At 40.6% G+C, this 69,252-nt stretch overlaps 6 protein-coding genes across 7 annotated transcripts in view; 1 reads left to right on the forward strand and 5 right to left on the reverse strand.

The window, feature by feature from the left end:
• Positions 1-1,727: 1,727 nt before the first annotated feature.
• Positions 1,728-7,745, reverse strand: ndufaf5 (NADH:ubiquinone oxidoreductase complex assembly factor 5). The gene is made up of 11 exons (XM_015389994.1): positions 7,461-7,745; positions 7,080-7,120; positions 6,154-6,217; positions 5,963-6,010; positions 5,774-5,877; positions 5,318-5,357; positions 5,048-5,245; positions 4,495-4,555; positions 4,250-4,333; positions 2,357-2,439; positions 1,728-2,020 (listed from the first exon to the last, which is right to left on the reverse strand). The coding sequence occupies exons 1-11, from the start codon at positions 7,701-7,703 to the stop codon at positions 1,934-1,936; spliced, it is 1,053 nt and encodes a 350-aa protein (XP_015245480.1). The 5' UTR covers positions 7,704-7,745; the 3' UTR covers positions 1,728-1,933.
• A 655-nt stretch (positions 7,746-8,400) lies between these two features.
• esf1 (ESF1 nucleolar pre-rRNA processing protein homolog) lies at positions 8,401-18,139 on the forward strand. Of its 2 annotated transcripts, none has more exons than XM_015390018.1 (14): positions 8,401-8,445; positions 10,779-11,133; positions 11,505-11,812; positions 11,993-12,106; positions 12,423-12,532; positions 12,861-13,013; positions 13,119-13,233; positions 13,543-13,699; positions 13,778-13,945; positions 14,040-14,167; positions 14,256-14,343; positions 15,672-15,766; positions 15,854-16,009; positions 17,252-18,139. In XM_015390018.1, the coding sequence occupies exons 2-14, from the start codon at positions 10,806-10,808 to the stop codon at positions 17,579-17,581; spliced, it is 2,250 nt and encodes a 749-aa protein (XP_015245504.1). In that variant the 5' UTR covers positions 8,401-8,445; positions 10,779-10,805; the 3' UTR covers positions 17,582-18,139. The 2 variants fall into 2 exon arrangements, with proteins under 2 accessions (XP_015245504.1, XP_015245505.1); XM_015390019.1 differs by having other exon boundaries at positions 13,781-13,945.
• Positions 18,140-18,387: 248 nt separating this feature from the next.
• Positions 18,388-21,227, reverse strand: LOC107094432 (E3 ubiquitin-protein ligase TRIM39-like). The gene is made up of 2 exons (XM_015390021.1): positions 21,066-21,227; positions 18,388-20,511 (listed from the first exon to the last, which is right to left on the reverse strand). The coding sequence occupies exon 2, from the start codon at positions 20,507-20,509 to the stop codon at positions 18,872-18,874; it is 1,638 nt and encodes a 545-aa protein (XP_015245507.1). The 5' UTR covers positions 20,510-20,511; positions 21,066-21,227; the 3' UTR covers positions 18,388-18,871.
• A 4,531-nt stretch (positions 21,228-25,758) lies between these two features.
• Positions 25,759-31,118, reverse strand: acaa1 (acetyl-CoA acyltransferase 1). Its single transcript, XM_015390022.1, has 12 exons — positions 30,857-31,118; positions 30,293-30,386; positions 30,110-30,167; positions 29,860-29,939; positions 29,386-29,428; positions 29,152-29,250; positions 28,879-28,959; positions 28,467-28,657; positions 28,218-28,397; positions 27,689-27,744; positions 27,463-27,608; positions 25,759-27,371 (listed from the first exon to the last, which is right to left on the reverse strand). Exons 1-12 carry the CDS (start codon positions 31,028-31,030, stop codon positions 27,296-27,298), a joined length of 1,278 nt encoding a protein of 425 aa, XP_015245508.1. The 5' UTR covers positions 31,031-31,118; the 3' UTR covers positions 25,759-27,295.
• A 2,112-nt stretch (positions 31,119-33,230) lies between these two features.
• Positions 33,231-41,098, reverse strand: LOC107094436 (BTB/POZ domain-containing protein 3-like). Its single transcript, XM_015390025.1, has 4 exons — positions 40,935-41,098; positions 38,534-38,624; positions 37,192-37,310; positions 33,231-35,935 (listed from the first exon to the last, which is right to left on the reverse strand). Exons 1-4 carry the CDS (start codon positions 41,096-41,098, stop codon positions 34,903-34,905), a joined length of 1,407 nt encoding a protein of 468 aa, XP_015245511.1. The 3' UTR covers positions 33,231-34,902.
• Positions 41,099-49,074: 7,976 nt separating this feature from the next.
• The window catches only part of LOC107094437 (striatin-like), a 30,870-nt gene continuing 10,692 nt past the window's right edge, over positions 49,075-69,252 (reverse strand). The window contains exons 2-18 of the mRNA XM_015390026.1: positions 65,391-65,494; positions 61,798-61,871; positions 61,437-61,515; positions 58,655-58,825; positions 58,432-58,567; positions 58,195-58,354; positions 57,249-57,362; positions 56,489-56,632; positions 56,260-56,396; positions 55,666-55,841; positions 54,148-54,195; positions 53,935-54,056; positions 53,685-53,852; positions 53,258-53,398; positions 52,200-52,301; positions 52,021-52,107; positions 49,075-49,748 (exon numbers count right to left, since the gene is read on the reverse strand). Of these exons, the coding sequence (XP_015245512.1) occupies positions 49,579-49,748; positions 52,021-52,107; positions 52,200-52,301; positions 53,258-53,398; positions 53,685-53,852; positions 53,935-54,056; positions 54,148-54,195; positions 55,666-55,841; positions 56,260-56,396; positions 56,489-56,632; positions 57,249-57,362; positions 58,195-58,354; positions 58,432-58,567; positions 58,655-58,825; positions 61,437-61,515; positions 61,798-61,871; positions 65,391-65,494 (2,133 nt within the window). The 3' untranslated portion in view covers positions 49,075-49,578. The remainder of the gene's footprint in view (positions 49,749-52,020; positions 52,108-52,199; positions 52,302-53,257; positions 53,399-53,684; positions 53,853-53,934; positions 54,057-54,147; positions 54,196-55,665; positions 55,842-56,259; positions 56,397-56,488; positions 56,633-57,248; positions 57,363-58,194; positions 58,355-58,431; positions 58,568-58,654; positions 58,826-61,436; positions 61,516-61,797; positions 61,872-65,390; positions 65,495-69,252) is intronic.

Genomic DNA, 69,252 nt, shown 5'->3' on the forward strand with positions numbered 1-69,252 from the left:
GAGAAGAATATAAAACAACAAACCTAAACTAATGTGGATCCATATAGGTGCTGTTTATTTTTCCACCTGGAACAGTCCATGTGGAATTTGGGTTGGTAATTGAGAGCAGAATAAATAAACAACCTAAATAAAATACTAAATGATGACAGTAAAGTGAATAAATATGGGAATAAAATGCCTTTCTAAAGAGGACAGCAGAGGACAGAAACACCTGCTGGATAAAATTTGAACACCTAGGCCTGATTTGTCTGATGTGCGTTCGGAAAATCCAGGGTTGTTGATGTTTGTTGATGGTTCAGCCTCTTGCACCCCTGGTTCGGTATTTGTTCCCTTCATGAAACTCTAGTTTCTGGTTCTTTGCCAAAGATATAAAAAATAAACTGCCAACTGAGTTAAATCCATCGATCTCCGTTTATTTAACTAGGGTGAATACTTGAATACTTTTTTCACGCCAAAAATGCCTGTTAACAAAGATCCAATTTCAGATTCGTACCATATGGATTCAATCATTGCTTTATTTGGGGAGAGCTGATTGGAAGAACATGTATTCTCAATATGTGGTAGGTGGACTGTTTATTATCCTGGTTTAACTGGTTGCCTTCTTTTGGGTTTGAGATTTATTTTTTGTAAGGTTCGTTAGCTTTCAGTTGATATTGGCTTGAAATATTTTTTTAATTGCTTTATCATTTAATTTTATCATTTGTCTAAAATTATTTTTCATTCATTTTAGTTGATTTACCATTTTTACAGATTAACCTTCCTCATTTACAGCAGCCAAAAAAACCATATTTTATTTTAGAGAAGCTTTCATCCCTAAATAGACCATATTTAAACTTAATTGAGAGGATCTGCAGAATTTGCCATTTTCAGCTCTAAAAACAGGAAGTTTTTATTTTTGTTTAAAATATTTAGCAACTCCATTATTTAATAAATTGAAACTGATAAGATGAAACACATACTTTCTTAATATCAGTCTGAATTAGAAAGGAATGCAGTTTTTTATTCATCTTTTATTTATTTAGTGATTTATGTGTTTTTTTGTTTCTCTCAGAGGTAATTTCCTCCATAAAACAATTTATAGACTTGACTAGTTTGTTTTTGACATCAATCTGAAATTCAAAAAAAAAGGACTCAAACTCAAAAGCAGGGGTGTCAAAGTCGTTCCAGAAAGGGCCGTGTGGCTGCTGGTTTTCTTTCCACCCAAGCAGTATAGCACACCTGCTTGGGTGGAAAGAAAACCAGCAGCCACACGGCCCTTTCTGGAACGACTTTGACACCTGTGCTCAAAAGTATCAATAATATTTTTTTCTGTTAAATTACCAGTTAAGCTGTGAGTTACTGAAGGAAAATGAGTTTGTGGAAAATCCAGATAGGATTTAAATGTCAAGAGTTTGGTAAATCCTTACTGACTCCACAGACAGTGTTTCTTGTTTGGTACATTATAAAATAGTCAGAAAATTTTCCAACTGTTCTTCTCTAAAGCCTAAAATAAAATTTAAACCCTTCCTGCTGACTTAATCCAAACAGGAAACCTGCAAGTGATGGGTTCATTTATTTACCTGAGCTGTGACTGAAGCCTCCAGCCAGCAGAAAGCAGCACTTCTGGGATCTGGACCCGTTTCAAGGAAAACTGAGACTGACTGAGAAAGAGGAAGTAATACCTGACAAAGTGGGTGTGGGAATGAGTTTTACTGATGAAGAATAACTATAAGAATATCCACCAATCTGATTTCAGCAGTTTTCTTCATTACACAGTTTATTTCCCCCAAAACACATTTCTATACAACATTTACAGCTTTAAAAACCACCAAGTATATAATACAGTCTCTGCTGCTGACTGAAACCAGTTGGAAGCTCTGGATCTGGAACTTCCTCCACCTGAAAGCTGAACCTGATATGTCAGCCTCCATAACCCAGAGAGGTCACATAAACTCTAGGACTCCTTGGTGCTGCTCTGTCGGCTGATCTTCCCCAGATCTCCGAACGACACCGTGGCTGATCCTCGCTTCGCTGGTTTGGCCTGGACCAAAAAAAAAAAAAATATCAGAAACTCCCTATTATTTCTTTACTTTACTTATTTATGGGATTTCGAATTGTTCAGAGAATCTGTCCAAGCCTAAATGTGCTGTTTGGTTTGTCTAGCTGGGTTCATTAAATCAGGCATCCATTTTCATTTCTAATGTTTCCAAAACATTAAAAAAAGACGATTGAACCTCAGCAAACAGAGAGCCATAAAGCGTCACAACTTATTAGCTCCCACTGTGGAAGGGGCGGGGTTTATTTTAACTGCTGCTAATTGGCTAAAGCTTCAGAGAAAGCAAACTGGAGTGTTACACTTTAAGGGAAATGTTCTCACCTGAGACTCGTGAGGCTTCCAGCCAATCATGTAGAGAATCTCGAAGGTGGCAGGAACAGAACCGTCCTCGTTTCCGTACATCTCTGAAACAATCCAAACAGGCCCGGGATCAAACCTCTGCTCCTCCATCTGACTATCAGTTTTACAAGTGTGATTCAGAAAAGTGACTTGTATCCAGTAATGCTGCATTTGATTGAGCTGCTCATAGAAATCCCTTTGACAGGCTTGAACTTATAATAATAATAAAAAAATAAAAAAATCATATTTCCCTTATTTTAGCTTTCTCCCATTGGCTTCCCTCTAGATCCGGAAGTTAATTAAAAGTTGTCTTTCTCAGATTGGTTATGCAATAAGCCATTACTTTGATTTTTGACATTTGGGATCACTTTTTTCCATACTGGACTTCATTGCAAATCTAAGCTTTGCATAAGACTGCCATATCACAGGGAGATTGGTCTAAATAAATAAAAAGCTTAAAAGCTAGTTTAAAATTTTCAAGTAAAGTTTTCAAACAAATAAATATTTTATATTATTGCATTTTATTGATTATGGTTTTTCACCATTTTTATCTATTGTATTATTTGTACATAGAAGCTAATAAGTTCAGTTGAGTTTTACTAGTTAGTCAAGACTTTTTGACATAAATGTTTGACTTGGAATTTAATTATTTTTGTTGATGAATTTGTGAATTTATTCCATGTGTGTGCAGAATTAACTGAACACAATTTGATTAAATAACATAAGCTCCATCAAACTTTACTCCCAGACTGCAGGTTCACTGCTTGTTCTAAAGGCAGAAAGAGAGGCTAAGTGGAATCAGCTCCCAGTTTTAGTTGAATCAAACGCTCTGTGTCCTGTTATGACAAGAATTAAACGTTTTTGACTTTGTCTATAAAGTTTTTTTTTATCCCCTTTCAGCATATTTCCTCTATCCTGACTGCTCATCTAAAGGTGGTGCATTGCATGACAGCAGACAAAGAAACAGGCGATGACACACTATCGGGTGATGTGAGGTGTCGGTGATTAATGCTGAACAGCAAACAGATGCTGCTGTTAGTGGAAAACAGAGCAATAAATACAATCAGACCTCTGGGTTGATCTAAATTCCGTTTAACTGATAATAAAGGCTACCTGCAGGTCAGAATACGGTTACATAAATCATGTGATCAAACGACAACGCCTCTGTTGCTGGCTTTCTCTCTTTAGTCTCTAAGTTTTTCTCTCCTCATATTCATCCTTGTTATGGTGCGGGAGGGAGGACGATCAACAGATTTATTTTTTAAAGCCACCTAAAGACCTCTTGAGAGAATTCCTTCTTCCTAACCTGTTTAACATTATTTTATCTGTATTCCATTTTGAGTGAAAAAAGCGTCGCTTACAACCAATCCCTGATTGGCTGCCATATCGCCATTGCAAAAAACATCGCCGAACACCGCTCCCCTCTCTCCATGCGGTGCTGCTACTTACCAACACTGCAGCTCTATCTAGTAGCACGAGGTGAGAGCAGCGCAGTGAAAGCTCTCACCTCTGGTCGCTTCACTGCCCTTCAATGCTCGGTTTGTATAGGAATTCTATGCCGTTGCCATCTAAGACCATTGCCATCGCCTCTGGTCTGAATGCACCATTAGAATGTTTCTGATGGGATTTTTTTCTTTCTGTTTTTGTCCCAGACTGTTTGTCACTTCTGAGTTGTTTAAAGTGAACTTAGAGGGAGAAGAGATGCCACACAGTTGCAGGACATGGAAATGATCTCTACTGTTTTTAGTTCTCCTGTCACTGAAACGATGCCTCTGCGTCTACAGAACATGCAGTGAAGTGCAGTAGAATTGCAACATGCAATGTCCCTCAATCTGACGCATGTTTGTGTTTCCAGCTCCCTTTTCAACCACTCACCTTTATAAATGGCTGCAGCTGCTAACATAGTATCTCTGTGCAGCATCGACCTCCTGTTCCATGCACAGTTACTTTCTCCCATACCTGCAAGGAGCAGCGTTTTAAGAGTTCTGTTAACATCTCAAGCTCTTTCAGTTAATGTTCTATTTTTCTGCAGACATGAAGTTCTTAGTAGCCTTAATCAGTGTTTTGGATGTTTTCTGAGATCTTTTGGATTTTACTTTTCGTTTCCGAGCAATTTGTACCTTGAAGATCAGTCATGACCTCCATGATGCCTGGGTAATGCACCTGAACATCATCAATGTCCTGAAAAATAAGAAGAAAATGTTGCACATGTCAGACACAATATCCATTCCTAGGTAGCCCGGTTCTGCTTCTGCCAGAGATTTTTACATGTTAAAATTTAGTTGTTCCTTTCCACAATTGCCATATGCTTGCTCAGGAGGCAGGCCTGCTACACAGCTAAGGACCTGATGCAATCAGCTTGGTTCCCTTGAATACATTCTGACCAGTTGGTTTCATATAATCAGCTCATTTGGACAGAATATTTAACAAGAACAAACTAAAGGCCCACATCTCCAAAGATTTGGGATATAGTAGGATTTGTTTTCCTTTCTGCTGATTGTATTGAGTAACATAACATCTAAAGTTTTTAGAGCTTTAGAGTTCTGTGGTTCCTCTAATGCACAGTGGGTGAACTTCTGGGTTAAACAGTCTACTAATGGTGTAAGAAAGGCTGTGTTTGCTTAGTCCTGGTTTGGGTCTGACAGAAAACTAAACATCTTAAGATGTTCTCACCACAGTCAGCATATTGAAGCCAGCCTGGCCCAGCAGGTTCCCCAGGTCTGTGACGGCGGTGTAGGGCGACACATGGGGGGAGAAACCTCCCTCCCTCTCCGTCTCAGCCAGCTGGAGAGAACAGCGCAGCTCGTACAGCGTCTCCCCGCCCACCATCGCCCCGATGAAAACCCCGTCTGGCTTCAGAACCTGGTGGATCTAAGAGGAAGAGGCAGGATGAGGCAAGAGCTTGTTCCTGATCCCAGCAGAACACAGAATCACTCATTGCACCTGTCTGAGGGCTCCAGGAAGGTCGTTGATCCAGTGAAGGCTGAGAGGACAGAACAAAACATGATTTCTGGAAAGTTCCTTTAGAAAAAATAAGATTCCAGCTTAAAACAAGTTTGATTCAGTTTATCTTGATCTGAAAAATAGTCTGACAAAAACTATGTGGCCTGAAGTAGATGACCATTTGAAATTGGATACATTTCTCGGGACCCTGATACTGATTATCCAGCTGGATTCAGTGAAGGAAACCAAGAGAACTGTAAATCAGCCAACCATTGGTCTAATTTCTGAATTGGTTCCCTGAGAATTCATGCTTTCCTAGTGAGCAGGCCGATTAAAAATATGCTATACCTGAACATTCTAAAGCCTGATTTAATGTAATAAAATAAATGGAAGAGAGTGAGCTCCCTCCGGTGGCAGGCACCAGTAGAGGCCTCAGATAGAACCAGAGTGACTCACGTCAAGCTACTCAGCACCAAGTCGAAAGTGTTCTCCTTAAACGGCAGAAACTCCTCATCAGCAAGGATGCACTGAGTGGGAATCTCACTCGGCCTGCGATGTTTCTGAAACACATCAGTTGTGATCACGGCAGGTGGAAGCGGCGCCTCATATATGTATTGGTTTCACTGGACTGGGGTCAGAACTCACCAGGGTGTGCTGGGAGATGTCTGTCAGGAACAAACGCTCCACCACATCCTGTAACATCAGACTGGACATATTAAGCAGGACTCTCATCAAAGGTATCTCCTCATCCTCCATGTTGGGAGCTTTTCCTTATACGCTAGTTTACATTTCAGGGCAGGAATTTCAAGCTTGAAGAAAAGTGAATGCATCATCACCTTGTTCAGATGGTCTGCAATGTGACTTTTTCCTCCTCCAATGTCCAGAGCCAGAGGGAATGTCCTGAGGAGATAAACACAGATTAGATCCATGGATTCTCTATCTGCTGCAGGAATAAAGGGACAGAGATGGGGACATGGCAGCAAATGCTTTGAATTAGATTCGGTTTCCCATTTCAGTTTGGGCATCTGGCAGAGTCTGAAGCACAAGAAAAACTGCATAACCACGTGCTGTTCTACTTTCTACCTGAGCATCCTTATTTCAGAACAACAGTTTCAGATAAAAATGGTTGTTTGCAGGTATCTGCTTAAAAAACAACAAAAACCTGCTGTAGCAGGTCCAGAAAAGATCTACAAAGAATGTCAGGTCCCACTCCAATCTCTGATTTTAGTTCTGTTATTCATAATTTTATCCCAGTGGGAAAAACTGGCCTGAGACCAAGTAGTCCAGATTTAACTGGACTCTTGAACTTTTAACTAATAAATCCAAACTCGGGGTTGATGGCATCTCTCAGCGTGATTCAGTTATGATTCCAACCTGAACAAATGATACTCCTAAAGTGGGGCAGACTGACCCGAACAGGAAGCAGAAGGATCCTCTCAACATCAACAACAGGTGGAGATGGTTGATGACCTCCAAATAAAATAGTTCCTTAACAGGATGTCTGGTCAGGCCCTGCCATAAACCCTCATTATCTATGTTTTAATAATCTGCAGCACCATTTCCATCTGTTTATATATTCATGGAATCATCTCCTGTTCTGATTTTTCATTTATTGGTTGGTCATCCGTCTCTTGAATCATCTAATCTGTTTGGGTCTGAATTCCTCCTTAAAAACTGTGTGAATGAATCCAGATTGACTGAAACTTTAACTTAAAGTAACAGCTCTCTGTACAGTTTGTTTGGACCTGGACCAGAACCTTACCTGGTGATATCGTAAACCCGATCAGCGACTCGACTCCCGACCTGAAAAACACACAAGATCCAAGTTCAACAGGAAGAAGTGTTGGATGCTAGACTGTTCTACCAATCCGGACAGTTCCTCCTGGAGGACATGGAGCAGTTGCCACCAGAGGAGTCCTCTGCCTGCTGCTGATTCCACTGATTTCACTTTAAAAGCAAGAACATTATTGGGATCTAAAATAAAATCCATCAACAGATGCAGCTGATGAGGAAAACCTGGCATTAAAGGACAAACTAGACTGATGCAGATCATCATCAGAGACAGGGGTCAAACTAAATGAACCCAAGTAGAGGCAAAGCTGAAACCAGGCAGACTGATGCAGCACCTCCTCCTCCTCCTCACCTCATCCCTCAGGTAGTCATACTGGTGACCATCCTGCAGAACTGCAGCCCAGTTCTTCTGCCTCTTCTTCATTTCCCTGTTGAACACATTCATGCTCCCTCTGCCAGATCCTGACAGGGCTCTGTTTGATCCAGATCCTGGCCTGCTGTTCCAGGAGGACAAGGGGGAGCAGATCCTTCCTGCAGGAGCAGAACTGACCAGCTGCAACCCCTGGAGGACCTTCTGGACTCCTCTGCTGTTCATAATGTTACTTCACAGTACAAGAACTCCTCCAACATGTCTGATCTCGGCTCAGCAGAGTGACCTCAGAGTGGAGCTGGATGGAAAACCCGGCTGGGTGGAATAAAACTAGGGAACTGGATCACAGCCTCATGGCTGCATCTGATTAACTGGGTTATGATCTGTCTCAGAAATACGTTCACAATCTGAAAAAAACAAAAAAGAAAAACATTTTAACTGTAAAACTGGAGCTAGGGAAGAATTTATGTTTAATCTTTGGCACATTTGCCCTGATATGTCTAAATATAAAGCCCCTATGTTACAGTGTAAACTTAAATAAATAGGAAAAGACTAGAATGACAACATGATATATGTTTAATAACTAATAAAGCTGTTTTTCTACTTTGAAATGCATATTTTTATGAATTATCCCCCGATCATATTTTGTTGGACTGAAATTCTTGAGTTACATCAAAGAAATAATGAATTATTACGTTTTTTACGATGGCCATGGAGCGTTGCTGTGCAGTTTATTCAGCAGCAGACATTTGTTTTTATTTTTCTGATAATTGTGGAATCAAATTCAAACGCAAGTGTTCATTTTTTGAATCCTAAAACGTGAACCTTTGAGGGTTAGTTGTGTAATCTGTGTTTCGCACTGTTTGTCCCACGCTGCGCGCCGTAGCTTCAGACCAGGAAGCACAACGGGAAGGGTTGGAACAGAGTGCATGCTGGGAGAACACATGTGTGAGGAGGACTGGTGAAGGTAAAGTGGCTCTAAAATGAGTTTTTAACTATGATGTGGAGTTTTTACTTCTGGTTCTGATTCTGGACTCTGAATCTATCCGAACCTGCAGGTGTTTAGTCGAAAACTGGTCGATAGAGTTAGATTCTGAAAAGATGGAGAGATGTTTTTATGCTAGACTACATTTTTCTCTCTGGTGGTTGTAAACAAACCTCTTCGGTTCGGTAATAACTCATAATTTGGATCATGTGCATAAAATGCCCTCTTATTCCGCTTAGCATGTTTTTAAAGTTTCTGTTTATAAAAAAATAATTTATTAGTTTTTTATCAGATAACACATGTTTAAAATCACGATAAACTATAGTTATAAAATAGATAAAGTAAATCAATTCAGCTGATAGAAGAAATTAAATAATCGAACTTAATACAAAAGAACATTAATTTAAGTGATGTAAATGTGAGCGTTTGAGCTGTCGAAGCATCATTTAGGTCTTTTGACCCTCAAAAGCACCAGTATTATTCTGCTACTCCCTGACCAGAGTAGACCTTTAACTGTCTTTAAATTAAATCTGCTGCAGGGAAGGTCAGAGATGAGTTTATATATAAGTTGCTTTGATGGTCAGACTTCTCTTTGGAAAAAAAAAACAGAAAAAGAAAGAAATCTGAAAAGATAAAACGATTAGAGTCAAGGGTGTAACTTTGTTATAAAAGTTGGTGCTGCTGATGGACCTGCAGCTACTCAATCCCAACGCTTTCAATAGGGTTTATATTTTCCAAAAATGAGCTCAAACATATATTTATTGAATGCATTCCTATTGTTGAGAACACAAGAGAAAATTATAATACACTTATTATTATAGTTATATACAGATGCCTGCCTTTAGTGCATTATTTATAAAGGACTCAAAAACATTAATGTATAAAAAATGATTAATAACAGCCGATACCGATGCCAACATCAATATATCCTGCATCCCTAGAATGGACACAACTTCACTTCCATCCATCCATCCATGCATGGCTTCCCTTTAAGCTGCATCATTGATTATCCTCCTTCACAAGCAGCAAAATCAAATTAGTCTCATATGTCATTGACAGCCAAAGTCTCTACATTGAAACTTTTCAGAAATCATTTATACACTGATTTTTATTATTTGTGCTTTAATTCTTGTAGGTTTCTTATATTTAAATTTTAAGTTTGTTTCCTGTGAGTCTGGCTCTCTCTGGGTTGCTGGAACAGCTATTTCTGAGTCTTGTTGAAATACAAAAGATATGTTGAATTTAATTATAGCATTGCAACGTGCAATTTTATTGCATGTTGCATATCCCAGTAAACCTGTTTCACCTTTAAATCTGCAGCTGTTCCTCATTGTGTCTCTGCTCTGCTTAACAGATTTATGAACCTGTCTACCAATATAAAGATGCCAGAGAAAATCATTTTCAGGATCTCTAGAAGCTCTGCTGTCTGATTCTCTGTTCAATAAGAAAACAAAAGATATGTTTTCATTTTAATCTGTAACTCTGAGTAATGGTCCTCTGAGAAGCCCAGCTTTTTTAACTTATATAAATGTACAATCTGTTGCCATTTTTAGCTGAAAAAGCTCCATATGTCTAACGAACTGATTTTTCGGTGGCATCTCTAATTTTTTTAAGTAACCAGTCTCCCAAATTTTACTGAAACATATATCGAAGTAGCTGCTGGTTAAGATTCACTGAGTGCTGCTGTGTCTCTCCTCCTCCATGTAGCTACTCTGTACGCAGTGAATAGCGACCTCAAGATATATTATGTCCCAAAGCGACAGATCCGATGATATTCCAAGAGGTGGGACTCGAGAGCAGCAAATACCTGGACTGAAAACGCTCTGAACACAGTTAGCTGCACCCAACCCCAGTTATTGTTGGCTAAAGTAAATCAGCGGAAAGCAGGAAAAAAGCGGAACTTATTGGTGGGGTCTGTCCCCTCCATGCCAAAGTTGGTGGGGACATGTCCACACCAGTCCTTCAGAAAGTTTTGCCAGTGAATAGAGTTCAGAACAAGCTCCAAGATAGTTGAATGTGCTGCCCAAAATCAATAATTTTAACATAAATACTTGTGCAGCTGCAGTTAAAGATCGATGGTGATAGTGTTTTGGAACAGGGAGCCGTTCTGACTGGATCTGGATTAAAACTGCTGTCTGATACATTTAGATACCAGTTATAGAAAGTCTCACACAGGAAAAATCTAGTGCAATAAAAAGACAAATTGTCAGCTGGATCTAATGAGTTCTGTTTACACGTGGTTCTGTTTGTGAATTAATTATGTCCGTCTGCTTTTATGTCATTAACTAACCTGAGTTTTTAATCCTGTCTTTTAGGTAAGGCTGTGATTATTTTCCCCCATCATGTCCAGAAAAAAGCAGGAAGAGGATGAACGGTTCCGCCGGGTCCAGAAGGACCCCAGGTTCTGGGAGATGCCAGAGAAAGAACAAAAGGTCAAGATCGACAAGCGCTTTCAGTCCATGTTCCATGACCAGCGCTTCAAGGTGAAGCAGACGGTGGACAAACGAGGTCGGCCCGTCAGCCACTCCACCTCTGAGGATCTGAGGCGGTTCTACAAGCTGTCTGATTCAGATGAAGATGATGATGATGAGCCTCCAAAGGTGGGGAAGGGGGAGAAGAAGAAGACAAAAGCAGTGGAGCCGTCTGGACGAGGAACTGCTGCAGAAAAAGGTCAGAATATGAATTTATACTGATTTGGGAATCTGGAACTAAATCTGCAAAACTGAGGGATTTTCTCTGGAGGATAATAGAAGAATCTGAACTTAAAGGTAAAGCTTTGGGGTTACAGCCCCACCAAAGCTTCGACCCTTCACTGTAGTCCGGAGAGGTGGGTCATTACTGCAAGAACCAGATGCAAAATCTTGCAGACTGATATTAAAATACAGAATCCGCTTTTTAAAACAATCATAAGAATTTGTTTTGTGATGTAATGGATGGATGCAAAACAGTGAGACTTGCTGTAAATTCATTAGACATGCCACAGGCATTAAAGAGGGGTACCAAAAGAAGGGTAACCATAGCTCTGTAATTTCCCCCCTCAGATGATGAAGATGAGGAGCAGCTGTCTGAGGATGAAGATCTGGGAGACAGTGACTCTGATGAAAATGGGGAGGGTTATGAAGAGGAGGAGGAGAGCGATGCAGCGAGGGGGTCTGACGATGAGTCCAGTTTGGATTCTGGCGACGACAGCGACAGCGGACCTGATCTGGCCCGAGGTAAAGGAAATATCGAGACCAGCTCAGATGAAGATGATGACGATGATGATGTGGAAGACATCCTGAAGAAAGAGGAAGAGGAGATTGAACATGACTGGGGGGAGCTGTGCAAAGACGCTCCACGGAGTGATGAGGTGAGGCCGGCGTCCCACACTGTTTACGTTTGATCACTGCTGCACTTTATGGAATGAAATGTTAATTTACTCTCTGGAAAGCTGTACTTCAAACATCAATGACAATAAAAGTTGTCTAAGTCCCGCAGAAGCATGGGACAAGTTAAACCCTGTTTTTAGCAGTTTGTTCTCATGTTGTAGGTCTCTGCTCGGATCGCTGTCTGCAACATGGACTGGGATCGCATGAAGGCTAAAGACCTGCTGGCTCTGTTTAACTCCTTCACACCTAAAGGGGGCGCCGTGCTGTCTGTGAAGGTAAATCTGATGTGAAATGAGTGTTGAAGCAGATAAATGCATAGAGATATTATAAAGCTCTAAAGCATCAGTTGAGGATGTAACTAACTAGAAACATGCCTGAAAGACAAGACCCAGGGCCCAGCTTGGCACTGACCCTTGAAGTTAGGATGAATAATGTGATATTTACGCCCAGGGCTTGGTTTTGTTTTCGTTTTTATTTTCAGGCCATTGTGTGAACTAGAGTGCGTTTATTTGTAGAAACCAGGAAGGACTCAGCTGTTTCCAGCCTGTTTATTCTAAGTGACAGCATTGTATTGTGGGTGTTTTTGGCCAGATCTACCCGTCAGAGTTCGGTAAGGAGAGACTGAAGATGGAGGAGACGCAGGGACCGCCGGAGCTGAAGGCGCTGCCTGACGACTCTGAGGACGACACAGAGGAAGAGAAGTGAGCTCATAGGTTCTACCTACAGAGATGTGCTACACCGCCCCCTGCTGGAGACGTTGCAGCTTAGCTCAGCCTGTATTTCTTACAAACCTGTATATCTGTGCCCAATATCTTACATCTACCATACAATCTGGTAAATTTGGAGGATCTTTGAAAGAGAGCAGACGCTGCTACTTTCAAGTATTAGTTTAACGGCTCCAACGTAGGGTAAAATTCTGTTACTTAACGCTGAGTGAGGCTGGTTGAAACAAACTGCTTTTCTGCATTAACTTCTGAAAGCAGGTCTGTTAATAGTTTTGTTTTTTAAATGTTTGTGTCCTCTCTTTAGGGTTTATAGGGAGAAGCTGCGGGACTACCAGTTCAAGCGTCTGAAGTATTTCTACGCTGTGGTGGAGTGCGACTCTCCCGAAACGGCGGCCAAGATCTATGAGGAATGCGATGGCTATGAATATGAGAGCAGCTGCTCTGTTCTGGACCTTCGGTATCAGTATAAATTGAATAAACCAAAGAAAGGGGCAGGATCTCAAACTGATCTGTTTGAAAGCTGAGTGTTTTTTGTTTTTTTTTCTTCATTCTCAATCTACAGTTTTATTCCTGACGATGTGATGTTTGAAGAGGAGCCCAAAGACGTGGCGACAGATATCAATCTGTCAGCATACCAACCCAAACTCTTTACCTCTTCTGCTACGGCCACCTCAAAGGTAAGAACCCTGTCGATTCCAGGCCGATGGGAGAATAGAAGTGTAAACATGGGATTTTGTGCTCCCATCACGCTTTGGTTTGGGGCTAAGGATGATTGATTGAAAACGGTAGCATGACATTAGACTGTCTCTGACATTAATCAGCTCTGGATGTGGTTTGTAAAAAAAGAAATGTATAACGAGGGAAAAGGAACGAAAACTGCTTTGTTCGTTTCTCAAATGATCAGAAAACACAAAGAGAGGCTTCAAATAGCAACAACTGATTGACGTTCACTCGTTTCCCTTTCCTTTGTCTGTTGAATTAATCAGGTGCAGCTGACGTGGGATGAAACGGACCACGAGCGCGTGACGGCACTGAGCAGAAAGTTCAACAAAGACGAGCTGCTGGACTTGGACTTTAAGGCTTACCTGGCGTCCTCCAGTGAGGAGGATGAAGATGAAGAGCAGGAGGATGAAGCAAGCAAAGGTACAAATTAGGAAACCAACCTTTTTTTTTTTTTTGAGGAGAAGAGATGGTGCTCAGCTGACCTTTTGTTTCAAATAGAAGAGGCCATCAGTGAAGAAGTGGAGGAGAAAGAGAAGAAGAGGAAGAAGAAGGAGAGAAGTGAGGAGCAGATCAATAAATACAGGGAGCTGCTGAACAGCATCCAGGTCAAAGAGAAGAAGCTGCAGGAGGAAAAAGACATGGAGATGGAGATCACCTGGGTGCCAGGTACCAGAGCGCTTTGAAAGGCCATCTGTCCATGCCATGCAAGATTCTTTTTTTCTTCCCAGCGAATTAAGCTGAAACTTTCCTGTGTGAGCAGGTTTAAGGGAGACAACAGAGAAGCTGGTGAAGAAGAAGCTGGAGGGCAAGGACAATTTGACGCCCTGGGAGGAGTATCTAGAGAAGAAGAAGGAGAAAAAGAAGCAAAAGAAAAGTAAAAAAAAGCAGGTGAGAGTGGAGCCTCCTTCAGGGAGAATTCTGAACTGCTGATGGTAATAGTTTTATTGGATGAGTCTGATGATGTTTTGTTCATCAGGGAGCTGATGAAGAGCTTAGTGATGACGAGCTTCCATCTGATGTTGACCTCAGCGACCCGTTTTTCTCAGAGGAGCTTGGAACATCAGGTGAACTGGTTGCTCAATCTTTGTTACCATGGCTACAGGGGTGGAGTTTGGGCGTTGCTCCAGATAAACAGAATTGATGATCTAATCCTCTCTCATCGTCAAGCAGAAAGTTGCTCTAGTTTCATTTCCAAACAAACATTTTATTTCAAAATGAGTTAATGAGACTTAGACTCAACTTTATTTACTCCTTTAGAGAAATTCTGGTTCCAGTCGCTTATATAGAATACAAAGATTTAAAGCAAGATGCGATTAAAGATAAAAATACTACAGACAATATAAAAAGAGTGTATATAGTATAAAATGGAAATGTCTTAAGAGCTGTACTGATGAAATCTCCTTTTGGATACACTCTGTGTACAAAATGACAATTAACTCTAAGTCTAAAAGCATAAAAAAAAGAAAAATGTCCTGAAATAAATTTCCTTTAGATATAAAAATATCTGCACAGTAGAGAGTTAAGAGAAGACTACATAGTTGTTGACTTGGATTATTGCACTTGCACTGCAGAGATGTACTGACCTTTTAAAATAAGTTAAAATTACTGAATGCACAGTAGTTGGCATGTGTTATTGCACAGTGAGAGAGAAGAATATTACACATGAGTGACAATAGGTAATGTTTAGCATATAATGTCAAAGGCGTTGATAGTCCAAGCTAAAGTTCTGTTGGTACATTTTACTGATTAAAGCGTGTTAAATATTAATTAAGCAGAAACATGTTTTAAATTGTATAATCCATGCTGGTTGAATATAAAGATTGGGCTGCTGCAGGATTTATCACAGAATCACTAGATGAAACAATGGAAGTGGAGCAGAGAGAGGAGGGTTAAGGAGGGGGGGGAGTGTTTAACTGGGGGGTTGGAGGGAAAAAAATGCTGAGCTTCTTCCTAAACTCAAACTAAAGGTCTTTAGTTCACTTTTATTGTCATTCTCATATCGAGCCCCTTCCTGTGCGCCTCCTGGCTACTACTTGTTGCTCATCATAAAGACTGTAGAGCAAAAGGAAAACTTTCACAAAAGTCCAGTTTCAGCAAGAAAATCCGTAAATAAAGGTTTAAAAATTATTAATAAGACAAGCAACAGAGCTTCGATTTATTCCTCGATTCAACCTTTGATTACTGTAACATGATGCAAGAAAAAAAAACATTTTAAGTAATCATACCTCTATAACCATTTTACTTTTGAATATTTCATTTTTGGGATGCAGTTAAAATCACTTGGATAGATCTAACCTACTTTTTTGATTAAGAAAAGTTCAATATTAAAATATATTTAACTTATTCCTAATTGGCAACAAGATTATGGTTTTTACTGTCGTTTTTGTTTCAGACCTGAAGAAGAAACAGAAGAAGAAAAAGGAAGAAAAGAAAACCGAGGATAAGAAAACGACGGTTGAGGAGGAAGAGGAGCTTGAAAAACAGAAGGTCCTGATTGACTCCTAGATTGAAAAATAATGTTATTTACCCTCAGACAACCTGATCGCAGCTCCTGAACCTGCGTCTGTTTTCCAGGCTGAGATGGCTCTGCTGATGGAGGACGACGAAGACGAAGCCAAACACAAACACTTCAACTACGACAAGATCGTAGAACAACAGAACCTGAGCAAGAAGAAGAGGAAAAAGCTGCTAAAGAAAGGTGGAGAGTCACTGGAGGAGGACGACTTCAAGGTGAGATTCAGCTCCACAGGCAGCTCAGCTTAGGCAACCAGCTGGATTTAAAACGCTATAGTTTTCAGTCTGCATTTGGAAACCCACATGTTGAGATTTGAAAGATCCTCAGGCATCATGTTCAGCTCCCTGAGGATTTGGGCTGACCTAAAATCAGCTGCTGCAGCGATGAATAGGCTGGTTTTATTAAAATGATGCGCTGCTTCTAAAATCTAAACACGAAGCTGAAGCCTGCAAACTTATGGAGGTTTTAAAGCAGACCTGAAGAGCATCACTAGACATATAAACTACTGTAACTGTAACACCATGGGATTGGAAGCAGTCTGACTCTCCGCGTTCGGGTACAGTAGGGGTCTCCAAACCGCAGTCTGTGGCCCATGAAGTGGATCTAGGTAGCTTGTGACCAAAACTAAAAATATTTGATCTTCTAGAACTGATGTAAGTTGAGAGACACAATTTTTGAAGTAAAATTGTCACAGATTGGGAAAAACAGACACAACTTAAGACATGTTTGTAAAAAATATTAGCTTGAACAGAAATTATTAGTTTGTATTTTGACTTTTTTTTAGAAAAACAAAGTCAATAGGATCACAAATGTGCAAAGAGTTTTACTCAGAAGCAGATTTCAGATTTGGTATCAACCAATAATTAAAATTGACCAAATTACACGGGCAAAGGAAAAGTTTAAAGTTTATTTATTATTGAGCATCTAAACAATAATTAAATAACATTTATTTTTTGCTTTTTAAGCAACAGAAATATGAATTCTGTGGCCCATCTGGCAAATGTTTTGGACACCCCTGACATAGACCAAGGTTTGCTCCATGACAGGAATAGAATTAAAACACAGAAAACCATAATAAAAGCATGTAAAAAAATATGTAGATAATTATTTAATCTTGAAATAAATCAAAATGTTTTGTAACTTTCTACTGAAAGCATATTTCTTTTCTGTTTATTTTTTTACTTGAGTCATTTAGCCTTTTTTAGTTTACTATTTTATGAATAACTTTATAATAGTGGTTCATTAAAGTTTAACCAGCCCAATATTTAGGTTTCTGCACAACCATAAACACTAAGAGGCATTGAAGTTGGTCTCAAGACCTAATGATTCAGAATACTGCCAATTGAAAGCAAATAAAGGCATGAGAAAAATTAACCATTTTATATTTTGCCTCTAATCTTCTGCAAAGTCCCATCAGTCAGGATCTAGTAAACATAAAGTGGTCTGTCTGTTTGCAGGTGGACGTCTCAGACCCCCGTTTCCAGGCCATGTTCACCTCCCACCTGTTCAACCTGGACCCCTCCCATCCCAGCTTCAAAAAGACCAAAGCCACACAGAGCATCCTAGAGGAGAAGCACCGGCGCCGAGAGCTGGGGCTCAACGCACAGAAGCCAGCGACCGCCTCAGAGGCGGCCGCAGAGCCAGGCAGCAAACAGGAAGGAGCAAAGCGAGAAAAGGACTCTTTGACACAGAAGAAAGCAATGGATCCAAGCCTGTCGTTGCTGGTTAAATCCATCAAAAGCAAAACGGAGCAGTTCCAGGCTCGTAAAAAACAGAAAGTGACGTAAATCTTCCTGATATACGAGCCACTTCCTGCTGCTGGGACGTTTTTTTTTTATTTTTGCGCAGGAAAACTATACAAGTGGAAGTAAAAGCAATCTGAATCAGAGCTATCAGCATCAGTGGTTAATTTAATTACACCTGAAGATACAGTTAATAGCAATTGCTTCGTATTTATAATGTTTTAATAAATATGAAGCATTTGGAATGTGGATGGAAATGTGTTCAGTCTTCAGATGTTACATTTATAAGGATACGACGAGTCCCATCATATGTGACAGTCTGGCTAATCTGGCCTCTTACTTTCACTAATATTTTCTACTTTGCAGTGCTAATATTTGTTGAAAGTTCTCTTATGAAATGTAAATGTGAACCATCCATCCATTTTCTGACACGCTTTATCCCAAGTGGGGTCACGAGGGGTGCTGGTGCCTAATCTCCAGCTGTCTACGGGCGAGAGGCGGGGTACAGCCTGGACAGGTGGCCAGTGCATCGCAGGGCTGTATATGTGAACATTTTGCATAAAGGCAAAAAAATAAAACAATTTTCACATTTTAACTGATTCAGCTCAGTTTTCTATATTTATTGCATCATATACGGTAATAACACATTGCCTTAAGATGCAAAAAAAGTCATTCAGTTTTATCATAGAGGCAGTATCAATTAAATTGATAACAACTGATCTAATCAACCAGTACAGTAAAATTCAGTTTATTATTCAAATATGTTAAAAAGTTTACTATCAGTTACGGGGTCTGGGAGTTCAAACCCTCCCAGGTGGATATTGCTGCATACTGCTTCAGCCTGGTTAGTTTGTCTATAATGTGCCCAGATTCATGCCCAGCCTCCACTGGATGGAGAAAGAGAATAAAGTCCATTTACATTTTCTTACGTTTTCCTCACTTTACTGTGGAAGAAATACACCTGACACCTTCAATTATTTCATTTCATTGTTGCATTACATTGCAATAACAGTCTTCTTTTGTAAGGAAAAATTAAATAAGATCTGAAATCATCTTTGCATTTTATTATTACCTTAAAATAAAACTTGCCCAGTTAATTATCAGGTATTTTTATACCAATTTAGCATGGTTTGGCTACTACTGCCTTATTTAACACATAACAAGAAATACTATATTGCTATAAGACATCTCTCACTAGCTTTCAACAAAGAAAAGCTGTTTACATGTTCATATTTACAGAAAGCATTAAATATTGTGATTTTCTGCTTAAGAAATTCCAAATTTGGGGAAAAAAATGAAGTTGCTAAACAGATATTTTGTTCAGCTATTTGAGCTCTAAGCGTTTACAGGAAGAGCTGGTTTCTTCTTGGTGTGATGAACAGCACAGATGATGAGAGGAGCAGAGTTTTTTCCACCATAATTAACAGCAGGGCTGAAGAACGGGTAGATTCTACCAGTGAAGTTGCAGCTGGTAAAGGAGTGGATCAGAACTGCAGCATCTGCATCATAAAAGGAGACCAGACCGTCCTCATAGTCCACAAACACCCCGATCTTTTCAGGACGGGTCCGAGGAGAGAGACGGAGCGGCGGGTCGGACAGAGCTTCGTACTCGCAGGACCTGGAGAAACTCAGAGCCCAGGAACCATCCTGACAGCTGGGCATAATAATCCTCTTCCTGTCGGTAGTCTCACTGGAGACGCCTACCATCCAGTGAGTTTTTCCTTTCACAAGAACCTCAAAGCTAAATCTGCCAGAGGAGAAACCTGATTTTCCTAAAACACAAAGTAAATTAACAAACTTTTTCGGGTTTTCTGGACCAATCTGCCCAACATCTGCGCAGTGAACCTGTTTTCCATCTGCAGACAGCCGGAGTTTGGGATGGGCCGTCTCAGGGTCAAGGGTCACATCTACTGCATGCTGTTGGAATTTATTCAGTTTGAAGGTCTTCATTTTCTCCCTGAGCTCCTCCTCCAGCTGAATCACAGCCCCTTCCACAGTCCCCTCATACGATGGAGGACAGAATCTGATCTCCGTCCGCTTCTTGAGGTTTGGAGCTGCGTTCAGGGAGGAGAAGCTTTGGAGGATGTGGAGGTGGTCATTAGACTCCGAGATCCGCTTCACCTCACAGCTCCTCTTCATCAGCTCAGAGATTTCCTGTTCCAGATCTTTGATACAACCTTCTGCCTGCTTCTCTGTATTTTTTTGTTCATCTTCGATCTCCTTGATGAGCTCCTTCAGGCCTGTCTCTGCAGACTCCTTCAGAGCAGTGAAAACACGAACACCTTCTTTACCAATCTTCACAGACTCTTTAATCTCCTGTACTTTCCGTCGTCTGTTCTGGATCATCTTCTGGACTTCATCCTCTGTCTTTCTCAGCTCTGCTTTCTTTCCTTCAGATTCTTCTCCCAAAGGAACAAACTCGTGGTCCTTGTGGTCTAAAACAGAGCACAGCGAGCAGAGACATGTCTGGTCGGTCTTGCAGAACAGCTCCAGAGGTTTATCGTGCTGCAGACACATCCTGTCCTCCAGGTTCTCCATAGGCTCCATCAGCTGATGTCTCCTCAGACGTGGAGCAGTCAGGTGAGGCTCCAGATGAGCTTGACAGTAGGAGAGCAGACACACCAGGCAGGACTTCAGAGCCTTAAGTTTGGTTCCAGTGCAGACGTCACAGAGAACTTCTCCATGTTTTACAGCCTGTTGTTCTGAGCGGCTGCCGATATCCTTCAGCTGAGCTTCCTCTCTAAACTGAGCAACCATCCCAGAGAGCAACGTGTTGACCTGGATTTCAGGTCTTGCCCTGAAATCCTTCAAACACAACGGACAATTGCAGCTTTCATTGACATCCCAGTATTGAGTGATGCAGTTCTTGCAGAAGTTGTGTCCACATGGTGTGGTGACCGGACCAGTGAAAAGGTCCAAACAGATGGAGCACAGAAATTGATCTTCAGAGAGAGAATTGCTGGTAGCTGACATGTCTGAAGTCAGAGAGATAAAAGAAAGAGGTCACCCAAACATGGATTGCTTTTTAGAGCCTCTAATTAATCAGTTTTTTCTAAAAATGTGCATAAAATACCATGAAAGTATGTTAGAGATACGTAGGAGACACCAAAGATTGTACTTATCAACATCTTCATAACAATTTAACTTTATCAATCTCACATTGAAAAAATTAACCTCAGCATTTAACCCATCCCCTTGGGGAGCAGTGGGCTGCCACCATGCAGCGCCCGGGGAGCATTGTAGGGTTAACGGTGTGGCAGTCTGTGGGAGTGGGGCTCAAACTCAGAACCTATGGATTCCTAGCTCTATACCCTAACCACTAGGCTCCCCATAACTGCAGCAAATTTGAACTGAAGAAGTTAAAGCTTATTTGATCAACAATGGTTTATGTGGGCCGACAGAATGGAAAGTTTGAAGAGAAGAGAAAGAGAAATCAAGTAACACACACAAGTAAACCCCTAAATTACTTCAACCTATGGGAAAAACCTTTATTTTTAAATATGACATAAATGCAATGATCTAGACCTACCAGTTTAGAGATGAATACTTGATGGAGCTGAATCTTCTTTAAGAAAGTAACCAGACTCTTTGTTGTCGAAGCTGCTGCTGCTTCTCTAAGTCTCACTTTCATTTAAGGAGTCTGACGCTTAGATCTCCTCCTATTTCCTCGTAGGCGTATCCTCCTGCAAATATGCAGGCCTTCATCACTGGGATGAATATGGTGGGGTAAATCATTATGCATCAAAGATAACGTTGCTGTCCTGCTAAGAAAAGATATAAAGTGTGCTAACACTGAAATATTATGGCCACAGTTCAACAAACCCCATTGCAAACCTTTATCTGCTGCTGTTAATGCAGTTCACCGGGTAGGCTATGTAGACAAAATATGTGAAACTTTAGATAGAGTGTCTGAGAAAAATAAAGATACTTTTCTTTAAGAGCATTTTAATAAATAATTGATTTCTAAACATGGTCATTTACCTTCTATGGCTAGTATTTGTAAATGTAGCCGAATAGTCAAGCAGCCCATTAGAATTTCTTTTGGCACAAATGGTAAGAATATCCTGCCTTGTATTGACCTGATATTCACTAGAGCTAGTTTTAAACATAGTTTCAAAAGCTGCAATGTCCAGTGATCACAATCTTATTGCTTTATCTGGAAAAACTAAATTGCCCAAATAAGGAATTAGGATCCTTCTCTGCAGGTCATTTAAAAGATTGAACCCAGATTTTATTTTTTCATATCTGGCATTGATAATATGCAACGGTCAGATGTTAGTAACAGAATGTAAATGTTGTCTTAAAATACTTTTATGCATACATTAATGAAACTGGTAAATAATCACACTCATTGTGGTCAGAGGTGTCAAGTAACAAGGTATACTTTGTTAATTTTGGTTATCTATACTTTACTGGGGTAATTTTTTTTAAGACAACTTTTTAATTCTAACATTTTTTGCAATTATCTCTACTTTCTATTCCTTACGTTTTAGAATTAGAAGCATTAGTTTTGTTTCATTTTGAGCTCATTTTCGATATGGCTTGTTGGTATTTAAAAATAATAATAATAATAAATAAAACCATCAAAATAATTTGTTTTGTCAAGACAATTAATGTCTTTGTGGACTTGGTGCTGCACCAACTTGTTGTTCCCCACCTAACAAAATGAATAGTTTTTCAAGATGATGCCAAGTTCAATTTATCACTGTTACCATTAGTTATAAAAATAAGAAAATGAAGTTTAAGGAAATCATCATATTTTAATAGCGTAGAGCAGTAAAGCTTCTGTCCTTTATATTTTTTCCTGAATTACTTTTACACTTTAAGTAGTTTTTGAAAAAAAAAACAAGAAGTGTTTTTAAACAGTAGGATTTATACTTTTACTTGAGTAATAAATATTTATACTTTTGACACCTCTGCTTTTGGTGGGAAAACATCTATTTCCTATTAATTCCCTATTATATATATTGATATAAGAGTGCTGAATTGTATTCATTTAGGCCAATGGACAGAGGGGTTGTTCATCCTATTAGGGAGCAACCCAGTCTCATGGGAAAATGTACCTCCACTACGTTGGTCCACACTGCAAAACGTAGTGGCCATTTTTTTGTGGTACTGTTACATTTCTTCTGCCTATACGCTTTCTATTGCAACCCAGTCTCATGGGAAAATGGGAGTGTTAGAAATAAAAATAATGGTTCTCATAACAAGATAGACTGTTTCTAAGGGATTATTTCATGACCTTATGTGTTATTTCCAACTGTCTGTCTTTGGGTAACAGTGTGGAGACTTTCACAGCCTTTTTGCAGGGTTTGAATTAGTAAGAGACCTACACTGTCTAGATCAGAACAATGCAAAAAAGCGTCATATGTATATCTTGTTCTCTTTTTACTTTGCTAAGTAAAATAAAGTGCTGACTGAGTGAAATACATTGTCAGTTTATTTAACTGGAATGTATATTTGAATACTTTTTCACACATTACTCTTAGAAAAAGGTCTGGAAAAAGTTGCAGTTACCGAACACTTACTTCTTATTGAGAAACAAGGTCACAAAACTAAGTCACAACAAAAAGACTAAATATTTAATGTGCGAAAGCCAAAATCATCACATAAGCACATATGCAGAAGTCCAAGTCTAAGAATGTGAGGAGCCGTTCATCACAGCGATCTGAAAATGCTAATTTGTTCAGCAATTTATTTACAAATAAAGTTAAAAATTTTAGATCTGTTATTAACTCTACTGATAGTGATAATGTAAATTAGTTGATAGTATGTGATCTAATGACACACACGTGACTTTAGAGCAGTGACTTGGGATGCTGTTGAGATGATGCTTCAGTGTCACTCTGAAGATTCACCTTCTGGTATAGATAATCTGGATATAAAAATACTTGACTTTCACAATGATGCATTGACCAGGAAGCACAGTTCCTTCTCCAACAGCACACAGACGGTCTTTTCCTCTGCACTATTCATATAACAGCATGAGAGCATCATGTGGGAGGAAGCTGTTTGGGTCCACTTTCATTTTCAATATCTAACGATTATCCGTATGTTGCTCAAAAGGCTGATGTCTGCTGATGATGCCAATCTGCTCACTGCAGCATCAACAATACAAGAACTGAATGGGAGTCTACAGCAAGAGTTGAATAAACGTTAGCAAATATTACTTCACTTACATTGTATATTGAGGATCCCAAGGTGGAGCAGGAATCCAGGTTCAATGGGCATTAGATTAGACAGTTTATTGTTCTGCTCAGATCAAATTAACCAGGTAGTCAGGATGTTGGGCTGGGGAATTGCCATGTCAAGAAAATTTTCTAAGTATTGTCCAGCTGCTGTAATGAAAAATGTTATCCAAAGTCTTGTTTTTATCACATTTACAATATCCTTCAGTTGTTTGGTCCACCCTGAATCATCCAATAAATTTTCAAATAGCTGAGAATAGAGAAGCCAGAATAGTTTTGCAATTTCCTTTTTGCACCCATGTGCATCTTTATCTGTGTTGGTTAATTGTGCATGCAAAAGTAAAATAAAGTCTTCTGCAGTTTATGTAAAAGGGTTAAGCATCAATGTAATTGCCTGCCTCCAGCTGCTCCCTTGTAATTTTTTTTAGTTAAAAGAATGTTGGGTTTAGAATACATTAAATAAAGATGAGACACAACGAGGCACTCAGACACGGCATCCGTTTTACGCTTCTGCAGAAGGGAGAGAGCAAACAGGAACCTTCTCTCTACTACTCTCTCAGCAGCTCTCCCTCAGCACCCGCCTTTTATCAGAAAGAAAACATGAAGTGGTTACAAGGTCAGCCAATAATAAAGCAGTAACACATCTTATGCCTTTAAGAAAAGCATAAGTCTTACACAGTATAGATAGTAGAAGTGTTGTTCATCTTTCTGGTGACAGCAGTACCTCTCAGTACCGGTTTCTAACAGCATTAGCCATGCCATAGGTTAGCTGGTCATGCAAGCATGGGAAGTGTGCAGCTTTTATGTGCACATTATGTTCCCTTTGACTTCATAGAGACCCTTTAGCGCTGTATAGAGGAGAACAAACCTTTCAAAGACCATTACAGCCTTTAAATAAAATTTATATAATTTACCAAAATATGTAACAAAAATTATATATATATATATATGTGTGTTATATTTAATACAAAAATAATAAATTGGCGGCCACCCTTGTGACCTGTGTGAATAGGATAATTTCTACTTCATATTGTCATAGACTCTTGTGATAAGTGGGGATATTTCTTTTCCCAAATCTTGATGTGATTATCCGTATGTTGCTATCTGTGACACTTTAAAGATAACAAAAAAGAAATAAAAAAAATTGGCCAAAAGTTAAGGGATGAAAAGTAACAATAGACAGATTTTAAAAAGGAAGATGGTAGAGAAACCAGGAGGGTCAGTGGTGAAGTGGAGCGACTAAATGTGCAACATCTGAAGATATGAGGGAGGAGCATGATGTTTGAATAATTGAGAAGGTAAGATTTCAGAGTAAATTGGTGGAGCAAAAAAAAAAAGCCACAGAGTCAACTGGATACCATGAAATGTATTTATTCTCAATATAAATTCTAGCAAAGAGATTTAGTTCACTTTGTGAAACATTTTATTACCCAGCAACACATAAATTATGAATGAAATCAGTCCTGCTGGTCATTCTTGTTCCTTTCTGATTTTTTTTATGGAAAAAAAAAAATCGAACCTTTACCTAAAATCTGTCTTTGTTTCTTAGAAGAGAAAATAAAAACAAATATCTTTGATTTTTTTTTCTTTATTCCAATTTACATGTAAGATATTTCTTACATATTTTGATGTCCAGCTTCTCCACTGGAGCACCCTGATTCTTATTCTTGTTCACATGATTACTGCTACTTTATAAAAGACTTGACAGAAACCCTGACATCTTAAATATTATAAGTGATAATGAAAATGACATTAAGTAATTCATCTACCCAGCTTTACCATTTGTAATCAAAAGAAAAAAAACTATTTCAACCAATAGAGGGCAGCACTATAATAGTTTCAGGCCAAATATTGCAAACAATTTTATATAGAAATGTCAATTTGTAAAAAAGTTAAAAAAAATAAGTAAAAAAAAAACAGTTTATTTGCAAAAAAAAAAAAAAAAAAAAAAAAAAAACACAGATTAGGACCTGGATTAACTTCCTACAGATGGACAGTAGCTTTATTGTTCAGAAAAATGTGAGAAAAACAGAATTCAGAGCAAGTTTTCAGGCTTTATTATCACAAAATCTACTTAAAGATCTCACAGTTTGAGGTCATCAGTTACAGATTTCATTTATTTACAGAAAGAAACGAGTCAGACATTAAAAAGTGTTAAAACTGAAGAACTGGAGGTTTTTCTTAAAAAAAAAACATTTTCAGACTTGAGGTGTTGCCCTTTGTTTGGGAAATGTTTTTTATTTCTTTGTGAGCTTTTATTATATAAATTATTATTATTATTATTGTAAATTAAAAACTGTCCTGTTCTGCTAAAGGCACTCCTACAGGAGTCAAGAAGTCTCGGAAACTTTGCATGTTATAGCACTTTCTGTAAAGACAAGACTGATTACAGAATTTTCTCTGTGGCTCATTTTCAAAAAGATAAAAATGTTTGTGCAAAATAAGAAAAAGGGAATAAGAAAGAAAAGGAACATTCAGCCTTCTCATAATAATTACTTAATCTAAACCTGAATATTCATCTAAAATATCTGCAGATAAAAACCCCCCTTATTAAACATAAAGTGAGATTGACTCCAGTCATTTCTGGGAAATACTCTGTTTAACCCAAAGTCACTCAGTGAGATCTTTGAGAGGAGAGAAGGTGTTCATGGAAGAAAGATTGGTTTTATTCATCAGAACGGATCTCGTGAGCTTCTCGTCATCAGTGAAGAACCAATGATGGATAATCTACAGCTTGAATAATTTCTAATCTAGAATAATTTACTTACTATCTTGGGAAAAATTAGCTCCTCCTTTCAATCTCCAGAGAAGGTACCAGAAACATGTTCTGATGCATGATCACTCTGAGGTTCAGTCACCATTAAGGCATGTTTAGGTCTTAGTTTACTGCATCCATTAGGCAGGTTAAAAACTTTAAACCCACAGCATCGTATAAAGTTGAGCCCAACAGGATTCTGCAAAGTTCTAGTGTTTCTTTTCTCAGGTTTTATCAAAAGAAAATCTCCAAATGAGAAACAGGCGATTGGATGATTGAGTAACTTAATAGAATAGGTCTTTAAATATGGGACAGAAATGTATTGTATGAAGAATATCCGAGCCCACTGAATGGAAACCCAGTTTGATCACTGAACTGATCTGACACTTAATACACAAGGTCTTCCTGTTGGTTCTGTTGTCATTCTTCAGCTATAAACTGATCAGACCCTGGAGATCAGGTCCAGTTTTCCCACTGTGACAATCTAACTCTTAACATTTTTCTATCCTGATCAAAAAGCTTTGGGTTCTAAGCTGAAACAGGACAGTTTGGATCATTGTAGCAGCCGGAGCATTAAAGAAATGTTCTGGTTTCACCAGTTGATTCCTTATTCAATCCAAATACGATAAAGTTAAAAACTTTCCACATGGTTTATACACAGTAGAAAGGCACAAAGAGGGCAGTAGATTATCAAGATTTAAATCAGGAAGCTTTCAGAATTGACAAGCAAATAAATCTAGAATTATCTGTTAAACCCTCTCCCTGAACTGCCTCCATCGCGGTGCTTCCCAGAACCTTTCAGCAGCTACTATCCTACTACAGTCCGGGGAACTCAAAGACGGCTGCAGCTCCCATGCCTGTGCCGATGCACATGGACACGACTCCATACGCCCTGCAGGCAGAATCAGGGCAAAGTACCATGAGGGACAATAAAACCCAGACAAGTTAATGTAAGGACCTGAGCTGCAGCGGATCAAACAAACCTCCTGCCTCTGCGTCGGAGCTCGTTTAGCAGCGTCACCACCTGCCGTGCTCCAGTGCAGCCCAGAGGGTGACCAAGGGCGATGGCCCCCCCGTTAGGATTCACCTTCTCCAGCGGGATGCCCAGCTTCTCCACACAGTACACAGCCTGAGGGAGAAGGACGTCCTGCAGTTACTGGATCAACACACGCGCAGACACACACACACACTCAGGTGTTCAGACCAAACCTGGCTTGCGAAGGCTTCGTTGATTTCAAACACATCAATGTCGTCCACAGTCAGACCTAAAGGAGAGACATCAACGAGCCTGTTTAGTTCCAGAAGTTTGAAACGGCATAATTTGGAAGATCGTGGAAGGAAAAGAGATCCTGATCCAGAAAACATTTAAAGATCTGGAGCCAGCTATTACCAGTAACCAGAGTCCAGCTGTTACCGGTAACAGGAGTCCAGCTGTTACCAGTAACCAGCTCTCCAGCTGTTACCACAGTCCAGCTGTTATCAGTAACCAGAGTCCAGCTGTTACCAGTAACCAGAGAACAGCTGGTAATTATGATTGGTATAATGCACTGATACTGTCAAAGTAATATGCTGAGTGAGGGGGTTTGGCACTACCCAAGATGGTGGCCCCACAGCCTGATAAAAGTCAGGAAAACAATGTAGAAAAGTTTCTGAGGTGTGGAAAACCAGCTGTTCATTTCTGATGGCTCAGGAATTCACCCGGAATAACTGCAGCAGTCTCACTCTGACTGGAGCTCACCTGCCTGCCGTAGAGCAGCAGGGATGGCTAGTGCCGGTCCGATCCCCATAACGTCCGGAGGAACCCCCACCACGGCACTGCCCCTGAGGATTCCCAGAACTGGAAGACCCAAAGCCTCCACAGCGGACCTGCGGCCCAGCAGTACAGCCGCCGCCCCGTCGCTCACCTGGCTGGAGTTACCTGGAACACAGTCGAGAGTCAGCAGCAGCTGAAGTGGAGGCGGTACTGAGGATCAGCCCCGGTTCCGACCTGCTGTGGTGCTGCCATCGGGTTTGAAGGCGGGTCTGAGTCTGGAGAGTCCCTCTAGGGTTGTTCCCGCTCTGATGCCTTCATCTTTCCTCACCACCATCCGGCGTTCGTTTCCTGAATCGTCAGTGACTGTGACGGAGATGGGAACGATCTCCTGGTCGAACCGACCCAAGTTCTGAGCCTTGGCTGCTCTGCAGGGACACCAAAGGTCAAAGCAGACGCAGGGATGAAGGTCTGAGCAGCATTTAAGAACTCATAAACACAGGATTTACAAGGAATACCCAGAGAAAGGAAGAGTTCATCAAACTGATTTAGAGCCAAATAAACCAAAAAACAAAAAATGTACTGATTCTGACACACTTTACAAATGAACTTTCTTAAGGTTTCTCAGAAAAAAAGAAAAAGACAATACTTGAGCTGTGAATTTAGTGCAAATTTGTCCTGCTTCTCCCTGGACACTCCGAACCTCTCAGCGACGTTCTCCGACGTGATGCTGCAGAGAAGACAGGCGTTCCAGTTAGAACCTCAAACAGGAGGCTGAACCAGGACCAGATGGAGTCTTTTTTTTTCTCCACAGTTCAGCAACTCTACATCTGTGGGTTCTGGTTGTTTTCAGTTTTCCCCAGTGTTCTAATCTTCATTTTTCTGTATGAGCTAGTTGTACTGTAAACCTGCAGTGTCTCACCCCATTGGGATAAGGCAGTCCCTGGCCTTGTCGTTATCCGCCAGTCTGGAGCTCAGATCTCCTGGATTCCCGATGGACCGAAGCGACATGCTCTCCACTCTAAAAGAAACGGGAGGAGCTTAGATCTTTGGGTATCAGTAAATTATAAAACTCTTCCGTACTCAAAGAGCCAAAATTTAAAAAATATTTAAAATCAGGTTCTTGTTAAAAATCTGAAGAACTGTAGAATCTCACCCGCAGGCGAGGCCCAGATCGATGGATCCACTCCTGATGGCTCCTGAGCAAACAGAACCACCCAGGTCAGCTTGAAGGAAAACAGCCTATTTGTCTAAAAACCGGGTCACCGGTTCTACTGGAACTGGCTGAGAATTTAGTGATTGCTCGTATAGTAGTATTTCTGTCTAAAAAAATATTTTCTCTTAAAATTTCCTGAATGAATCGCTTAAAAACAGGAAATTCATGTGAAGCAGGAGCTCCACCTGCAAACTGCATCATTAAAACAGCAGCATTTGTTCTGGATGTTTTCCATCCATAGAGCTGGAAACAGGGAAACTTCTGTAAACCTGTGTTTTGCTCTTTACATCTAGGCCTACTATATCTGGTTTCTCTCCGTCCTTCTGACTTCGAACGTCTGTTCATTAAAGAAAATGAAAAAAAAAAAAAACAGAGAAAAGTTCCAAATAGGATGCAGAGGGGAGGAGGAGTTACCTGCGATGTTGAAGAGCGCCTGTAGGCCGGAGGAGCACTGTCTGTTCACCGTGTAAACAGGAACCGTCTCTGGAAAACCGCTGAAAGTAGAAGAGAGCCATTAGAACCTCTGAATCTGAGACATCTCATTCCCTTTGCACAGGGGTGGAGCTAGATAGGGGGCCAGGGGTGACCATGGCCACCCTTAGCCAATCATTGGCCACCCCTGTGGCAACACAAAACAGACCCCCGATCCTGAGCGGAGCCTGACCTGAGGAAGTGTGCCACCCGGACCATCAGAGCTCCAGCTCCAGGCTGCAGCACGTTACCTGCACACAGAAGCCCCACAATCATCAATTTCAGGAGACCAGCATGGGTTGGTTAATATAATGCTAATCTGAGAGATTTTCTTTACTCAGCATGAGGCCAAAAACCTAAAAAAGAGTCAGCTCACCCACACAGACGTCACCCAACTGATCAGGAGACAGTCCAACATCTGTGAGCACAGCTGTCATCACAGCGCTCAGCAGCTCGTCAGGGGTGGTGTCCTGCAGGAAGAAAACATCAGAAAACAATGGAAAAAAAAAACAAACAAAAAAAACATTCTTCAGATTTAGTTTTAAGATTAATTGCTTCACACGATTACAGGGATTTCAATCCCAGCAGGTTTCTAAAAACCCTTCACCTTTGGTCCATAGGGTGAACTTTAACCTAGTTAGTATCAAGACTAAATCTACATGCAAAGGTTCTGACTTACCTGTAAAATAATCAACTGGATCCATATTTCTTCAGTTTTTTGTTTGTTTTAGAATAAAAAATTGTTTTACAGTCAGAATTAAATAAATTAGGAGCTCTAATCTGTCAGACTGGGGCCAAACATCCAGCTAGTGGGCGGGGCTTTAGAGCAGCAGGGGGCGTGGCTATCTGTCAAACTGTCAGAACTGCATGTTTAATGGGTGAGGCTTTATTTTACTTTCTTCTTCCTTCTGTTATTGTTTTTTCCCTCAGAAAGTAATACCTTGAAGCTTCCTCTTTTAGCCTTTCCGATCGCGGTCCTCCGTCCGTGGACCACCACCACTTCTTCCCCGGAACTGGGCACCGAGGAGCCGCACTCAGTGCTCCGTAAGACCCGGACATGCTCCGAGGAGCCGCCGGGAAACAAGTGTCCGGAGATCACCTTCAGCCTGTTCATAATGCTGCTTCTGTTTTCCTAAGAGCAGCTTTGAGACAGGTTGTCTGGACTTTGGACCGTCAGCTGTCTTCTTCTGCGTGGAACAGATTGGGCTCAACAACTTCCCCTAGTGGACTGGGGGGTGAATTACTTATGAGAGCTTTATTGTTTCAGCTAATTGACCACATACTAATGGACGTGAGGAAATATTTTAAAACAATAGAACCTAACTGTTAGTTTAGCAAAGAGTGCAGAAACAATCCTTTATTCTGGAACAGCTGTAAAACAAAAACATTGTGGAAATGATGTAATAACTTTATCATTTGTGATGTTGATCCAGATTTGTCCAAAGGTATGAGAATTATTGTTGGGTTTCATGGAAAGAATACTAATGCAAGCAGGTTTATTATATTTGGCAAAATTCATATTCACAAATGCAAATATTCATCATCACCCTTTTTTTTTTTTTTTTACATTTTTAATTAAAGAAATAAACTATATCTAACATTTCCAGCAGTACAAACAAAAAAGCTGTGAGCAGATATGAATGCTCTAGCTCTGCATTTTTTGTTTTTCTGTATACAAAGATTTGTTCTTTCTTAATTTAAGAGAGTGTCTGGATTCTCAAATCCCCATTACTAAGAGGTAGAGCCGTTTTTTCGGTTCAATTTGCATGTTTTCTAGGCCATAACAAGGTGTTTAATGGGCTATTCTATAAAGCCTGGAATTCAACGCTGATCCAAATATTTTGAACTAAGAAAGCTTAAAGCTTCCAGGATGGGAAGGGAAAAGTCTTCAAACTTGGAAAACAAAATCCTGTAAGAAGGTGTATACTTTGACATGTCTGGTTGGGACCTCAGATTAAAGTGGATAAAAGAGAGAAATCAAATTATCCTCCAGGAACAATACAGGAACATGTTGGTTATAATGTTTAAACTGTGGCTCAAAAATCAAACCGCTTGGCTCCTTTTTCAAGAAACTGTCCTGATCCCAGAAAAAAAAAAAAAAAAGTACAAAACCAATGTGTTTAGGAGAAGAAAAGCAATAATCTGCTTCTACTCATTAAATCAATTCAGTTAAATCCCACTTTGTAGGTTCTGAGGGAAAATATTTGTTGTGATGGATCTGCTGTAGGGGTCTTTCCCTCAGCCTGATGAATGTCCATCAGATTATAATCTTAAGAATAATTCTTAGTAAAATTATCTCCAGAGGTTATAAAGCAGTGGGGTCGAAAAATGCATGCCATGGGAGCAAAAATGTGTTTGTTTAAAAGGAAAAACGATAAATTATAAAATTGTTGATGAAGTTCTAAAAACTATTGTGATTTTTCTACATATTTGTAGCTCCTGAATGGGAAACTATGCATGCAATATTTAAATAAAACAAGCAAAGCCGTTTGATTTAAAGGTCAATAAATCAATACATATTTGAAACATATAGTCTTGCATCTATATCTGATTGAATACAAAATTAATTTTATCATTTAATTTAATGGAAGCAACAAATGCAGGATATAGGTATTAAAATGTTTACATTGTATGAAGCCTTACATTTTATAAATTAAATTCTTAACTGGTTTTTAAAGGCCTCGTGTCAGTGAAGAAATGCACTCTGACGTTTTATTAACCTGAATCGGCATTTTCCGCGTTGGAGGAAAATGTTTTCCTCTACAAATGGCAGATTGGAAATTTATTGATTCCTATTTCTCCAGCTGAACACATCCAAGGCTCTTATCAATAGAGATAAGGTAGGGATATGGAGCAAAGATTTTCCTCATTAGATTTTATTGTTATTATAAAGGTTTTATACATATATATATATATACATTTTTACTATCTTGATAGTCAATCTGTCATTATCTGCGTACCACAGGCATCTAAGCCTCAATCATAAATACCGCTCTAGAAGAATGAACCCTTTTTAAACAATCTTCAGTATTGTGACTTTTAGCACTAAACTGCAGATGATCATATTGTTTCTATCTTAGAAAGATCTGTCTGGAACAAATAGTGGACAAAAAATAAAAATTTAATTCAGCCATTCTTTTGGGAGTTTTCTTCCTTTATCAATCAAAATTCTTTTCACGACAATTTTATTACTAGAACAATAAACGATTTGATAAATGTTCACCCCTATTGCAGAGTTTCTTTAACCTAGCCTGATTTCGTTAAGATTTCTTGTCTTAAAAAAAAAAAAAAGAGAGAACGATGTTTTTAGTGAGTTGAAAGATTTATTTTTTTGTTTATCACAACATCTGGTTGATAAGGCCGCTGACCTGCATCACATTCAGGTTAAAACTAAACTAAATTAACATATTTTCCTGTAAATCAGATATAAAACAGTTTAACTTCGGATTTTTAAGTGATTAAAAGAACAAGAGCATCAGTACATAAAACACCAACAAACAAACAAACAAACAAACAAACAGATGATTACTTCAGGTACAAAGATGATTAAAGAAAGAAAAAGATTGAGACGATCACAGAGCACCACGGCAGCTTCATACAAACCTAAGAAACGTCATTAGTCTGCTTCAACATGTGAACAGGTAACACACAAGGCAAAACCTCAGACACCTTCAAAGCTGCTTCTGGGTCCTTCAGTCTGCAGCAGAACCGTTTCCACACTCAGCGATTCTTTTAAGGCAACAAGCTGGAAACCTGCTGCAGGGATCAGCAGCGGGGCATCCTGTTCCAGCTGCATTTCCCTTCGAAAAGGGGGAGTCACTTCAGGATACTGCAGGAAATCTCTTTTTGTTATAAAAAAACATTTATTTATTTTTTTGTAAACTAAGTGGAGTGATTTTCTGTTAAGGAAGGTTTATTATAACAGAATCCGTCAAACAGGAACTATGGAACCTTCCAGATGTTCCATTAGCTGGATTTAAAGATTGTTTGTGCAAAAGTTAGCAGAATTTATTTAGAGTTAACTTTTTAGCCTTAGAGTCATAAAACAGCAGAGATCTGGGAATAGCTGAGGGGATGAATACCATAATAACCAGGGTTCCCAATAAGCATCAAGAGAATTCTGGATGTTTCTGCAGGTAAATTGGGTCTGGATGATCAGATTGGATCACTATGGTCTTGATCAGAGAGGATTCCTCCTAAACGCTAACATAGACCAGGAGAAAGGTTGGAATACCATCTGAAGATGCTGGCATATTGCTCTGTTGAAAGGAGTCAGGTCAGTTTTCCTAAGGAGTTTAAACCATTAAAATGATCCATGGATCAGCTGGGAGATTGTAGACGTTCCCTCCTGTCAGGAAAACAGTCAAAGTTCTGATCTAACGGTTTCAGGATCCATCTAATCTCCTTTGGCTCAAACAGATCCCCTAAAAAGTTCTTATAGTGATTATCTTCTTCATTTTACAGCAGATATATATACCCAGCTGGTTTTCTGACCAGGCTGCTGGTTTAACTGGGATTTCTGACTCACTCAAAGCGAACCAGGTGAAAATGACTGATCCGGATTCTCTGAACTTATCTGAGGAACCACAGGGCATACAAAGCAGGAGGGGCGTGTCTATTAAGGCACTTAAAGATCAGAGGGAAATGTTCAAGGTGAATTCTTCTGAAAGTTCCAGGTTCTGGTTCTTTTCTTCAGATGATTCTTTTCCTTCAGGTTAGTGTCTGCAGGCTGTTTAGGAATCTATAAATATATCTGATTCAAGCTAAAACCGTAAACTTTGGTGAGTTTTTCTGTTAGTGTATTCATCCACCAGCTGAAATAGTCCCACGCACGGGACATCCTGCTGCTAGTTAAGATCTAGAGGTTTTCTCCTCTTCTTCATCTACTTACAAGCAGAAGCATCAGACCCTGGAGAGCAGCGTAGGCCTCAGGTTGGATCCTGTTCTTTGAGTCTCTGAGAAACTGCAGGAATCTTTTTTTCAGTCTCAGGCGTAGAAGATCAGTTCTGGGATCTGACCACCCTGCACCCCGGTTCCGTTGGTGCTGTCCGAGGAGCACTGGAACTGGAAGGTCACCTTCCCGCACTGCACCTCCGTCATGCCCTCCTGTCCAAAGTAGCTGAGCTCGTTTCCGTCCAGCACCACGCTGGCTGTGTAGAAGGTGTCGGGCTCAATCTGCACCGGGTAGTCGAACCAGACTGGGAAAGTGCTGCTGGATCCGTCAGAGAAGTACTTGATGATTCTCTGCGCCATGGGCACGCCCTGCCGCTTCAGCTCGATCTTTGCGCTGTACTCTGCCGACCCGCAGCTGGACCCGTACAGACCGAACCCGGCGATGAAGACGCGCTTGTCCACAGCGAACTGGATGCTGTCGCAGCGGCCGCGGTACCGCCACTGGTTGCTGCGGTATGCACAGGACTGGAAGCGGTGGCAGCGCTGCGGAGACAGGCCTTTCCTGGGCTTGGTGCAGAACAGCAGATCGGGTTTCTTGGACGCCGTGTACCACAGAAAGATGTCGTTGGTCTCATTGAGTGTCAACACTCCAGATTGTGCCGCTCCATTGGCGAAGTCCTCTAGCGCCATGGTGGGGACCCGGATCAGGTAGATGGCCTTCCCCAGAACCAGCCGCTTGTTCTCGATAGTGGGGACCAGGTCCCGTCTCTGGCACTCCGCCTCGGCCCAGTTCAGCGCAGCTTCAAACACCACCATCTCCTTGGCGTTCAGCGTCTCCCGCTTCAGGATGCTCTCCAGCGTCAGGACGTCGATGTCGCAGAATCCCTCAGAGCGCAGCGCCAGCTCGGCCTGCGCGTCAATCACCTCCCAGCAGCGCTGCGTCAGGTCGGGCTCCTCGAACAGGCAGCTCTGTGACAGCAGCACGCATGCGTTCTTAGCGCTGAGGCTCGTCTCTAGGAAGTTGACACAGGCCCGCGCCAGGTGAGGAACGATGTACTTCTTAGCAGCATAGAGGGTGGCGAGCACCGTGTCGGCGCAGAGGTCAATCTCATCGCAGTAGATGTACCTGCAGAGGAAGAAACAGGTTTAACAAAAGCTTCTGGCAGCGTTTCTATACACACTCCAATGGGTCATTTTCATCTTCCCCCAGACATAGATTCTACTTCAGATGCAGAACCTTTTATCTTCCTGGGGCTTTTTGAAGGGGGTGCAAATGGCAACATAGCCTGCATCGCTTTGTTTAACCAGCGGCGACAGTAACCGATGAAGCTGAGAGAAAAAAAAAGATTTAAAGAGAAAAAAAAACACCTCAAAGCTTCACCTGATTCATCAGTTTATCTCTGCTTAAATTTCCTGTCAGGCCACAGCGGTTGATGAATCAAACTCCCCTTCCCATCATAACCTTTACAGCGAGCAGTCAATTGATCATTTCCTGTTATTTTCACAACAAGCAGCTTTAAGATGCTTTGAAGGAGATGCAAAAAGGTACACCTTTAAAATAATCTGTGTGGTAAATTCATACAGATTATAATCCTAATTTTAAATATAAAAGAAAAAAATATATAATAAACTGTTTCACTGCAGTTTAAATAGAGCCTCCCAACAATAAGAAAATATTTTTCCGGTCTCACCATTGTCAACTCGACTGTCTCCAGCTTCTACTTGATATAGATATTTGATTATCATTATAGAGTTGCAGTATTAACTCCTTTTAAAAGTGGGAAGACTTCAATTAAAGTTGGAAGTAGAACATTTAATATTTTTTTTTTCTGTATTAGGTATTATGAAGTAATAAAGACAAAGATGGAGGTTGTCAAGTTAAATATCAAATAACTAAAGTGCATATCTCTAAAGTTCGTAATCATAACACTGATGCCCTGTATAAGAAGGGCCAGATCTGCATCCACCTCCCGAGGAGGCTGAGATCCTTTGGAGTGAGCAGGCCCCTACTTATAACCATCTATGACTCTATGGTGGCATCAGCTCCCCTCTATGCTGTTGTCTGCTGGGCCCCTGGCAACACAGAGCAGGACTGAGAGAGACTGAACAAGCTAGTGAGAAAGGCTGCTTCTATCCTAGGCTGCACTCTGGACTCAGTGGAGGAAGAGAGGAGGGTGCTGTTCAAATTTACATCCATCATGGAAAACACCTTCCACCATCTGTGCCAGACTGCAGAGGAGCTGAGCAGCTCCTTTAGTGATACATTCCTCCAGATGCATATAACCTGAGAGACTTTAAATCGCAGGGCCTTCAGTGGAAAAGGGGATAAAGAAAAAGGTTAAGTCTCTAGAATCCAGATGGAGAAACCAAAGCTCCACCTACTTCAACATGGCAAGAAAGGAGGGCGGCTCAACGTCTGGGATCCGGATCTCCTCCTTGTCCTCGGCCAGCTCACCGTAGAACATGGCATGGAAGACGGAGCTCCCCACCGCCAGGACGTACTGCCAGAGAGAAAACATCAGTCAGAACCAAACAGCAGCGTCATCACAGAACCTCTGCATGAACAGTGACTAAAGCTTTCCCTGATTTAAAGTAGACTCAATCAACCTAAAAAGCAGATATATGCGTCAATGAAGGACATTAGAAATGGAGTCTGATTTACAGCATCATGGGAGCAGACGCTGTGGAGGTCTGGCTTCATTTTCCTGATAGAAACCAGAACAGATGTTCCTTCATTAAAAAAATAAATAAAAATGCAAAAGAAAGGACGTTTTGCACGGCTTCTGAATCCAAGAGAAGAAATGACAAAATGTCTAGTTTTTGCATCGTTGCCTGTAACCGTTAGCTGATTTGACTATGGCTACGTTCACACTGCAGCCTGAAGTGACCCAAATTGGATTTTTTGTGCAACATGCGACCTGGATCTGATCTTTTCATGGCGGTCAGAACAACACAGATCAAATTTTTCCCAATGCGACCCAGGCCACTTCGCTATGTGGTCCTGAATCAGATATGAATCTGATCTTTTCAAATGCGACTTGTGTCTGAACGGCCAGGTCGGATTCATCCGACCTGAACGCCATTAATACCTGACAAAGGTCACTATTCTGCATCTTGCTACGCAGAAGCAGGAAGAAAAACAACAACCATGGCGGGAGATAATGCGGAGAGCAGTCTTTATTTTAACTATCTTGAAGAGATTGAGTCTTTGTGGTTGGGAGAGATTGCTATTCGCTACCATCCATGTTTACTTCCGTGATCACAGCGCGCGCTGGCCTGTGACGTCATCCTCTACTGCACTTGCGGGATACTTAGGTTGTATGAATGCAGTTCCCACAGGAGAACGTATACAAGTCGCATATATTTAGAAATGTGAACTGCAGTGCAAAACAAAAGATCAGATCAGAGCTTATCAAGGGAAAATCTTTTCTTTAAGTCTTATTCTGACCTCTAGCTTGATTAAGCCACAAATCTAAAATCATGAGGTTAGTAGTTTTGCCTCTGCATAAATTGCAAATCACAGTGAAAAAAAAAAGTGAGCGCTGATTAGAAGCAAGTTAAAAAGAAAACAACTTCATATTGTTTAGATATTTAATGTGGATGGATCTTTCTGAACCCTGTAAAAAAGATCCTTTAATTTAAGACATTATAGCACTTTTTTCAGGCTGCAAGAGCCGGCTTCTAAATCCGGTTGACTCAGAGAGGATCTGTGGGGGGAATCTACCTTGTGTCCGGGGACTCTCTGTGTCCCACCAGGTGGTCCAACCACAAAGTGAACATCTGCCATCATTTCATTGTTGAACATGACTGAATTCCTACAGAGAGAAACAGACAGGAAACGTTAATGTCAGATTATGCCAACAGTGTTTCTTCTAATTAATCCGAAGAAACGGGTTACTTTATCAGCTTCATTAGAGAGCAGCAAAGATGAGACTCAAAGGTCGAAATCACACAATATCTAATAAAGAAAAATTAAAGAATAAAAAATGAGGAAACATCCTTTCAAACAGGGAACTTAAATAAACTCAGACTCAGGTTTTTCATTTCAACCAAATCTATCTTTCCTGTTTTCTTTACAGTTTAGAGGAGTGGATCTCTAGAATCTATCACTCATTAGCCTCTGGTTACAAGTCTGGATACAAAAAAAAAAATCATTTCAATTTGAAAGGATAACTGTCATAATTTAAGGAGTTACTGTGAAAGAAAACGAGATAGTAGATCCTAATAGGTATTATACCATAACAAAAAAAGACCTAAGCTTTAAAAACTTTTCAATAATTTATAGATAAGCTTAAAAAAAGCAGCATACAACATCTTTCTTCTCATGTATTAGGCGGAGATGAAGCAGAAAAGTTGTCCTAAATGTCCTCAGTCCGGTGGCCAGAGAACAACCCTAACTCACCAACCCTCCACCGCCGTGCATATAAGCTGATAATGACGAGTATGTGATGCTTTTCCTTTTTTGGATTTTCTCCGCACATAGTTTTGTACAATATTGTCAAACATCTCATCTCAGCTTAATTCAGCTGCAGATTTGCTTTGTAGTTCAAAATGAATGGGTTTAATCATCAATAACATCTCAGATTAAAGGTAAGGATCTATGTTGCGGGAAATGGCAGCCAAGTGGTTAGGGCATAGGGCTTGGAATCCTGAGGTTGTGAATTTGAAACCCACTCCCACAGACTGCCCCTCTTTCTCTCTGAGCAAGACCCTGATTGCTCCCGGGCGCAGCAAAGTAGCAGCCCACTGCTCCCCAAGGGGATGGGTTAAAATACAGAAAGTTCATGTCTCCATTGTGAAATCAATAAAGTTCAATTTGTTGTGTTGTGTGACCATGAAAAATGCTGTTTATTAATTTAAAAAAATTATCTGGCAGGAAGATCTTGATACAGAAATTGACGAGGCTGTGCAGGAAAATATTTCAAATGTGGGAGGGGCTACAAGGGATGCAAGAAATAAACTTATTCTCCACAAAATTGTATATAGGTATTATTTTTACACCAAGTAAGATATGCCGAATGGGTCTAATAAAAGATAACAAATGTCTAAAGTGTAATAAAGAGGTGGGCACCCTTTTACTATGGGACTGCCCCTTGATAATGCCCTTTTAAAGGCAGTTTAGAAAGAATTGGGGACTGGCTCAGTCAACCTTTACCAGAGTCTGCACAATTCTGCCTTTTATGGGGTACTTTAAAAGCTGAAGGTAGACTAATGATGACAGGTTTTCTGATAGCAGCTAGAATCATTCTTCGTAAATGGAAGAGCCCACATAGACAGGAAATTAAGGAATGGCTTTAACTCATGTGAGAGACAGCAGCTTTTGAAGTCATGATTTCAAGGGTGCAGAAGGAGCCGAGTAAAGCTAGCCAAGCATGGGTGTATGTTGATTACAGTGTTGGTATCAATCCTTAAGGGATGTTGGGTGTGTTGTATACTGTGTGTATATGTATGTACATGAATATGTTTTGGAATAGATTATCATCATCATAAAAGCAAAATAATAAGAAAAAAAATTTATTTATTTAACTGCAGATGATTTCTCAAAGAGGCTGTGTAGCCTCATGGAAGGGACAAAAACAAAATTAAACATTTATATATATTCACTACAGTTCTGGTATATTCTCATTGCTTCTAAAAAAAAAAAGCAATGTGATTTAGCTAAAGTTGTATCAGCAGCTCCAAACTACAAAGGCAGGAAATGGAAAATTAGGCTAAAATTTGGTTAAAAGATAGAAAATCAATGCAAAATCTGAACAGCAGGACCAACCTCTTCCTACCAAAATAAAAACTGCGTTAAACTTGAGTTAGTGAAAAGTTAAGGTTTAGTTCAGGGTTGTCCTTGAGGGCCAGTGTCCTTGCAGGTTTGATGAGATTCCAGTAAAAGCACATTTATCAGCCACCAATGAGCTGCAGCAGAGAAATGTCTAAACATGCAGAAAACTGGCCACGGGTTTTATGCATATTGAGTATAAACCTCAGATTAACACTAAAATCATTGTAGAAACTTCTAACTCTGTTATGCATTTTTTTCTCTTTGTAACATAAGCTACACAGCAGAAGGAGGGGGTGATTTTCTGTAAGGAAAAAAAAGAAGAAAAAAAAAAAAAAGAGTGTCGTGCTCTCACCTCTCCCGGATGGTGGGGTACAGGCCCTGCCAGCTGCAGCAGCCCGGTGCCAGGTTGTTGTTGTTGCTCAGGTTCTGCTGCAGGATGGAGGCGGAGGAGCTGCTACTGCTGCTGCTTGAGGCCGAAGACACCAGCTTCTGGGTGGGGAACAACTCTGCAGCCATCCTCCTTCAGTCACACCGGAGAACAGCTCATGGCAGCTCCGGGGACCGAACTGAACCCTTGCTTACACTGCGAGAAACTTCACAACCAGACAGAACCGGGCTCCATAAGAAAATAAGGAAAACCCACCGGACTTTAGCTTTAAACTAGCATTAGCCACATTAGCCTCCCGTTGACCAACCCTGGCAGCAGCTGCCTCTCCGAGGATGTCATTAGCTGACGTAAGCAGAATCAAAGCAGTTCCGCAAGGACCCACTCGGATCGCAAACAAACTGTGACTTTTACATAGAAATATTAGAGACTGAGCAGAATTTAGCTGCACGGCTTTGTTTACTAGGACGCCACAGCAGCGGAAACAGCCAATCAGAGACGAACTCTTCAGTTTAGCTAAAGACGCGTTACTGCCACCTACTGGAATAGTTTGTTAAAACATTTTCTTCTTCTTCTTTTATAATATTTTTGGCGGTTGGCAAAAAACGTTAGGTGAGCATTACCGCCACATATTGTTAAGGAGTGTGGACTACATGGCTAAATAAATAAATAAATAAATAAATAAATAAATAAATAAATAAATAAATAAATAAATAAATAAATAAATAAACTATATCCTGTTATACAAATGAATGTTTCAGAAACTCAAATATAACCTGATATCCTCTGATTCCTTTTGCAGTAAATCAACAATGTCAAGTTTCGTTTTCATATTACTAAGTTTTCTAATTAACTTGTTTCTCTGAATCAAATATAACATGTTTCACTGTTTCATCTTTACCTGCACATTTACCTGTCTGATGTTTCCCTATTAAAAATATTTTTATAAATTCTAAGTTGTGAAATAATTATCTCTACTCTCCTGTTCCTTTCTGTTCTTCTTATTTGTCCAATTCTCTTTTGGATTTTATAGAAACACCTTCCTTTCTTTTCTTCTTCCCATAACTTTTGCCACCTCTCTTTTGTTTTTTGTTTAATTATACCCTTTATTTCTGTTATACTAAAACTTAAAACATTTTTCTTCTTCATAGAGATTATTTGGCTGTTGGCAAAAATACCAAAGAAGTGCATTACCGCTACCTATCAGTATGGAGTGACTTTAATTTTTAATTTCCTGATATCCTCAAATTCTATTAAACAAATGTATTTGTTTATTAAAAAAAAAAGAATCAACATGTTTATAATTTTAGTGTGTACATCTTTATGCAAAAATGTTTAACATCATTTTTCCTGCATATTTTCTAAATCTGTCTTCTTGTTTTTATTATTATTACTATTTTATATCACCAACATCCTTAAATAACATTTCCTATTGTTTCCATTTCTTCACAATATCAAAATCTTCCTGTATAATGTTTATTTATTGCAAATATTCTGTCATTAGGTCCTTTGCGCCCAAACCTAATTTCATCTTCTCTCCTGTTTCTCCCTTATGTACTTATTTGTACTTTTTTTTAAAAATAAAATCTTTTTTCCTTCATTCCTTTTTGTTGGTCCACTTTTCCTCTTTTTGGTTTAGCTACTCTTCTTTTTTTTTGCTTGTACTAATTCTCAGTGTCAAAGTACTTAACAACAGTACTTTCGTGAAAGTATTGATACTCATAGTCAAATCCCACTCAACAACAAGTAAAGGTAATTAGTCAATAATCTACTCAAGATAGTAGTAGTAAGAAGTACTACGGTACTCACTCTTGAAAACCCTTTAGTATTCAAAAGTACATGCATTTTAAAGGACTTTACCACCTGATGTGTTGATGCATAGAACCACATACTACAGATTGTACACCACCTGTAAAGAACTTTAGCATAAAATTGCCAAATCAAATATAAGGACAGCCATTTTGATCTTTACTCATTAAAAACACACTAAACAGTAAATAGGAGAGTCTTGATTCTCCTTACACTTTCATAATGGAATAGAGGTTCAAGGTTTAATCTATTCTCACAAAGAAACTACAACTCTGATTTGAGAACTCATCCTACTGAACAACTTGGCCAAATGGCAACAACTAACACTTTAATGACATTTATAAAATATTAATATCTGTCCTGAGTTTTCCCCATATGTGGAATGTCATGCAAATTAATAAAACAGTGGTGTCCTAAGGACTGGTATCTTGTATGTTGAAAAGTATTTCAAGAAAGAAAAACAGCAACAACCAAATTAAAAAGGCTAATCTGAGAAATAAGGAACAAATAACTAGCAGCTTCCTAAAAATGTAGTGGAGTAGAAAGTGCTATATTTGACTTAAGAATGTAGTGAAGTGAAGGTTATAAGTACCCCCCCACCCCCCAATAAAATTACTAAAACATTTTTTAAAAACAATACACTGGACTTTGTTTCCAAGTTGTAAGACGTTTCGCTTTCCATCCAGGAAGCCTTTTTCAATTAAAAATGTCAGAAATAGCGCCGAGTTTGAGGCTTTGTTTTGGCCTAGAAAACACGCAAATTGAACCGCACGATATTTTGGATGTTTAGTTTTCCATATTGAAGTGTATAGGAAATCCACTCACACAGACCAATATCTTCTTTTGACTCACAACAACCACTGGAACTCAAACTTTCAGTCATCAGAACCTTACAACGTCGCGCTAAGCATATCCCTACAAAAACAGAAGGGAAGCACAAAGAACAGAAACACATCAAAGATGCTCTTTAAACCAGTGAATACCCAAACTGGGCGTTTGTCAAATCAGCAAGGAAATCAAAAAGACACACAGCAGAACAGAACGGTGAGAAGATTGGAAGGAAAAACATCTCCATCCCATATGTTGCTTGAGTCTCTGAAAAACTCAAGAGGATTTTCTCTAAACACAAAATCCCAGCACTTTTCAAACCTAACAAGACCCTTAGACAGAGGCTAGTAGTGCATCCTAAGGACAAAAACCCCAGACCTGTGATGAGGAGAGTGGTGTATGCAGTTCAATGCAGTAAGGAATGCTCTGATCTTTATATTGGAGAAACCAAACAACCTCTCCACAGACGCATGACCCAACACAGAAGAGTGACCTCCTTGGGACAAGACTCTGCAGCATATCTACACCTCATGAACAAAGGACTTTATTTTGAGGGCCAGAATGTTTACATTTTGAACAAAGAAAATAGTTGGTTTGAGAGGGATGTGATGGAAGCCATTTATGTCAAGAAAGAAAACCTAACCTTAAACAGAAGGGGGGGACTCAGATTTCACCTTTCAAAAACCTAAAATGCAGCAATTTTCTCGATCCCGTCCTGATAGCCCCTGCCTCTGTTCAGGACGGCGGAGGCCCTTGCCTACTCAGCCAGGCCAACAATTCCCTTTAATGACTGAGCTATCGACAGTTAGATGGGTATGGGGCAAAGAGCTGGACCCCTTCGTCCGTTTTATTTGCATGTTTTCTAAACAAAAACAAGGATTATTTGTATAAAACCTCAAACTCAACGCTATTTCTGACATTTTGATTTGAAAAAGCTTCCAGGATGGGAAGCGAAACGTCTTCAAAATTTGAAACAAAGTCCAGTGGATTGTTTTTTTTCTCTTTTTTTGGAATAACTATGACCTGGATGACTGAGAATCTTCATCAGCATACTCAAGTAAAGTAAAGATGCTTAAAAAAGTACTTAAGTACAGTAATCAAGTAAATCTACTTTGTCACTTTCCATTGCTAATTCCAGAACTAATCTCCCCTGTTTATTGCCCTTTTGCCCACCCTCTCCAATCTGTGCTGGAGCTGGTCTGCTTTCGGAATGACTTTTCTGTACATGAATCAGAACATATTATTGCTTAATTGTTTTATTTTCTCTATCCCCCAAATTAATAATAAAAAAAAATGGCTAACATTTCTGTGTATACACAGACAAGCCTTTATAGATTTTATTTACTTGTACTTTTTGAACTTCAGGTACCGTACTATAAATACTATTTCTATTTTTCGAACATCCTCTTTGTTTAAATTAAAGGTCAACTCTTCTTCTGCTGGCGTGATTTTTTTTCAAACACCTAAGATTAGTAAGAGAATCAAATATGTGCACAGTAACCTTCTGGAACTCTTGTTACATGAATACAATGGGTTAGTGCAATGCGCCTGTCCTCTGAGAAGGTTACAAGTACCTCGTTCAATCCCCACAGCCTGCACTCTGGGTTCCTGAGCAAGATCCTTAACCCCAAAATGCTCTATGGGCGCCACACAATGGCAGCCCACTGCTCCCCAAGGAGATGGGTCAAAATGCAGAGAGTGAGTTTTGTTGTTCTTTGTAATGACAATAAAAAGGCTGGAAAAAAAACAAGTAAAACTGAGGCAAGCAGTTGCTGTTAGGAACCAGCTCCTGTAGCCATGCTGTTTAATGATTGGACATGAATTGTTTTCAGTGATGGCGACATTGATGAAGAAAGGAAAAAAATCTTTTCTAGAAAAGCCCATGCACGCAATGAATGAAAAACATTTTTATTTTGACATTTTCAGTCAAAATGAAAAACTAACGGGATGGGAAGGACTTCAAATTCCCTCCAATAACATTTCTAAAGGTTAGTGGCTCTGAAATAACATTAGCTTAATCAATCTCAGTCAAAGAGATTTTCTTCCTAAACACATACCTGTTTACTGTTTTCAGGGGACCCTGGAATCCAAACATATGGATGCTCTGCAGAAGTCCAGGTGAGCGTTTCTACCATTGCACGGCTTTCTGTCTCTACGTGCTGCATGTTTGACTTACAGGAGAACGAGCTGCTGAAGGCCTCTGGGCTGCTTGACTTTCCTCTCTGAGCTATTGAACCGATCCTAAAGAAGATGCATCTGACCAGAATAAGGGACAACCAAACATAAAGCACCATATTTCAGTTTTTATTCTCATTAAAATAAGTTTAGAATTTACACAGAAAAAAAAAACTTCTATGGTTTGGACACAGTCCTCTGATCCAAAATCATTCCCTGTGAAAACATTATTACAGAACCAAATATACAATTAACACCATGAGTCAGCGATCTAAAGTCTCCTTTATTTTTAGTGATCCATGAGCCTCGCATTGAGAAGGAAGGGAGGAAAGCAAGGTTTGTGTGCAAGGAGGCAACAGCAGGTAAACTGTACAAGGTCAAGAAGGAATTACAGGCAGGCTGAGCCAGAGGAAGGTCTGAATATTAGCTGAATATTACAGAGATGGGTACCAGTTTAACCCTCTCTGCAGCTCTGAGGTTGGAACGATCCCAGAGCTGGATCAATCCAGAGGTCCAGAATATGACGTAACCGGTTACTGGTCAACAACACTGTCAAGGATATTAAGATCTGATACTTAGGAGAGCTATAAAGATGATTGCCAAATTTAAAGATTATCCTTTGACACAGAAACCCATCAAAGACAGAACCTGTCACCCTGAGTGAACTTCACGGTGGACAGAAACTACCCTTTGGGGAAGGATTTGGAAAGGATCAACAAAATGAAAAAACAGCAGAGATCCCAGTTTCTACTGAAAATATTCAATCAACACCTCATATGTGTCATCATTTTGAGTTTGCCACCAAAGGTTTCAGGATTCTGCCAGGGTTTCCATCCTGAAGAGGCTGAAAAAAAATTGGGATTCACCTTCCTGATTTTCTGTCTGGATAAAAAAAAAAAAAAAAATCAGAATAAAAACAAAAGCAGCAGAGTTTTTTTCCCTTCTTTTATTTTTCTCACTTAAGTGCCCCAAAGCTCTCAATATTTTACAGGCAAAGTGGTTGTTTTATAATTTTTTTTCTCCTACATAAATTGGAACATTTTATATTTTAGAGCATTTAAGCATTTAAACAAACTGACTAACTTCGGACTTAAAAATCCAAACAGGGAGGTTCTGCTATTTTATCCTGTGTTTCATAAACTGGGTCAAAAGACAAAAAAGGTATCGCTCCAGTTTTTAGCACTTTTTGCAAACAGAGTGAAGAAAGAAAAGTATTTTTATATGTAACATTGCCAAGAGTCAGGAAGCCATAGATGCTGTACAGAGCCAGACGGTAGTTAGCAACTCCACACCGAAGTTAAAAAACCTTGAAGTAGATTCAAGCTCTGTGTGGTCTGACCAAATGATCAGATGTTAGGTTTGAATTAGTAGGACTATAATGTTTCAAAAAAATACATAAGTGAAAAAGAAAATATAAACAGTGAGTTTGGAAATGTTTGAAACCAGAATCACAGGACTAATCAGGAGGATGCAGGATGAATAGCACGTTCACAGGAGGTGATACTGTGATTACTTTTACAGTAACAGTATGTCAAGCAGCAACCTTTACGGTCCAAATAAGCACTTCTAATATATCTTCAGCCAGGAACCCTACTAAGCCTTTATTAAGTCTTCTACTAACGCACAAAATCTTTGTTTTACCGTTGATAAGATTTTATTTGGATTTCGGACAAAGTGAAAAATTCATCTTGGACGTACAAACAAAAGTTTGTGGTTTTATGAACAAAATATTTCCAGTTAAATTACGGGGAGGAAATGAGTCAACACAACATATCCAATATTAGTCCTCCTTGTAACTTTACTGTGTATGACACATTTGCATCTCCCTTAATAAAAATAAATATATTATATTTACTATTTTCCCATTTGTTGCAGACATGATAACACTCCACGAGTACAGATTGGCTGAGAAACGCTTAAAGCTGCAGTCTGTAACATTGAGAAGAGAGCAGACTTCGACTGAAAATTTGAAGAAAAACAGGTTTCACGCCACTCCCCCACCCTCTCTGCTTCACTCATGCCCCACCTCCAAGCTCCACCCCTCTCACAGCATCTGTGCGGCTACCGCATGCGACCAGAAGCGTCCAAGCAGCGTATGCGGCATGGAGTGTGAACCGGTAAGAGCGATAACGGGAATCAGCGTGTGTGAGCTGTGATTAACACTCCATCAGACGCTTCTCTGGCTGTGATTGGTTGTTTTGACTCGTACCGAATTATTCTTTCCAGATTGAAATACAGGCAGTATGCGGGACCAATTGAAGCAGTTTTTTCACAGGTTACATATCACATGTACTGCTGTCTGGGCATAGGGACAGTTTTAGCCAATATGACAAAAAAGTGATTTTTAAAAACTTACAGACTTCAGCTTTAATGTGTTGATTTAACCTGCTCCAGAGCATCACTGGTTACCGTGGTAACCTTGCTTGGCATTCTGAGCTGACCTCTGTATTTACCCGTCTGATTTCTGGAAATTCTTCCAGCCTTTGGTCCATGATGGGAATGTGATCCATGTTTTATAGCAGACTTAGATCCGGTTTAAAAAGGATTCCAGATGTTTGTTGAATGTACTACTCGTTTCCTTTAGTTGTCACCTTCCATCCATAGGAACGCTTCTGGGACGACCAGATGGATCAGCTAGGGAAAAGTTCTGGAAGTCTAAATCTAAACAGATTTCAGTTAAAAAATAGGAACATCACCACAGGAAGTACAACTTGGTGAACTGGAAAGTTCAACTTTCCAATTAAGGAAAAACATAAAAATCAAGCTCAAGTTAAAATTTATCTTAAATTACAGTTTCCCACCTGGTAGATAAATAGATTCCCTGTAACACAAACTCTACACACATTTCAATTATTCTTTTTTACACAGCTTGATAAAAGGAAAACCAGAGTTCATCCTAAACAGGAAGCAGCTGCTTCCAAGTAGAAGTCTACTTCCTGAAACATCCCAACAGGAACAAAATCCACTTTTCAAGTAAAACAGAGAATACAAAATGTAAATCTACCTGAACATCCCTTTAAAACCAGCCGCTCAATGTCAGAATACCAACACCAAAATCAATAGTTTAGGTCAGCACACAATCAGAAAGTCTCTTTGAACAGAACCAGCACCTCTCAGGAACCTCTAACCTTTAAAAAAAAAAAAAAGAAAGAAAAAGAAAAAGTAAATAGAAATCTGGGCTCCACTGCAGGATTTCCGCTGCAGCTCTGTCAGGAACTTGTCCAGGCCAGTTAGAACTTGTTAAAAGTCCAGAAGAAATGAGACAACCCACAGAGAAAAATGTCCAACTCTTCAGCAGTTGGAATGAACCTTTAAAACAAAACCTCTGCACAATCTTTAGACAACCAAGACAGTACTGCTAACCGCCAGCAGGGGGCTGAAATCTGAACTGGCACTTTAATTTCTTCAGGTTCTAAAGGAATCTCTGCTCTAAGGAAAAAAGGCACATCATACTGATAAAGAATTCCCAAAAGCAGAAACGCTGCAGAGGTTTTGGGTTTTGAAAAACATTTTTCAGGTTGCTCCTGGTTCCTGGTGGTCTGGTTTCCTGCACTTTTTAGATAAATCTTCGCTTCTGCACACTCTAGTCCAGGTCCAGGTCATTAGCAGGACTCTGATTAACTTGGGGGCATATTGAGTATTGAGGAGGTATGTGGAAGCACAAGCAAACCTAAAAGGTGCAGAACACCACCCCTTGGGACTGGAAATGAAGAGCTTATTGATGGGATGCAGGCCAGCCCGAGTCCAGTAGGAGGAGAGTCAACCCCATGATGACACAAATAGTCACTGCAGGTCCCGGTCATACAAAGACCTTGGCTAGTGCGTCGGCTCCAGCACTGCCGATGTAGCATTTGTTTGGGTGGAACGCCACGTCATGGATGGACTCATCAAACTTCTTCCGGTGGGCAGTGAACTCCTGGATGCAGGTCTTACTTTCCATGTTCCACAGACGGATGGAGCAGTCGTGACCTGTGAAGGTAAAGGGCCAGTAAGGACAAGGAACAGGTCCTCTTAGGAGCAGCTGACCACCTGAATATTTCACTAGCTGTGTTTCCATTACAAATTTGTGCAAAACTAGGTTGATATTCTTCTGATCGTGAAATGTTAATTTCTGCAGTTGTGGTATTTCCATTAAATAAGAAACACAACTAAAATAGCACATATTGGCTAACACCATTACTCTTGACAACAAGATGGTAGCGGAAAACTAAATGTAAAAAATTCTCCGTCTCCTCATGAATCCAAATATGTCACCCCATCTTTCTCCAACAACTTCAAAACCTCTTCTTCATTTTTTTTTACAAGGCACTTAATGTTTTTCCATTTAGTAAACTTGTTTTTGTAATTACAATTTGTGGTTTAATGGAAACCCAGCTACTGACTGCAGAAAACACAAAACTCTATAGATGAGCCGCCACAGAGCTGCATGTGCTGCTACATTAAAACCACAGCTGCTCTCGGGCTCACTGACAGAAATGAATTTCAGCATAAATAAAGTGGATGTGTCTGTAGTTCTTATCACATTTTTGATTTATGCTCAATTTTGAAGCGTGGTCTGTGCTATGTTATTCCATGCCACAACGAAAGAGGGACAATCACGAACTAGGTGTGGGTCTAGATAAGACCGAAGCGCTGAGGAAGTGGGGGCAAGTTTGTGCAACAAGGAGGGACATGAGGGCGAAAAAGAGAGAGGATCCAGATGGAAAAAAGGTCCTAGCGTTCTCGCGCACCTCGCTCTTCTAACTGACCCAACTTCACGAGTCGTTATCCACAATGGCGGTCATACAAACAAAACAAGCCGGTATGGTACCAAACAGGAAATACGGACAGTGTAGAGTGGATTTAGATTTGACCACTCAGAGGCTTCCTGTCTGCCGCACTGTCTGTGGTCACCTACAATTTGGAAGAGGTTCAGCAGAGTGTCTGCGGAAGGGGTGGGGACGTTTCTGCGTTCACTGTGACACAAGCAGATGACCCAGTTTTGAAGTATAAATCAGCCTTATCCAGTTGTAAACGTGATTTTATGCTGCTGCTCTTCCTTTCTTTAATCACACTTGTATTTCTAGAGATTTCAAAATGGCAATATCAAAAAGAAAATTAGAAAAACTAAAACTACTATGCAAGCTGTATAGGTGAACATTGACTCCTCCAGTTCATAGGTCAGTATTGATGGCCATTCCTATGAATATTTTAGTATCAGCATTTGATGGTAAATTAAGTTGTGGTTGATTGATAATCCAAATAGTTAATTTAATCATTAAAGTCGTAGGGAAGCGGCTGTTCCAACCGTTGCATTTCCAAATTCTCCTAAATGGTGCCCGACTTTACACGAATAAATAAAGTGAATGTGATTGGTCTATTATCAAGGGGGAGGGGTTGTTGTGGCGGAAGGTTCGCAAGCATTTTGGTTGTGGCCGGTGTAACGGAAGCATCTTGATAACCAGTTAGCAATATATTGGGACCAAGTAGCACTTAGCAACAACACTGTCAAGGAACACCAAGGACAGCGAAAACATGCAAGAGGAGGAGAGTTTTGTGTCGGCGGTCGTGGATAAGTCTCCTCCTTCATGCATTTTTTATTTAGAGGAGAAAAGCGGGGAGGAAGTTGTTGTGGAAGAGGACGCCAGGGCGGCAGAAGCTTGGTTTGGTGTAGAAGGCTTACAGCCGTACATGTTTGAGCCCTTGCCTCGCAACGCTGCCAGTTCTGTTAGCTCTACGCCTGCCGAAGACACAGACGTCCATCCCCGTGAACACTGGGACGGAACTCAATGGTGAAGTGAATTATTCTTATTTGTTATTTAAACTGTTGCGTATATTAGCTGCGACATATGAATCAAGATGCTATGACGCAAAAAATTTTATTGACAGATGACCGTTGATATATGATTGGCTGAATTTAGATGTACAAGCTGACGTATAACTAACTGGCCCGCATAAGATAACGAAAAAAAATCACACAGATTTTATGACAGGGTTTTTAAAAAAACATTTTCTAACTTTTGGGACAATACGGTCAGATAAGGAATGCATTTATATGCATTTTATATGTTAAGCCAGAAGGATTTGAAATTTAAATTGACTTCCATACGACTTTAAAGACAGGCAGCCACAAGTCTCAATTATCTACTTATCCATCGGCTGTAGATTCATTTTATTAGACTAATAAATGATCAATTATAATTTCCAATTATAATCAATAATATTCATAATAAAATAATAATAATTGTATGAAAAGACTCACTTCCTGACATCAGGTATAGGCCGTTTGGATCCACAGAAAGACAGGTGACTGAGTCCAGGTGGGCAACCATGGAGTGGATTAGTTTACCTACAGTAACGGATCCAGAGCCAGATTATACAGATATTCCGGGAGAAAGAGAAGAGATCCATCTGATAAACGTAAAGAGGTGATGCTCCTACCTGTGTTGTTGTCGAAGAATTGGATGTGCCGGTCCTCCTGTGCTGTGATGGTGATCGGCAGTGTCGGATGACTCAGGACTTTGTTGATCTTACATGGAGACTCTGTAAGGCGGACAAGGCTTGAGATTAATCAGCCTGCAAACCAATAGATCAGATCCAGAACCTCACATGGAAAAAAAAAAGGTATGCAGTATGCAGCTGGCAAACAGTGCTCTGCTTTTATCTGAGTCCTCTGATGGAGATGCACAGGAAAAAATCGACTGACACTACAGTTCCCCCTAGCCACCAGGTTGTATGGTTCCAACATAGGGAAGAAATTGTGCTGTTTAAATGTATTCCCACCTGTTTGGGACCAGGTAAAGACATGCATATGCTGCCTAAGTCAACTTGCCAAAAAAATAGTATTTATCATATAATCTTTGTCAATAACTCCATAGTGAACCCAGCCCCACCAAACAAGGTGTCCCCAAATCCATGTTGATAAGGACCTGTCATGATCGACCAATAGGTGTTTTTAAAAAATACAATGTCTTTTTAAAATAATTGATTGGTGAGTCTGAAAGTAAGAGGCAGCTGTTACCGTATGAAGCCGACTCAGTCAGCGGCTTTCCGCATCAGCAAGGTGTTTGAAATAAAGAGATGGAGCTAAGAAGCTGTAAGAAAATTCTATAGGAAATAGGGATTATATAGGGATGGAGTTACAGGATTTCTAGTTTTCCTGACATGTTGCTAAAATCTTGTCCCGTCTCTTAACTTGAGGCATTGCTGCTCTCTGACTGCAAGGAAAGTGGTTTACCTCTTTACCTTAATAAAACAGATATCCGCTCCATTATTTATATAATATGATGCAACACAGCAGGGAAGGATTGATGTCTAATTATATCAAATCTGACTCGTTCCTGCTTTATCTCAACCATGTTCACTGAGCTGCTGAAAGGAGCTTTGATGAAAGAGGGACATCAGAAGAATCTGTCTGAACCATCCTGGGCTTTACTTCCTAAACTCCTGGAACTTTTCACTGATGTCTAAAACCTGCTGATGGGGATCTCTGGTCACACCTGGAGGTCCAGCAGACTCAAACTTCAGGACCAGCTGCTGAGTCTCCATGTTGAAGAGTCCAATATGTCCCGTATTAAACGACGTCACCATATAGGCTGGGTCGCTGCTCACCAGGTCCGCTGAGGTTGGGACCCCCATGTCTGAAACAGAGCCACATAGAGGACAGAGACTCGTCAGCTCAACATATGGAGAAGGAACTAAAGCTTGCTCCAAGAGCAAAGAAAACAAAAAGAAAATGACCCATTTGATTTAATGGTTTAATCTAAATTCAGACTTAAAAACTGACTGAAAAGCCATGGTGGAAGATTCACGCAGCTATGCAAAAACCTCTGTGAAGTTCTAACCGCTGCAGCACACATGTAAAGCAGCTGAAAGATCAATATAACTGATCAGGTCTGATGGATTCTGATCCGGATTGTCTCTAACCTCCATCTTCATTAAAAATCGCCAAAGCGGGTGAGATGTCAGCGGCGTTCCAGAGTCGGACCGTCCCATCAGCCGAGCAGGAGAGAAGACGGTGGTGTGCTGAGCTATAGACAAGGCCCCAGACTGAGTCCGTATGGCCGCACAGCGCCCCGCGCAGTATGGAGGCCTCTGCAACAGGATTGAGAGAAAACCCTTTATCGATTGGAAGCAGCAGTTTTATGGTAATGACTGCCGACCTGCTGAGTCCTACCATAGGAGTCATAAGGGTCTATGTTCGGGTGGGGCGTGTTCCAGCTCTGGATGGTGCCGTCCACCCCCCCACTAAAACACTGGTCCCCGCTTGAGCTCATGGTGACGCTGAGAACAGCCCCACTGCACACAGAGACAGTTTCAGGTCAGATCACTTTGATAAACACTGAAGGTTCTGACCCGGTTCAAAGTTCTGATCAAGTATAAATCCCACCTGTGAGCTCTGAACGTATAGATGGGCTCCACATCTAACGCTGCACACCTGGAGGAACAAAACAGAAGCCTCATCAGAAGAGAAAACATCAGAAAACTGGGAGAGTCCTTAGATTCCCAACATCTTTAACTGGGTGGAGTTGATGGTATAATCATCTTCGTCTCACTTCATAATCATCATCATCATTATAAACAATTTATTGTAAAATAAAAGAAGCTCCATCATCTTAATCAGCTCTGAAACTGCCAGTAAACACTGTCACCCTCAGGCCACCCTGGATCAGCAAGCGCTGAAAGCAGTAAAAAAGCACCTGCTGCTTCATTTTTGATGATTATACAGATTAAGGTCAGAGGCGCGTCTTGAGCATCTTTGATGCTCCTGAAGCGTCTAGTAAAGTGTGTCCAGTTGTATCTGATGCTTCTGCTGCTCCTGTGTTCAAAAGCGGAGAGCGGCTTTGCTATATTTGCTGTTATAACTGGGTAAAAAGCAGTTTTGATATGTTTTTAAGTAAGAAAGTCCACCTCAAAACATCATCTGTGCAGTCAGTTCATCAAGATTACCATCCTGCCTTCAAATATTATTTTGCTGTCGGACCAGCACGAAACCACCATACACTGGCGGTGTGCTGTCACTGGAAATCCCCTTCAACAGCAGCCTCTGGCCAGGTCGCAACTTGGAGGTTTTTCGCTACTGTTCGTGGCGGCTAGAAGGAGATGTTGGCGTTTCATGTATGTAATCCAAACTGCAGGCACCAGAATAATAAAAGCGGACATAATTTGCCGGCAGGTTTCGACATTTTAAGTTAATTTAGGCGTTAATAAACTGCTTCAGGTAAGTGATCATAGCGATCTGCAACAACAACGCTGTGTCTGTCTCTCTTCCAGCTCCCAGATCAGCTTCTCAGATTGGTTGATGTGGCACGTCAAGCAGCAGAAGTTCAAATTTCCAACTCCAGCATCTGCTGCTTGTGAAGCGCGTCAAACACGTCAAATGCTCAGAAGCTAATGAGGTGCTGCCTCAGCTGCTTCAAGATGGGTTGCTCCTGCTCTTGAAACGCGCTGTACGACCTTAAGATACACCTCGATGCGCATCAACCTTTGACTTTGCATTAAAACCAGCTGCTTTTGCTGCTTCAGCAGCGTGCAGTCGGAACGTAGCATTACTGTTCATCTTTTTGATTCACCCAAAAAATGTGTAATAAACAATCTGTAAAATATAATTTATCAAGTTTTTGGTGTAAATATTTATTCTTTAACTGCATTTAAATAATGTTTGCATCCTCCAACATCTGTTCTGCTCAATCTATAAAAAGATAATTGAATTGAAGTTGATGCTGATAATGAAGTCCTTTATTCTGAATTCAGATTGAGTTTAGGGAAGCTTTTGAATTTAGATGCCTTTTTAGTCCTTAGAAACAAAATCAGAATGTGACCTAAAAGGAAACTAAATCTTAGCATGAGACAGTGAAATCCTCATCAGAGCAGCTTTGACTGGATTATTCCTGCTATAATCTCTCACTTTTTGGCTGGTGCCGTCTTCTGGAGGTTCCACAATTTCAGGGTGTGATCCTCAGATGCTGTGACCAAGACGGGCTCCACAGGATGGAAGGCCAGACTCCGGACCGAGTCAAAGTGGCTCCGTAAGGTGAACTTGGGGTTCCAGGTTTTCCTCAGAGCATCCGTGTTGTTAGTGATCTGTTTAGAGAAAGCAGGGATTAACTGATGATATTCTAAGGCTGAAGAAGGTTTAGGTGATTTCTACCCACAAAAGGACCTCATCATATAAATATTTGCATGTTTGGCTTATCAAATATGCTTTTTTAACTAGACTCCCCACACCAAGCCAATGCCAATTTATTTACTTATAATTATATTTATCAATCTAAACTCAACAGCTCGGTGGCTCACATACACAATAAACATTTAAAGACAAAATCTGATAGTTTTACACAAGTGGAAACAAGTTGGATCTATAAAGGGAGTCATTCTTATTTTGTTGCCTCTTCTTCATCTTTTCAATCTAAGGTTTCTGCTAAAAGGACTATTGACATGAAATCAGGAGTCAGGGTGGAAAATTCATAAAGATTTTCTCAGATCTGGTTGTTTTACTCACATCATATCCAAGACTTTCTGCCTCATTGGCAACTGTCAGTCCGGCCAGTTCTCCCAGTCCAAGCTCGTTGGAGACGGCTTCGTCCACTCTTCCCAGAATGAAGGACTTCCCGGTGGACGGCAGGAACGTCATTGGTTCTACAAGGAGGGAGCATGAAAGGAGGATTCGGTACGGGAGCATTTGGCTGCAGGTGCAGCTGAATGACGGTCCAGGAGGAGGAGGGGCTTACCGTCTTCAGGCCGACCAACCTCGGGCTCATTCAGTCTGGGAACAGTGGGCCGCGAGGGAGCTGACATGGCCGGCTGCATGGGGGGGAGCTCCTCGGTGTCCCGCAGGTTAGCCAGCATGTCCTGGAGTTTGGAGCGGTTCGGTCCTAGGGGATAAAGATGACAAGAGGCATAGGAAGATATAGGAAGTGGTTTAAGTTTGCAAACCTTCGGTTATATCAATGGAGAGAAAAAAAGCAGAATCGGTTATAGATAAAATGTTCCAGGTGCAGAATCCTTTAACACAATCAGTGTAACTAAGAGGAAAGACTTCTACATTCAAAAGGTAGATCATGCCATCCAGGAAAACATCCAGAGATGGATAAATTTAGCCTTAGTGCTTCCTGATGGTTTAAGAAGAATCCATTGCCGAGGTAACAAAAAGGTGGAAAAGACCTGAATGTTGGTCCTATTTCCACCAGGTAACAAAATAAAACATCAGATGCACACTGAAAGATCTAAACACAGCCCCACAGACCTGTTGCATCTTTGATATTAAAACACTGAAATAAATCCAAACACAAATCAACTGCAGTGATGTTTTCTAGTTTTAGGGGGCACTGTTCGGGAACAGAAAGGGGGGAAAATTAAAAATACAAAAAAATGGGATTATTACATTGATACATTGCCTGAGTTTTCTCTAGTATAACAGACTCAGCAGGGTGGATGACCCAGAAAAAAACTAATAGAAAGAATGAAATCCAGATCAGATGCAGGACTTACTCTTAACTCCTTTCTTCCCCTTTCTCTCCTTTTTGTATTGCTCCTTCAGTTGGGCAATCAGGCCTTGGTCCACGTCCCAGACCGGTTCTCCAGGAGCAGATGGATCCTCCTTCTCTATGGGACAAGGAGGACATGTTTGGTAAAGGACAGATGTAACAACAAACCATAAACATCAAACAAGGTTAAATAAAACAGGATGAAGTATTTACAGTTTTGAGCCTCTAATAAATAAAGAACTAAATATGACACAGTTCAGAGGCAAAGAAAAAAATAAAGAAAAAATCATAATATAAAGAAAACTATATAGAAAAATATGATGAAAGAACTGTTGAGACTGTTGCTGTTCCTCATATGAGCTGCAGGGGTAGTAGTTGTGAAGGATTTCAGATGTTTCTCCAGGTGAAAACTTAAAAGATTTCCTTGCAGCTAATCTGGGAATAAACTGGACCGGTTCTGATCGATGGCTCATATTGAACATTCAACTAAGAGTAGAAAGAGGTTGGTACCAGGACAGATCATGGAGCTGACCTGGGTTCTGGATTAGTGTTTCAGACAGTAGCAAAAGGAGCTGGATTTGACCCGTTTCTGTGTTCTGTGCTGGTTTTATGATGCAAAGCAGAAACTGTAGCTGAATGCGCCACTGAGTCAGCTCGGATCTCCAACTATGTGGACTGTGAAGTGTTGAATCATGAGCTGCGTGGGAGAGCTCTCCATCATGTGTTGCTAAGTAACTGAAGAAAAGGAGAAATGGTTCTGTTATGGTACAGGAACACGCAGGTCACCGACTGATGAGATGGTTCTGGAGGAAATTGGTTTAACTGCAGCTTCCAGGATCCGTGCTCCTGTTTTCTCTAAAGTTTTCTGTTTGTCCTGCAGTTCTCCTCCCCCTGAATCCAGTCACCTCTCCATCATCTCAAATCTTTCCCCACCATCCGACCCATCTCACCCCACTCCCCGCTGTCCTCCCTGCTCCTCGGCTCGGACACATCCGGCTCATCCGGACTCGCCAGGAAGTCGAATCCCTTCAGGGCCTCCTCGGTGTCTGGGTCATCGCTGAGGTCGGACGCTGTGGAAGATGGCGTGGATGACTGTTTCTTTCTCACCATCTGCCACAGAAACCAGTTTGGGTCTCAGCACAGATACACAAACGCAGGGCCATTGTGGGGAACGAGGTCAGACTTACGGTAGCCAGGTCGAGGATGGTTCTATCCTTGGACTCGCTCTCCTCCTCCTCGTCTTCATCGCTGAACTCCGCCGCGGCGCTTTCGATGAACCTGAAGGCCTCCAAAACGGCTGCCGAGTCGGACATGTCGGGTTTACTGGGAGGACAGTGTGTCTGCTTAGTTCTGTGTTTTTTTTTTTTTTAAATAAAGAACCCACTCAGTACTCAGAGGAACGCTTCTTACCTGACCATGCCGCTGTCCTTCAGGGAGGAGGACTCTGTTCCGTTCACCATAGGTTCAGCTCTCCTCTCTGAGGGTTTGTCTCTGGATTCTCCGGTCAAACCGAGCAGCGCCTTTACCCTGTGGGACTTGACATCCAGGATGGTGTCGGTATATCCAACCTCCTGAAGGTACCTGAGTCAACAAACGGGTCAGGTGTTAATCTGGACTGGGGAATAATGCAGAACACGTTCAGTTTTATGCATTTTCTAATCTGTGTTTAGAACAGGAGCTACTTTTATGGAGCCAAATGGGAAATTTCAGACCTAAAAGGAGCCAGACTGTTCAAAACTCTGCAAGTTAAGAGTTCAAGACTAAAATTAAAGCTGTATTTGATTAAAACAGTTATATGAGTTTTCTGTCTGAGTTAGCAGAGTTTTGGACAACTGAAGACAAGGAAGCCCCTTTTTATTAAAACGAGTCAACAGGACGTTACAATAAACCACTAATGAAGAAACAAAAGCATCTAATATCATCTAAAGTTCACTGCGGGAAACCTATGTTTGAAGATATTCTTTAAATGAGAAAAAAATCCTCTTTTTAAATTTAGTTTTAAACAATGCTTTAAGAAAAGACTTGATGCCTACATTTCTTCAGTGAGACTTGTAAATCGCCCATTCTTTGTTTAATTTCAGAACGTCCACTGCAGTGATCAAGGTTTCACAGATTTTTCCTTCTGGCTTTAGATAAAATGAGTTTTGCTTAATCACTGCCTTAAGTTTGTCAAGCATCTAAACAAAGACAGTCTGTGAAATTCAACAGACTTAAAGGAAGAGTACAGCTAAGCCTTGTTGACAAAAAGACAACAAGAGACATTGTTAAACTCAGACATGATCTGACCTAAAGGAAGAATGTAAAGCAAAGACAGGATAGTTCCCAGCACAGAAAACTCCACATCATGGTTTAGTAGAGTCAGACATGGAAGGACAACACACATCATTTGCTTCAGCAGTCAGCGGTGATCATGTATGATAATAGATTCATATATTTTCTTAAACCTAAGGAAAGAATATTTCAAAAACACCTAAACCTGATCTAAAGAAGCAGTTTTTAATCTTCCAGAAGATCCATCATTAGTTAAAAAAAACTAAATCTGAAGTTCTGCTCTACTCCTGATCCATGCTCTCCTGCTAAGAGCTAAAGATTATTCTTATCTTCTATTATTCCTTTGGCATTAATCGGGAGTCGGAGTATGAACATTTATGACAGAAAGTAGTTGCTTTGATCGTAAAATCAATCTCTTCTTCCATCCCCATTTATAGGAGGTCAGACTACGATGCTAACACTTTCAGGAAGGGAATCCTGTCTAAGGAATAATGTCTGGTTCTTCCCAAACCTCTTAAAACATAAATAGATCCTCCAAAGACTTCTGGTTCTTTCCCAAAATGTTGGGACAAAATAATCTAAAATGATCAGGTGAACCTCCTCAGCTGATGAGATTCGATGTTGAGCAGCAGTAGCTCTACTTCAAGCTCTTCATGCATCATGGAGGAGTTCTAAATAAAATTGTAGTTCACAAACTTCATTTTTCCCCTTTTTTCACTTCAGGGTCTCTTATTGTTTACTTCAGTGGGATTTCTAGGAAGCATGATAAGTAGCTATGTGGGAATGCTGAACAGTTTTCTGCAGCTGCAGCAGGAGAACCAGGGGCAGCGTGTTCTTTGCACTCGGATCCATGAAACCCTAGTATGTTTTCAGAACCGTTTGGTAAAATTGAGCAACTGTTTAATTCAGGACAAATTAACCTTTTTATCCAAAAACAAGAGGCTGATTTTGACTAAATAAAAATGTCAGAAATGTGAAATATTCCAGCTAAGCATTGAAACAGAACCCATAACCATTTTACCTGATCACCACAGAATTCCTCCACTCCACGTTCAAGCACGAGAAGATTCAGCGGGAACAGGATCCGATCTGTTAATGTACACCCAGCCTAGAGACCACAGAACTGGACCCGGCTGACGGGGCAGCAGTGTTCATCACTGGAAGGACCGAGGTTTTCCTGAACAGCATCCACTGTTTATGTTTCCCTCCTCCCTCCGTACCAGCTGCACCGATCGCAGGAGGCCTCCGCACAATCCTCCATTCAACATTCCCACAAACACTCTAAGGACAAGACAACGTCTGAGCTGCTGCCCACTCCCAGTAGGAGGACCTGGATGAGCCCTGGAGGGCTGCTGGAGGACCTTCCTCCCCACTGTGTGTCAGTCTCAATAAAGACAGTGAACTCAGCACCGTAACTGAAATATCCCACATTTATTAAGGACAGTGAACTCCACTCTAGACATTTAATCCTAAGATCTGGGTTGAATCCTATGCCCCCCATTGGAAACACTTTATGAACCCATTAGGATGAAAAAGAAAACCCCAAACTGGTCCCAGTGGACTGGTGCTGTTAGTTTCCCATTATAAGAGTGTTAATCCATAGAAAGAAGATTTGCTGTGTTTACACACTCACACAAAAATGTGTGGACATGCATTTTTGTTGCCTTGTGGGGACAGTGTAAGGCTGTTTCCCTGCATTATGCTACATTGTGAGGAATTACAGGTGACCAGTCGACTGGGTTCCTGGGATGGAGGGTTAGTTTTAGGCCTGTAGCGTGAATAGAGTTTAGGTCTAGGATTAGGAATGTATTGATGAAGGTTAGTTAGGGTGAGGATCTGGGTTAGGCCATAGAAGACATTAGAAGTTAATGTTAAGTCCTTATAAGGATACAGAAACATGATTGTGTGTGAGTGAGCTTACTGTTGGAGCAGCTGCCGTCCCTGTTTCCAGCTGAGCTGATGGCTGCTGTTCGGAGGACTTTCACTCTCATTCCCTTCATCTGAGTAAGAACAACAATGAGAAACGCTCTGAAGACAAATGGATGACCATTTGTCCGTCCATCCATCCATCCGTCTTTCCGTCCTTCTGCCCATCATCCGTCCGTCCGTCCGTCCGTCCATCCGTCCATCCATCCATCCATCCATCCATCCGTCCGTCCATCCGTCCATCCGTCCATCCATCCATCCATCCATCCATCCATCCATCCATCCATCCATCCATCCATCCATCCATCCATCCCAATATTTAACAAATTTGAGGTTTAAAGCATTTTAATCCTCACCTGAATCATAACTTGGTACTTTGATTTCTCCTTGGTTCAGTTCTGTCCCATATTTCAGCTTGTGGAATTTGGCTCTGAGGGCAAACAATAAACAAGTAATTAAAAGAATTTGAACACCTAAAAGCAAAAGTGCATCATGAAGTCCGTGATAACTGAAAATAGCATTCCAGGTATTTTCCATCCAGTGTTCATTAGAAACATGTCATAACTAGGAACTGCACTGGTTCACATGTTTGACTGTTAAATCAAAGACATAGGGGTACATTTTCAGGCTCTTCAAGAGATTTTCAATCCAACTAAAAGTCATTAAAGAAATAGATTAATACATCTGCACCTATGGATTGGGTCCATTTTCAGCGATACTCTATCTAAAATTTTCTTCAATATAGAGAGCGATACAGAAAAATATTACCTGATTAGTGTATCTCTATTTATACCTGAAGGCTAGGAAATTGAATAAAGTCCCATTTGCCATCAAGTCTAAAGTAAACAGGGCTGCAACTAACAATTATTTAGCAAATCTGTCTGTTGATTAATCAAAAAATAATCATATAGCTAAAGGTTCCTTAAAGAAGATTTTTAATTAAATTAAACCAGATGAAACTAAAAGTTTTCCACTTGAGGAGTTCTGGATAAAGCATATCGACAGAACAAAACTTTTTTTCTTTTTTTTTTTTTTTATCTACCGTATTTTCACGACCATAAGGCGCACCGGACTAAAAGGCGCACTCTCAGTTATGTGTCCCATTTCTGTATTTAACACACACATAAGGCGCACCGGACTATAGGGCGCGTTTTTTATATACAGGTACATGTCCTCTACTACCTTTAAATACCTCTACTGCGTATTTAAAAATACAGCGGGTGCAAAACTGAGTATGACTGTGCTTTATTCATGTATTTATTACAAAGTATTAATCAAACCTGGGAGCTGGCCGTGAGACAGACACATCGCAGATGACACAGCGCTGTGGTCACTCCTAAATTAACTTAAAATCCTGAAACCTGCTGACGGAATATGTTCGCTTTTATTGCCGGTATCCTGGTGCCTGCAGCTAAAATTATTTAGATGAAAAACACCTGCCAGCAGCCGCGGTGAACCCCAGGCTGCCCAGCCTACAGGCTGCTGATGAAGAGATTTCTGCTGTCAGCGCACCGCTGGTATGTGGGGGTCTGAGCGCCTCCGACAGAAATAGATAATCTGGATGAACTGACTGCAATTATTAAGTTTTCAGGTGGACTTTCTCACTTAAAAACATATTAAAACTACTTTATTCCCACTGATCACAGCAAATATAGCTGCAAGATTTAGATTATTTAGATGAAAAAACACCTGCCAGCAGCCGCGGTGAAGAGGAGGAGACCCGCCCAGAGGCTGCTGTTGAATTAAGTTTTCAGGGAGAAAAATACAGCGGGAGCAAAACTGAGTATGATTGTGCTTTATTCATGTATTTCTTACAAAGTATTAATCAAACCCATCAAAGTCATCATCCTCTGTTTCTGAATAAAACAGCTGCGCTAAATCAGACATGCCAGTTTCCCCTTCTTCGCTGTCAGTCACTTTCCGTGCAGCGCAGCTCCTCAGAAATAATGCCGGCTTTTGCGAAAGCTTGAACAACAGAGCCAGCAGACACTTTAGTCCAAGCATCTACAATCCATCCGCAAACTGTGGCGTAATCTGCCCGGCGCTGCCTTCTTATCCTGAAACTGTGGTCTCCGTCGGTCATCCATCGCTCCCACGCCGCTCGCAGCCTTACTTCGAACGGCTGCTTCACACCGATGTCGAGCGGTTGAAGCTCCTTTGTCAGACCCCCGAGATAACGGCGAGCACAGCGTTCATTTGATTCACCTTTTTTTCACATCGGCTGTGAGATGGGCACGCAGCGATGGTGATGCGTGGAAAAAACCACCTAGTCTTCTCACATACACCTGCCTCAGCCACGCATCCATCCAGCCTTTTCCATTTGCGTTAATATCATATGTCATCAGAGCGCTGTGTCTGTCTCGCTGGCAGCTCCCAGATCAGCTTCTCTGATTGGTTGATGCGGCGCGTCCAGCAGCAAAACTTCAATTTTTCCATCTCGAGCAGCAGAAGCGCGTTGGCGGCGCTTCAGATGCTTAAACGCTCCCGACGTGCTGCACCAAAACGCGCTGCGGGACCTTTTGCTGCACCTATATGCGCGTCAACCATTGACTTTGCATGTAAACACGCTGCTTCTGCTGCACCTGCTGGGTCCGGTTCACACCGATGTCGAGCAGCGTTAATTTGTTTCCCCATGTTTTTCACATCAGCTGTGAGATGGGCACGCATGGAGTTACATATTAACAGCGATGGTGAGGGGTGGAAAAAAAACACCTGGCCTCCTTACATTCAGCCACTCTTTCATCATCTCCTCAATGAGGTGGTCTCAAAAGTCGCAGTTACAACACACATAAGGCGCACCGCACCATAAGGCGCACTGCACATTTTGAGGGAAAAAAAAGACGTTTAAGTGCGCCTTATAGTCGTGAAAATACGGTAAATGCAAATGTTTATAGATGTCAGCTTAAGGCATGTTTTAGTCTCTATGCCCCAGTTGACGATTAATCGACTACTAAATTATTTGACATGATTATTCTGATTAATTACTTCAGCCCTAAATGTCACACATTTAGAATAATCTTTGAACATTTAGTTTAAAATATAGATAGAAAACTATTCTAAACTACTAATAAAGCAAAATATTTCCAGTTATAAAAATAAATATACCTTTACGTTAACATTTGTTAATGATGATTTGTTAAAAAAACAAAACAAACAAAAGCAAGGTGCTTTTCTTTTGCAGCTTGGGCGTGTGTTACTGTATTTTGTAAAGATGTCAGCTTGGTAAAGTTATTTTATATGAAGTCTCAGGAGACTTTACATTTAAAAATTAATTTGAAAAAAATATAAAATTAATTCAGTTTTATTTCAGAAACACTCCAAGTTAGTAAAAAGTATAAAGTTGAGTCTAAGTCTAGTTTTAAGTCTAAGCTCCTCCTTGACCTTATTTCATTTCTGAAAAAGCCCAGGTTAAGGAGTATGGAGCTTTTAACCAAGGAGCAGAAAAAAGGGTTAAACTTAAAATGGATTACCGTACATTAATTGGTTATGCTAAATTAACCTATCTTTTCAGGTCTGATTACTTTAAATAGATCAACTTTTACAGGTAACATTTCAAACAGGTCATCAGGTGTAAATCTGTGCTCACTTGATTAGCAAACATTTTCTCAAGTATTTTACAAAACATTTTTTTCTTTGAGTAAACCTAAATTAAGTACAGATTGTCCATGAAACTCAGGTCAAGTCAGGACTGAGGTCTTTTTTTTTAGTGACTTTGGTGAAATCTAGTGATGACAATAACTTAGTCTTAAAATGCATCTTAAATCAATCTGTAGCAAAACTACAGATTGATTGACTGCTTTGCAGTGAAATAAGTGAGCTGGGATCACCTGGAAGCTTCTCATCTGTGACTAAAACCATTATTGCCTCTGCACGCTGCTTAATAGAGCTGTTGCAGGGTTTTACACAAATTTCATATTTCTTTAGTGTTTATTATCATCCCTCAGCTCACCTTTCCTGTTTCAGGGCATACTCCAGCATCTTGATCCGCCTCACTAGGTCCTTCTTCAGGTTCTCCTGTCCTCGCCGTTCCCCCTGTAGAAAGGCGATTTGGGCCTGCAAAGCACAGAGATGTATGCAGATGATGTATTTAGAAAACACAATCTCTAAAACCTCTAAAGCTACTTGGACAAACATGTTTAAATAAGTCTATATTTGCAGTTTTAACTAATTCCAAGCATTTTAGGTTTAACCATAAAGATCCTGATCTCTGCTGACAGACCACAGCCTAATTTCAGAAGCTTAGGAGGTTTCCAGGGCGCTGGGTGGAGAGGTCGCCGACATTAAAGCCGGCTGAGAAACTAGATCAGCTGAATGATTGCTGACCTGTTCACAAGCCTGGCCTCTTTCAACTGACATGTTTCACCACCTGAGGCCTAAGCAGCAGTGTGGGAAAAGACGACACATGACTGACCAAATCTGAATTCATGATGCGATCAACTCTGCAGAGGTTGGAGCTTGTACAGCAGGAGGATGGAAAACAGTCCAACAGGTTGGAAACAGGATATTTCTCCATTTGAGATATTTGACGGACAATGAGTCAGATTTAAAGTTTGTAGAGGGTTTAGAAGCTGTCAAAAATCCATTAATGGAGCAGGCTGTTTCCAGCTGGTCAATAATAACACCTCAGAACGTCCTGCAGCTTTACGGTGCTCTCCTCCTTTTGCTGACACACATCTGTGAGAACAGGCGGGGTGAAAGCAGGTCAGCAGTTATATTTAAAACAGGAGATCATGCCCAACACATCCAGCTGGCAGCAGACAAGCAGGGCTGGAGTTAGCAGCTTCTACCATCATCAGGAACATGGACAGTGTTTTAGGCCTGATTATGGTCCAATTCTTACAGATAATCTTTGATCCACCATCTAGCAATCAACATACATCTGGTTCCACATTTAGTTATGTGAGAGGCTTATTCCAAATGTTTTTTTTAAATTTCTGCTTGAATTTTGTTGATGCAGTAATGGTGCGTCCATGGGAAATCATCGGGAGCATCAGAGCATCTGGGTGACGGCATCAAGAAGGGTCAAGAGGTCCAGTTGCACAATTTGAGTGTGAACAGCAAATCTTGCAGCCTTCTCAGCATCGGGAGCAGCGTGTTTTTAGCGTTCTAGCTTCCGAAGTGGCGGATGTTGGAGTTGGGAAATCTGAACTGTTGCAGCTGGACGCCGACCAATCAGAGAACCTAGAACGGCCTGGGAGACCGACATTACCTGCAAGCCATCATCTCTCATTTTGCTAACCTGTCAGCATAAAACTGAAGAAATAATATATATAAAGGAGTTTAACCCTGCTGGTTTGCCTGAAAAGCCAAGAGAATGTCTTTTTTTATGTTAAAGGAAAAGTGAGCGCTCTGATTATTATTACTCCACTTAGATATTTTCTTACGAAACTGTGGAGAAACACTTAAATGCCTACAATGACTAAACATGTCAAAAACTAACAGTGAAAAATACTTTTAAGACATATTTGTTACTTGCAATTTTTATCACAACACTAAAAAAAAATTCACTTTTAGCCAATACTAATGGCAGTTTGGCCGACTTCAGTGAGCTTTCACTGGGGACTCCCAGCACTGCCCCACACCATGGTGATGGTTCAGTTACCTAAATACCTAAAGCATGCAGGACCCACTGTCCTGCATGCTTTAGGTATTTCCCTTCCTCTACACACCTGACTTAAAGAAATGGGCGATTAGCATGCCCCTGCAGCCTGTGGTGGTTGCTGAGGAAGGAGTGCAATCATCTGATGCAGGTGTGCTAGAGCAGAGACAGATTTAAAACTTGCAGGACAGTGGGTCCCAACCAATGAGTCTGAAAACCACTGCTCTAGATCACAAGAAGAAGAAAAGAGCAGCTCAACGCCCACAGTGATGATCATCAATAGGACTGAACGTCCACATCGTCTGACTTTAAAATGCACAAGTGTCCAAGTTGAGCGGTTAGACGCATTTTTCTGCTCAAAATGTGTTTGGGGTGAAATCACCACAAGGGTTTTTGTGATGTGGACAACAAAATGAAAAAGAAATCATTGAGACCCAGCAACTGAAACATGACAAAAATAAAAAATTCTAAACCATATGTAGACTATATGCATATTGATTAGTTCTTTTGACTTCCTCATTGCACTGCTGCAAACTCGTCCACAAATTGGACATGGAAAGTTTTTGGGGGTTTGTCCAGATACATTTCTTTGTGGAATGAAAACAAATTAATAGGTTTTATAATAATAGATGTACTTCTCATCCAGTTATTTGTTCTTTTAAGAACTTGTGGGTCTTTTTGGGAGTAACCTGCAAAATCTACTGCTGAAGTGGATCATTCAGTTGCAGAGCTCAGATCTAATTTATTCTCCTGCAGATGAAAAGTTGGGTTGCTGGAGATGCCTGAATTTCTTCACTCTGTTACTAGAGGGTCTGAGGGTCCATGCGGAACATGCTCACCACCACCAGCAGCTGGTATTTCTGGTGGGTGTGGATTTATTTGGTTTGCCAGAAGGTCCTGCCACAGCAGCAAGGTGTGGAATCATTCTACAAGCTCTAAAAAAAAAAAACAACAACGAATCACCTGAGCACCTGTAAGGCTAAGCATCACATTAAAAAGGTGAGACTGCACACTCACAGATGCTCTGTTTCCAGGGAAACGTCCACTCTGGTTGTATTAATGGGGACTTTATACATTTTAAATTTTATATGTATTTTTGTCTCTTCTCTATAGTCATCAGTTTCGGCTGTTGTTGAACTGGATCTGTGTCTAAAGCTGCATTAGAACCAATAAATGTTGTCTTCCAGAAAGGGTCAACTTCCCACACATCAAACCTTTAAACTGACTCAGACCCAGTGGCTCTCTTCCTCCCAGACTCCCTAAGGCCAGAGGATCCATCTCTGTAGTGAAGCTCTAGAGGGAACCTTTCACTATGCAGAAACATTTGATAAAATGACAGTATTAATCAGCAGCAGATAACATGCTGATTCTGCTTTAATGTTCTGCAGGTTATTTGTACCCTCCTTTTAAATTGGGGGTGCCAGATTCTAAATTCTCCTTAGGTGTGGGCGTGTGCGTGAATAGTTGTTTTCCTATTTGTGTTGTCCTGCGATGGACTGGTGACCTGTCCAGGGTGGACCCCGCCTCTCACCCACTGACAGCTGGAGTAAGGCACCAGCATCCATCACGGCCCCAGCAGAGATAAGCGTGATGGAAAATGAACAGATTGATAAACATTGTAATTTCTGTTCTTTCTTTTTGGTTTATGTCTCACAGTGAAAATGCATCCAAGATGGAAATGTCAGACCATTCCATGACTTGTAAGCAGGATGAATTGCAAAATTGCATCCTGTCAGTGCTCAGGGGCCTGAAAAACAAAATACATTTGTTTTTTTTTGTTTTTTTAACATAATTTATCAAAACAAGAAGAAACTAATTTATTTTAGTGGTTTCTGTTTTTATTCACTATAAAATGTATTCAGTTTATAACTGACTCATATCCAGTTATACGGAACCCCCCCCCTCCATAACCCAATTACACATCCAGACTGCAGAAAACCACCAAATTATTTTGGGACGACTGGGAATTTCCCGCTGCTTAAATCTGGAGCAGTGAAGGGATTATTGTTCCCAGCGTTGAAGGGACACTTTTAGGGGGGTTGTGCAAATATTCGTCACAAAGGAATTACCAGCAAAAGGCTGTGAGCATTCATGCAAACACATCTAGTCCCTGGGTAGGGATGAACTGAAGCGCTGACGTTACCTCACTGCTTTAACCTGAATAATTCTTCTTTACTATAATTTTCCTTCATTCCTATAACCGGCCCCAACT

The sequence above is a fragment of the Cyprinodon variegatus genome, unplaced genomic scaffold, assembly GCF_000732505.1.
Source record: "Cyprinodon variegatus isolate N-32 unplaced genomic scaffold, C_variegatus-1.0 Scaffold481, whole genome shotgun sequence".
Classification (NCBI taxonomy): Eukaryota; Metazoa; Chordata; class Actinopteri; order Cyprinodontiformes; family Cyprinodontidae; genus Cyprinodon; species Cyprinodon variegatus.

Excerpts from the sequence above, each read along its gene's own strand:
- acaa1 (XM_015390022.1), bottom strand. The coding sequence starts at position 31,030 with ATGAACAGGCTGAAGGTGATCTCCGGACACTTGTTTCCCGGCGGCTCC. Across the intron at positions 28,398-28,466 it reads CGATGGCAGCACCACAGCAG|GTAACTCCAGCCAGGTGAGC; the intron begins GTCGGAACCGGG and ends ACTGTGTTCCAG. Across the intron at positions 27,745-28,217 it reads TGCTGCTCTACGGCAGGCAG|GTCTGACTGTGGACGACATT; the intron begins GTGAGCTCCAGT and ends TCTCTCCTTTAG.
- LOC107094432 (XM_015390021.1), bottom strand. The coding sequence starts at position 20,509 with ATGTCAGCTACCAGCAATTCTCTCTCTGAAGATCAATTTCTGTGCTCC.
- esf1 (XM_015390018.1), top strand. The coding sequence starts at position 10,806 with ATGTCCAGAAAAAAGCAGGAAGAGGATGAACGGTTCCGCCGGGTCCAG. Across the intron at positions 13,014-13,118 it reads TGCTCTGTTCTGGACCTTCG|TTTTATTCCTGACGATGTGA; the intron begins GTATCAGTATAA and ends CTCAATCTACAG. Across the intron at positions 13,946-14,039 it reads GGAGATCACCTGGGTGCCAG|GTTTAAGGGAGACAACAGAG; the intron begins GTACCAGAGCGC and ends CTGTGTGAGCAG.
- LOC107094436 (XM_015390025.1), bottom strand. The coding sequence starts at position 41,098 with ATGGCTGCAGAGTTGTTCCCCACCCAGAAGCTGGTGTCTTCGGCCTCA. Across the intron at positions 38,625-40,934 it reads TACCCCACCATCCGGGAGAG|GAATTCAGTCATGTTCAACA; the intron begins GTGAGAGCACGA and ends TTCTCTCTGTAG. Across the intron at positions 35,936-37,191 it reads TCCTTTCTTGCCATGTTGAA|GTACATCTACTGCGATGAGA; the intron begins GTAGGTGGAGCT and ends CTTCCTCTGCAG.
- ndufaf5 (XM_015389994.1), bottom strand. The coding sequence starts at position 7,703 with ATGAACAGCAGAGGAGTCCAGAAGGTCCTCCAGGGGTTGCAGCTGGTC. Across the intron at positions 6,011-6,153 it reads TTGCAGACCATCTGAACAAG|GATGTGGTGGAGCGTTTGTT; the intron begins GTGATGATGCAT and ends CTGATGTTACAG. Across the intron at positions 4,556-5,047 it reads GCTTCAATATGCTGACTGTG|GACATTGATGATGTTCAGGT; the intron begins GTGAGAACATCT and ends CTTATTTTTCAG.